Below are 72089 nucleotides of genomic sequence, written 5' to 3'. Positions count from 1 at the left end.
TCTCAAAATAAATAAACTTAATAAAAAATATCATGGAAACTGCTGCAGAAAACAAAATTTAAAAGTAATTGTACCCTGAGGTTGTGGAAGGAAGGATAGTGAAAGTGTATCAGTTGCTCACCTTTCATAGTGGGAAACCAGGATATAGACATAAAGAGTTGAAACATAGACATATTATATAGAAATATAAATACAACATTTAAGGTTATATGGGAAATTATAAAAATAACATAAGCAGAAACACTTCTTGTTAAAAGTAATAGCTTAGAGGCACCCAAGTGGCTCAGTATGTTAAGCATCCAGAGTCTTGATTTCAGCTCTGGTCATGATCTCACAGTTAGTGTGTTTGAGCCCTAAGTCAGCATGACCCTGCTTGGGATTCTCTCTCTCCCTCCCTCTCTGCTCCTCCCCCATTCTCATCTCTCTCTCTCTTTCTCTCTCTCTCTCAAAATAAATAAACTTTAAAAAAGTAACAACCTCTACCAAGTTGTAAGATCAGAGAAATTATTTTTTCTTCAATATTCCTATGTCCTATTATGATTTTTACATGTATCACTTTTATAATTCAAATGTTCAATTTGAAATACTCTATGCACTGCAAAAGAAAGTACCAATATCTATAACAGACAATTCAGAAAAGTATCTAATTTTTAATATTTTAGAATTATGCTTTATAAAATGCATATACTTGAAAATAAAAGACATATCTTGGTGTCTGTGTGTGTGTGTTTAAATTCCATTACATTATATATGCTGTACATTTTACACCTATTATTTATTAAAGAACTCTGTGTATTTATTGTTAAGGTAATATATTCCCCTTCAATTTTACAGGTAGATATTTTGATCTGCTTTTTTGTATGTTGGAGCAGATAAAATGTATTAAAACCTTTTGGATTCTGTTCTAACTCATCCACGCAAATGCTTCCTTTGTATTATAGAATTATTCATAGAACATTGTGTAGCATAATGTTATAGACTCCAGAATTATTTATCTTTTAGAATTTATTTTTTTGCATTTAAAGTTTTTTTTCTATTTTGTGACTGTCTTAAAATTATAGTTTTAAGAAAGTTACATGTGTATAATTAAATCAATCAAGGGCCATCAGTGTGGTACAGTGAGTTACTGAGTAAGAGGGTGTTAATGCTACTTAAAGCTCAATTAATTTTGATTTATCATGCATCTCTACCAAATAGAGTAGCCGAAGCACTAACTATCATGACTAAAGTATGTAAAGCTAAGGGGAATAAGTTTGGAAAGTTCTTTAAAAACATGATGTGTTCCCATTTATATTTGCACATCTACACACGCACTTTTCTTTGTGAAAGTTTTGCCATGTGTATGAGCTCTAAGGGGTAAGAAGTGGGGCACCAGGAAACCCATGCCAATGTGAATTTATGAGGATGATCTCCCTTGGATTCAGAAGTTGCTCTTCAATGAAAGGATCTTTGCTTCTAAAACAGGCTTTTTAAGAATATGAGACACATGTGACTGGAAAAAAATCTAGGTAAATTTATAAATAAATTTAAAAAGAACTAATTATGCACATAAATGATAGAAATGAGTTTACCTCGGCTGTTGGGTTATATCTCAGTGGTAATAGTTCAATAATCTTTGAAGTCGATGTGTTTATCAAGTATTTTTTTTTTAGCTATAGTTTTCTTAGATAAATTGCAGAAGTCTTACAGATTCCCTTAGCAACTTAATCAGTATCCATTTATCCTATAACTGGAACTTGCTGCTGACTTCCTCAGTCCTACTTTTAAGTGCATTACTGCACTCGGTTTTTTCCTTTTTTGCATGACTTCATGTTTACATAGCCCTGCATGATCTGCTAGCTTTATTAGGGTAGTTCCTTTCTCCCCTTCAAATAGTTTATGATTTTTCTGTTCAGCCATGTTTGTGCTACCATTATTACCTAGGGCTACGTGATCACTTCAAATCTGCTTTTTAAATTTTGCTTCTGACTTCTGACTATATCCTTGGGAAGTTTTATTTACTTCCTCTAGGAAACGCTGTAGATAAAGGGTTGTACAGTCAACAGATTGTCGCAACATCACGTTGCCATCCCAGAACACACTGTAAACATTCTCTTGGTGATAATTCCTGGCTTCCTTTAAAGCATCTGCTAAAAAAAATAAAAAATAGTCAAACCTCTGACCCTCACTAGAGCAATAAAACCTTCAGATTCTCTTTGTCTAGTGTATATGGGCTGCATCTCCATTTAACACATGTTAAAACCACATAGCACAAGGTTTGATGTAGAAAAGGTTCCTTTGGGGATTTTGAAAATCTTTGCCTAATCAAAAGCCTTTGTTCTATTGTTTTCATTATGAAAAGAAAAAATTCACGAGTTCCTAAGAATAGTTGTGTGCTTTCTCAGTTCACCTTAACTGAAGTTATGATACAGTGTTAGGTGCACCTGCTGTATTATATTTAATGGTTTAGAAAAATGAACAAAAACAATAAAATTAAAAATAATTCTGATAATTCTTATCAATGGCCTTGATCAAATATGACCAAAATGGTGTGATCTAAATACAATAGTCGTTTCTATTGGGTTTTCAGGGAGGCCCACCACCAGCTTCATATGCACAGACAAACATACACAAGCCTGCAAACGCCTCCTTTTGAGTTGTAACTCTTCCACGACTCAGTTTGGCGAGCGTAGCCATGCAAATTTAACAGAAATAAATTCAGCAGTTTTAAGTTATGCTTGTGGTCAAATCGATAAAGTAACTTTTAAATTCAGCCACTTGACTTTCATTACAGTGTAGTGTGGGCTTTTACTATCACATGTGAAAAAATAGACAAAGCCCAGGAGATGAAAAAAAAAAAAAGTACACCATTTGAAGATTTTTATATTGTGTGTAAAATGGAAGCTTTTAAAAAGTTAAATATGCCTCTAACCATACACAGACAGATGAAAGCTTATGTCTATACAAAACTTGTACACAAATGCTCATAGCAACTTTATCTGTTAAAGTCAAAACCTGAAAACCACCAAATGTCCTTCAGCAAGTAAAGTAATCCGTAGGCAGTGCTGTATTCATACACTGAATACTACTTAGCAGAAAAATAGGAGGCACCGGGGTGGCTCAGTTTGTCAACTGTCCAACTCTTGATTTCAGCTCAGGTCTTGATATCAGGGTCGTAAGGTCAAACCCTGCATTGCGATCCATGCTGGGCATGGCGCCTACTTAAAAAAATAAACAATAATATAAACTAAACTTTTGATTCACCAAAAATTATTATTGAATCTCCATTTTTTGGCTAACTGAAAGAACCAGACCAAAAAAGTGCATATCATATGGTACATTTTTATTTCATTTGTATACAATTCTAGACCTTGTAAATTAATCAATAGGGGCAGAAAGTAGATCAACTGGCTGCCTGATGATGGGGTGAGGAGACGCAGTGGGCCGCGGGAGGTTGCTGGTATTACAATGGAACACAGAACATTTTGCAAAGGTATGATTATGAGCATTATGTTGACTGCTTTCAGGGGTGTATATATACATCAAAACTTATTAGATGTACACTTTAAGTATATTGCATTTACTACATGTAAATTATTTCTCAATAAGGGTGTTAACTTCAAAACAATACGTTATGTCCTCAGATATAAAATAGATTTAAACAAAAGTAGCTAGAGGCTCTACAACTATTAACAGAAAGGACACATATATGTTACTGTATCAAAATATATATATACTATGTAGTATATATATTATATTAATATAATAATATAGTGTGTAATATATGTGTGTGTCAATATATACATCTCAATATATATCTATACCTATCATAATTACATATACCTCTATATCTCTATCTATATATATCAAGTTACCTTGTGAAGTTATCTAACAAATTTAGCCATATCCTAGGGCTGAAACTATATATTTGAAAATCTTCTCCTTAGCATACTGAGATTCTGTATTCACAAGAATAAGATTTTACATAAATAATAAGATTGGCATAACGGACCTTTGAATAATATAAAAATTCAGCTAGTGAGAAAAAATAGAAGAGCAATAAGAGAACTAGGAAGAAAATAAGAATATATATCATACATCTAAGGGAATTAAGATTTCCTAAACAGGATTAGTCGTTTCAAAATGAGGTGCAAGACTCTGAAGATAGTCCTGGTGTGACTAGCAACCGGGCATGATCAGAATACTCTAGGTCCCATTTTCCCCTGGACATTCATAATTTATACCTGTTATTTTAATCACTTGACTTGTACAGTGATGATATTTGCATATTCTGGACCTGCTTAAGCTAATGAGTCAGTAATCTCAGTAGTGTGGGTCTTTTCATTTTTTAGATGAGCCACCTGACATTTGTAGTTATTTTTTTCAGTACTCATTTTGGACCAACCAAGCAAGCTCATGCTTTATAGAACAGACCCAGACATGGGGCGCCTGGGTGGCTCAGTCGGTTGGGCCTCCGACTTCGGCTCAGGTCAGATCTCACGTTCGTGGGTTCAAGCCCTGAGTCGGGCTCTGTGCTGACAGCTAGCTCAGAGCCTGGAGCCTGCTTCCGGTTCTGTGTCTCCTTCTCTCTCTGCCCCTCCTCCTCTCATGCTCTGTCTCTGTCTGTATAAAAAATAAATAAAACATTAAAAAAAAATTTTTTTAGAACAGACCCGGACAATACCTTCACCTTCTGTTAGGATGTGCCAGCACATACACTTATTATTTCATTAAAAATATTTCAAAATGTGTTTTCCAATCATGTTATAATCTAAATATTTCATACAAATGAATTTTACCCAGAGTGGTTCACCTCTAACATAAAATGTGCAAATGCAGATTTTATATAAATCTTACTGAAAAATTGTTAAAAATGTAAACTGACCCACAGCTAACATACTAAACAGGGAAAAGCTGTAAGTTTTGCTTTTGTTTTTGTTTTTTTGTTTTCTCTAAGACCAGGAACAAGACAAAGATGCTTACTTTCTCTGCCTTTGTTTTTTATTAAGATGCAAAACGTTGTTAAAATTTCTCTCAGGTGCTTCAAGTTCTTGAGAAAATTCTTAAAAATTTGTGGTTTTATTATGACTTAAAAAATAACATGCTCATATTTTGTTTCATTAGGGTAATGATACAAGAAAAATCTGCCAATTGTACCTCCTAAATTTCCATTTGTGTGCATAAAGAATTATCCAGAGCTTCTGAGAAGTAAATAATTGCTATTTAATAATCAAATATTTGTTGTGAATAATTGATACCATGCAATTCAAATCACACTACTGCTTTGTACTACTTTTGCCTTCTGGAATCTTAAGATATTTTTAATAAATTTTCTCTAATCAATTCACTGTGTGAATTGACTTTAATATTCCATTTTTTTCTAGATTTTTCTTCCTTATGTCATAATATCCTCCATTGTGCTTATCTCATAAAAGAAGTCATTTTTTAAGTCTCTTCCTTCTCAGTTTTGAAAGAAAAAATTCTCTTCAGAGTTGCATTTCTTTTGCATTAGGATCAAGAATCCTGAAAATTTACCACACCCCTTCCTTTATTTTTTTATTTTTTCTTTGTAAAATGAGAACACAAAATCGTTAATATGGAAAAAATGACTGTGTTTTGTTTATAATGACATACACTACTGCCGTGTATCAGTACCTTATTTTTTTTCATTTCTCTACAACAACATTGGTACATGTCGATTTGACTTTTTTTAAATTTTATTTTAGAGAGAGAGAGTGTGTGTGAGCTGGGGAGAAGAAGAGAGAGAGAGAGAGAGAGAGAGAGAGAGAGGAGAATCTTAAGCAGACTCCATGATCAGTACAGAGCCTGATGCGGGACTCAATAATCATGGCCCTGAGGTCATGACCTGGACTGAAATCAAAACTCTGAAGCTCAAGACTCAGAAACTCAAGAGTCTGAAGGTCAACTGACTGAGTCACTCAGGCACCCTTATGATTTCTTTCCTTCTTCTTCTTCTTCTTCTTCTTCTTTTTTTTTAAGTAGGCTTCACGCCCAGCAGAGAGAGCTCAGTGTGGGGCTTGAACTCAAGACCCTGAGATCAAGACCTGGTCTGAAATCAAGAGTTTGTTGCTTAACTAACTGAGTCACCAGTGATATTTTAGTATCACTCTTTAGCTGATGGTGGTTGAGGTAAAGGAAGGAAAGATGAGAGATGAATAAGTTGGTAGCAAATTTCTTTCTTTGCCTTATACCAAAATGTGAACACTCAAACAAGATGTGTATCAGTGAAATTAGAGTTGTAAAAAAAATAAAACCTCAATTTTTTTTTTTTTGGCCAGCCATGGGCCAATAAAAATAATCATTGTATACAGAAAAAGTAAAAGGGAGGGGGAATCTTTTGGCTTTTCATTCAATAATAAATTCATCCAATAATAAATTCCATAAGAATTAAAAACAAGTTATTTGTAATATCTTAGTAGTTAGATATAATCTTTTATCTTCCTGGATATTAAGAAATTCATAAAGAAGGTTCATGCTCCATTTCTCATTTTATTTAAAATAATTTCAGAAAGTGGTAGTAACATAATGAATAAATAGATTTCTCTCTTAAGCATTCACAAAATGCTAATTTGAAAATGACAAGTGTATTATGAAGTATTTTTTAGAAATGTTTTAATTTGTTAAATTAGTGTAGTACATTTATCTTATGATGAATGAAAATTAACTTATCTTATTGTCCTATATTGAAGAACACTTAAAATTCTAAATTGCTAAATTACATAAATTACTTTCTTAATAAAAATGAATCACCTCCTATTACCAAGATAATAAAAGAGCTATCATTCATCATTATTACTTATGTCATGATAATGAGGCTGTCTGAAATGTTTGACTGATTTAAATTGGTGCTTGCATCCTTTGCAAAATTAGTATAAAATCCAAAAAAAAATTATAAACCGTCTCAGAAAGTTACAGCTCTTAATACCCACCTTTATTAAGTTAGAACATTTTTTATGTTTGAGAATTTTGTTAGGTGTATCATAAGTCTTCCAACAGGTAATTAGGACTAAGAATGATTTAGGAAAAGCATCTTAGTTACATATTACAAAATTAAATTTTAAAAAATCCCTTTTTGCTCTTGGAAATTTTATAAGACAAATTCATTATTGTAATATTTATGTTTATTTCACGAAAATTCCTATTCTATAAAAATAATCAGAAAAATTCTTTTTTGGCATTATTAAATAATATTCCCATTTTTCATGATGGCACCAAAATATCTTGTTCAGTTTTCAACTTCTTTCTCTTTAGTCATATTGCAGTATAAAGTAGATAATAATTTTCATTTATGGCAGGGAAAGGATAGGAATCAGAAGTGAAATTGGTAGAAAAATGTTAATCATAAGATAAGGGCAAAGAACAGAGGGAGAATCTTATAAATTATTTAAACTTATTCATTCATTCTACCACTGCATATTTAATGTTCGGTGCTGTGCTAGATGCTGATGATACAAAGGCAAAATAAGACATGGGCCTTGAATTTGTAAAACTCTTCCAATGTGCATACTGGATATGTGTGAAATATATTTTCTAGGTTACAATGCATGATGTAGATGCAATAATTATAACTGTAGGGTTCCCCTGTTTTGGCTAATCGAGGAGAGAGATAGTGGAGAATTATCCTTCCTCTTTGCCTAGAGATTACAATTTTGATTCACTGTAGACTTACAGTACACTGGGAATTTTAAGAAAGAAGCAATAATTAAGAAGTATTAAATTATTTGATTGAGATCATTTGCTTATTTACTGTGACAAATTTTATTCTACTTCTCATGAAATAATTCTGATGTAAAATACATCCTAGCATAAAAGAATTGACTTAGCTATTATATCATTATTTATACATCTGTTATTTCCTTATATATTTTAAAGGAAGGGGAATCAACCTTTTATATTGTTGTTATATTCATGCACTCAAAAGTTGATAGATAATTATTTTTGGTATGGCTTTGTAAATATTCTTATCTCTTTTCTGCTTTGCGTTTGTTGCTTGACCTTTAAAAAAAAACTCAGACTATTTAATATTCTAACAATAAAGAAAAACCTGGAGACAATACTAATTCAACAGTTAAAATTTTAATGTTTATTTTGATAAAGAAAGAGAGAAGGAAGGTAAGAAAGGGCAGGGAGGGGGAGACAGGATCTGAAGCAGGCTCCAGGCTCTGTGCTGACAGCTCAGGGCTCAAACCCACAAACCAGGAGATCATGACCTGAGCTGAAGTCAGATGCTTAACTGACTGAGCCACCCAGTTAAAATTTTAAATAGCAATATTTAAAGGAATCTTCAACTTTATTTGTGACATTTAATACATAAAGTATATCAGTCATTTATGGATAAATTTTAATTTCTTTGATTAGAATATAATGTAAACTGCTTCTACTTTTTTTAAAGTTTTTTTTAACTTAATTAATTAATTAATTAATTGAGGAGAGAGAGAGAGAGAGAGAGAGAGAGAGAGAGAGAGAGAGAGAGCAAGCACAGCAGAGTAGGGGCAGAGAGAAGGAGATAAAAAATCCCAAGCAGGCTCCACACCATCAGCGCAAACCCAACGTGGGACTCAGAGACCTGAGCCAAGACCAAGATTCTAGTGCTTAACCAACTATGCCACCCAGGTGTCTCTAAATTGCTTATTCTAAATCACTGTTGTTTCTATCGCTTTATATTTTTTCCTTAAGTTTAAATTTAAAAATTTTCCTGTACTCTTCAGTTTTGTTTTGTTTTTGTTTTACTTTTTAACCTTATTTATACTTAAATTTATAAGCTATTTTAGACAAAATGAAGCAACATACTGAGTGTCTAGAATGGAGCTCTTTAATTATTTTTATTTTTGTTTAATGTTTAACTATTTTTAAGAAAGAGAGAGCTGGGGAGGGGCAGAGAGGAAGACAGGATCCAAAGCAGGCTCTGTGCTACCAGCACAGAGTTCAATGCACAGCTTGACCTTGCAAACTGTGAGGTCATGCTCTCAGCCTAGGTCAGACACTTAACCAACTGAGCCACCCAGCTGCCCAGGAGTAGAGCTCTTTAAAACAAAGGTAGCAAAGTGATGGACCTTGAGGGTGTCATGCTAAGCAAAATAAATCAGGCAGAGAAGGACAGATACCATATGTTTTCACTCATAGGTCTAACAGGAGAAACCTAACAGGGGACCATGGGGAAGGGAAGGGAGGAAAAAGAGTTAGGGAGATGGGGGGAGGCAAATCATGAGAGACTCTTGAATACAGAAAATGAACTGAGGGCTGAAGAAGGGGAGGTAAAGGGGAAGGGGGGTGATGGTCATGGAGGAGGGCACTTGTGGGGAAGAGCACTGGGTGTTATATAGAAACCAACTTGACAATAAACTATATAAAGAAATAAAACAGAGGTGATTACAGGTAAGTTGTTTCAGCTAATAGTGCTATGAAAGTGGGAAAGCAGGCTTACCCACTCAAACCTAGGACATCCCAAAAAGGCAAAGACCAAGCCAGGCAGGCAGACTCAAAGATCAGGTATAGGGCCACAGGCTCATCTCCTTTTAGTCTCTTCCATCAGACTAGTACCTCTTCTTCTCTGAGTAGGACTAAAACGCAAAAGGACCATCCAGGGAAGTCTCTCCACCTCGAAACAAGATGACTGAGCATAAAGAATTCTCCCCTAGCAGAACACTTAAGATGTGTAGTCTTTCTGTTCTTCCAGAAGGAGCTACTGATAAAGATAATGAGAAAGCTCTATTAATTTTTTCCTGTTCCTCCTTTAAATACTTTCTCTCTCTTTTTCTTTTTGAAAAAGCAGCTCTACGTGATATAAAGATTCTTCCCTTCTTGGCAGTGTTCTGGAGAGTATTTCCTGTTTTCCACACTAGAGGTAAGAACAGGCCAAAGCAGTTAAGATTTTGATGAGCAGAGATTAAATCTTTCTACTCAAATAAATCACTAGAGTATGACAAAGAAAGGATTAATATTAGCAGGAGAATTGTTCATCTTAGAGTTGTTTCATTCTGATGGTAGAACAGGATTTTTTCCTTTCTTTCATCACTACTTTCTGAGCATAAAATCTGAAGAAATTGGGGCACCAGATTAGCTCAGTCAGTTGAACATCGACTTTGGCTCAGGTCGTGATCTCACAGTTTGTGGGTTCGAGCCTCACGCCCAGCTCGGCTCTGTGATGATAGCTCAGAACCTGGATCTTGCTTCATATCCTATGTCTCCCTCTTCCTCTCCCCCTCCTCTGCTCCCTCTTTCTCTCTCTCTCTCAATCTCTCTCTCTCCCCCTCTCTTTCTAAAAAATAAATAAACATAAAAAAACTGAATAAACATAATGTTTTCTCAACTTGATAGTAGAGGAGGTAGGGAAGTATAAGCAAAAGACTGAGAGTCTGCCTCAGATAATGTTTGGGCTGGGGATGTCCTCTCTTTCCAAACCTCCAAGGTTTAGTTAGTTGGTTTGTATTTACATTTGCAAAATACTCTCTCATCTTAAAAAAAAAAGTCCACTCCTTGTCTTGTAATAATGTTTTGTTTGTCTGTTTGTCTTTATATTGAACCTGTGTTTGATACACCATTTAGCCTTTTTGTTGGCATGAGTCTTTTCCCAACTAAAGGTTTGGGTGGGTTCATGCCACCATGTTGGAAGCATTTATCCATCTCTTTGAGTTCCTTCGGCAGCCCTCTCTGCAGTTGTGTTATGTCAAGTTGTATCAGAAAAACTAAATAGAATATCTTTTAAGTACAAGAACATTTTGAGGAGATTTTGAAAAACAGATTTATTGGATTCCAAAGCAATATTTCACAGTGATTATTTTTTAGTTTCCATGTGAGCATTGTATTCAAACATGTCTGATAAAGTAAGTTACATAGACTGTTACTACTTTAAGAGGTCGTGTCAGGAACCTGAGATATTTTCTCCTGTCACAGTTTGCTACTTTCAGTTTATTATCAGCTTCATAATATATGAGTATTATTTTTTTCATAGTCTTTTAAAATTTCTCTTTAGAAAGTTAGTTTCCTTTTTTGTAAAGCTAGATTTTTCTCTTCATTTTAAAATATATAACTGGACTTTGGGGTTTTAGAATGACTTTATACCAACAAGAATATCTATCATATTGAGACAAAAAGGTAAAAGTTACATACATTTTATTGTAAGTTGTTGAAAAGGTTCATAGGTAAACAGAAAATATTATCAGACATTTATCATTTTTGCACTCTGGAATGTAAGCTCCATAAAGAAAACAATGAAAACATACTAAACAACAATAGGCTGACTTCTAAAGAATTAAGTAAACAAAATTGGATTATCTAGATACTTCTGTTCCACATACATATGTTGATATTAAGTGATGGTTATTTACCCTTCACCAAGTTCAATCCTTTGGTGTCTGTCAGACCTATTCACAGTAGCAACACCAAATAAGATTTCTTTTTTTTTTTTTCCAAGTAATAAGAATCAGGAAAAAGGCAGTGGAGATCAGTGCAACTGCTTAAGGAAATAATCAAAGACAAGGCTCACACTGGTTTCCTGATCTGCCATCCTTAGCATGTAATTTTGGACATCACTCCTTTTCTGAAAACATCACAGGCAGAAAGAAGAGCAAAAGATAAGGCAGTTCATTCTGTCCTAAAAAGGGACCTTTACTTATAAGTTTGGCTAGAACACAGCAACCCCCAATGAAATTATTTTTAACTGTGTTTTTAACCAAATAAAAGCAGGACTCTCTTAGTAAGAAAATAATATACCTGTCATTGTATTGCTTCTTGACAAAAATAAGTTACAACAGGGGCATCTGGGTGGCTCAGTTGGTTAGGTGTCCAACTTTGGGTCTAGTGATGATCTCGTGGTTCATGAGTTCAAGTTCAGTGTTGGGCTCCGTTCTGACAGCTTGGAGCCTGGAACCTGCCTCAGAGTCTGTGTCTCTCTTTCTCTCTGAACCACTTCTCCCCTCATTTTCTCTCTCTCTCTCTCTCTCTCTCTCTCTCTCTTATTTTTTATAATTTATTGTCAAATTAGTTTCCATTTTCTCTCTCTTAAAAATAAACATTAAAAAATAGGTTACAACACAAAAAATGATAGTAGAGGTTTTCAAAATTCAGAATGCTCAAGATTCATCTAGAAACTTTATTAAAGATGTAGTCAAGTTCTCAAAAGGAGTAGACTCACATTCAATAGGATAGAGCAAGGTCAAAAATTTTACATTTTAAACCTTCATCACAGTCCATTCTGATACAGATGGTTCATGGACTATTCTTTGAGAAATACTGATAAACTGTAGTAAAGTTCATTGAAGATCTTGACTTTTATCATTAGCAGAGTTCAAAGATCATTGAAGGTTTACTTTATTTGGACTTTATGCTTTTATTTCCCATAATTGTATTCTTTTACTTCTTCCTAATATGTTGTGTCTTTTCTCTTTCTCTGGTTTTACATATGAGGCTATCTGATTCTTGCCATTGCAATCCTTGCTATTTCTAAAAAATAACAATAATGATTAAGTGAACTGAATAATTATTTTTCTAAGTCACAATAAATCTAGAAACTATTACCACTCTGGGTCTATTACTTAAGGTAATTTTTGCAGACTTATATTTAAAGATGGCAACATTTTGAGTATGTTTAAGTTTGAGATTATATAAGCATTATTTCCTCAGAATTGCTGGTGAAACAAAACTTGTTTATTGTCTATATCTTGTCTTAGATTTTTGGTACTGATTTCAGAAAATATCTTTCTTGGCCTTTCCTTGAATAAATGTGGTCCACATTAAAGGAAGCAAAGGGGTTTAGAAGTTGTAAATTACTGAGCAACTCCTCTTCCTCCCTTGCTCACATTCAGTGATATGCTAGAGAAGGCTCATGTCAGCTAGTTAAGCCAATTGTTAAGGTCTATTTCTAGTTTCATGTTCAGTGACATCAAGTTGGTAATATGAAACTGGCTTGGTAGGAATGTTTTATACCACAGAAATAGCAAGTGCTACCAATTAAACTTATATTTTGCTTTGCTTTTACTAGAACATCACTGTCTATAAAATTACCCATCTTTCCTCACTTTCAACTCCTTAGGAGTTTGAGTCTTCTTTCACACAGTGAAGAAGGCAAGTAGAAGGGAGGAACAGAAGAAGAGAAAAGGGGAAGGAAGGGAAAGAAAGAAAAATGAAGGGAAGAGAAAGGAAAGAAGGGGACAAAACCAAGGGGAGGAAAGGAAAGGAAGGTGGGAGGAAGGAAAGGGGAAGACTTTGGTGAAATCAGTAAAAATCTGGACCTGCCTTGTTTTCAATTTTTTTTTAATTTTTTTTAATGTTTTATTTATTTTTGATACAGAGAGAGACAGAGCATGAGAGGGCGAGGGGCAGAGAAAGAAGGAGACACAGAACCAGAAGCAGGCTGCAGGCTCTGAGCTAGCTGTCAGCACAGAGCCTGACGCGGGGCTCGAACCCACAAACGTAAGATCTGACCTGAGCCGAAGTCGGAGGCTTAACCGACTGAGCCACCCAGGCGCCCTTGTTTTCAATTCCATTCAAAATTTAAAAACAAACAATGACAAAAGAAAACATAAGTTGGAGTATGGAGATTTGAAATACAATCCTTCTTAATAAAATAGCATTTTTAAATATTGTTTTCAATGGAATAGCTAATTTCTGCAAAAAGTTCTTGGTTACATTAAAATGTTTGGCTCTTCCTTCTCCAAATAAAGAATCTAGGCATTGCTGATGGATGGAGTGGGCCATAGGAAAGACGGCATAGAATTTCTCTAGAACAAACTGAGTCATATAAATGATTTACTATGTTCTTTAAAGGTACAGATCATAGGTTGCTGAGATCATCACAGTGGAAAATATTGATTTGCTTGTAAGAAAGTAGAAAGTCAGAACTGAGTCAACCATCAAAGAACACTAGAGAATGATGCCCTATAAAATCCTACAAAGACAAGCTGCATTGTTATGCAGCCTCCACACAATCTGGTTTTGCAAGATGCCCTGGACTGATGCAGAGTCAGCCATCCTCAAATCAACACCATATATTAGTAGTGAAGAAATAATTTTGTAATTACTTTTGTTTGTGTTGGTTCCATGCAATCCTCAAGGCAAACTGCATAGTGCGCTTTGATGAACTACTAAAGTAGGATGAACTATAAATTAGCACCTCAGAGATAACAGTCCATAGGCTATTAATAAATAACATACAATACATTCACTCTGGTTAAAAGTTTGTATTTTGTAAGTCAGTCTAAATAAATATGGTACACATCATGTAACAGACTTGAAAAAAGGATTTCAATAAGGATATGAATTGGGGAAGACAGATATACCCAAAGAGATATTGTAAAGAATACAGTCACCATTCTTTCCACAATAATACAATGGTATTGATTACTAAAGGATATTCTCCTTAGGATGTCCAAAAGGATTAATTAGAATATTAGTCAATAATTTAAAAATAATAGAAAGATTGAAGTAAGTATTTTATAAACACATAAGGCAATCATAAGAATCTATTAGCTGTGTATACATATACATTAAATGATTTTATTTAATTCTAGTTTTTATGTAAATCTGTCTCAATGTATGTCTGTTCCCATCCACTTTCATCTGAACACCACACCTATACCTCTGACAGCTTTATACCTGTCCTCAGTTAATCAGCCCTTTTTTTTTTTTAATTTCTCTACTTCATATTAGGTTTCTGACAAGTGAATATTTGATACATAAGAGATTACGAGTAGACCTAAGACTCCCATACTATCCCTAGAACTCTTTCTACCCACTCGCTCTCTTTCTCTCTGTTTTCATCATATTCTCTTCCTCCATTTGGTGGGGTAAATGGACACTGCCAGAACTTAGTTAACATTTTTCCTGCAATGGGAATTCAGAAACAAGGGAGTGATATTTAGCCATCCTAGCAGAGAAAGAATGTCCCAGCCTACTTTAAGTCACGTGCCCTTCTTTGCAAACAATCGCTGTGAACAGGACAAGAGTTAATCTACAGGCCTAAATGAGGGCCTACGTCTGACTCCTCTTACGTCCAGGAGTGGTTTGGATGATATAGTTGACAGTCTCATATTTCCATGAGATGGAAATTTAAATATTCCTCAAAGAGGGATATGTAGGGGCAGACCGAATCAGGAAATATTCACTATCACATGTAGCAAAACAAGCAGATTTGGTTTCTGGTACTTTTTAGCTTCCTTACTAAAGTAAGCAGAACTTTAAACATTGTCTTCTATTCACACAGGAATAGCTGAACATATATAACATTTCCAGCTGGCAAAATGTTTCTTCATAGATATCATCATATTTACCTCTGGCAGTTTAAGGTTTTTGTCACTTTAAGTGGAGGGACAGAATTCACAAGGCTGTAGTGGACATAATTTTCCACATTTAGTTCAATTAAGTGTAATTATAATTGTTCCAAATGAGAAATCTGAGCTTTAGAGATGTTTACCAAGTACTCAAAGTAAATAAGAATTCTCTTTCAGAATTTGAGACCAAAATTTATGTTTTTCTTTTCTTTATTTTTAAATCTTGATGTAAATCTTATAAATTTTTAAGAATGTCCAAATTGTGATTTCATTGCCCTATTTATTTATTTATATTTATTTTAATTCCTGTGTTATCGTTAGCCACCTCCCTTTTGAGAGCAATCATGCCCCATGGCATGTAAGAATCCAAGTGCTGTATTTATTTCAATGAATATTTATAAATTACCTTCTGAGGAATTAGAGACAGTTACTCCATTTGCACTATAGGACTTCCTTGTTTTTTTATTTATTTATTTATTTTGAAAGAGAGAGAGGGAGGGAGAGAAGGGCAGCAAGAGAGAGTGAGAGTGAATCCAAATAGGCTCTGAGCTGGCCCAGGGATTGATTTCACAAAACCTGAGTACCCATGACCTGAGCCAAAATCAAAAGTCCAGGGCTTAACTGACTGAGCTACCCAGGCACCCCTACAACTTCCTTGTTCTTGATTAATTTTCTTATTTGTATCAAAAGAAATAGAAATTCACAACACTGCTAGGTGAACATATTGCTCAATTTTCTGTTCATTTTTTGGAAGAAAATCAGAATACCAATTAGCCTAAGACTTTATTCAACAATGCTAGGAACAAGAATGCTCAATAGGAGCTTAGTGTACTGAAGAAGGAAGGAAGAGTTTTATAGAACTTTAGTAAGAGGGGCTATACAAAATTGAACTAATCTGGGGAATCGTTGATCAAAATCAGTTCTGAAAGAAGGAGAAACTTTTCTGTAGATTAGCAGTTACTTGTTGGTCAATTCAAATTTATCAAGTGTGATGAGGAGGCAGATTAGGGGCTAAGGTCATGCATAAATAGGTTGAGAGGAAACAGCTTGGGCGACAAGGACAAATGCCACAGTGGAAATGTATTATTAGTCTTTCAAGGTCCCTTACAATTCTCTTCCAGTTTATGGAAGTATGGACTCCTCTCCACTTACTTGTGTTTGGGTAGCATTGTCTAGATTGCATAGGAAGAGAATTCTATCAATGCAGCTCTTTATTTTATTAGCAAGAGGCTCTAGCTTTTAGGTTTCTCTTTAAAAAATAAGTTATTGCATTTGATCTGGTCAAAGTCTAAAACCTAACGAAACCAAAGTAAAAAATTAAAAACCTTCCTTCATTCTTTGTCACTTAAAAATAATTAAATATACACCTGATAACTTTGATCTGTGTTCTAGGTGATCTAGATAATAATAATGTTGGATAGTAATGAGTGTGTGGAGCTTGCTTAATATATGAATGCCATATAATATATAATGTAATATGATAGTTAAAAGGATGGACTAATATAATTTATTGCTAATTCATCTGAAATCTATGTTACCTTTAAAATATATCAATTGAAAAATAGTATCAATAATTCTGTTTAGTGAAAATGGTATACTAGGGATCCAGAAAATATATGAGAGCTGATTAACATGCATTTTGGAAATTCATTTTCTAATAATGTGTCACTGCAGTACTGTCCATTGTACAATATGATCAAATGATTTATAGTGGGTTTTCTTATATAATAGTGTCAGGGTAATATACAGATAATATTTCATTATATCAGTCTAATTTGAAACTACTGATTGGTTTAGTTACAATTTAATGAAAATTTGTCCAATCTGTTAGATATTTAAGTGTATTAACATGGTGACAAAACAGGTTCAACCAACATTTAAAGTTTCTCAGTCATCACCACAAAACAACATGGAAGGAAAAGCAAAGAAAACAAAAGATATCTATCTATGCAGTGTGTTCATTGGACCTACTTATCGTTGGGTCAGACTGGTTTTGAAAACAGACTGTTTGTATAAATAATAAGTACAGTCACCACAACAGAAAACCTCTCTGTTATGAGAATAACAAAAAATTAAAATATATCAGTTATCTCATTTTTCCCACATTGGACTGAGAAGCATAAATGTTTTGCCTTGTTAATATTTCATTGTCAATACATACTTTAAACACCTATTTAGACAAACATTAATGTAATACTTTGTCCCATTGCACCTATAATTCATAGAAAGCCAGTTTATAATTCCAGTAATTAAAGTTTACTCAAACGCAACTATCTGCCATTGGATTAAATTTAAAAATCTACAATAAAGTTATCTGAAGTAATAAGCTTGGGTCCAAACAGTCACTTCCTCCTAAGAGTGTATTTAAATGTTCTCTTCTGGCTGAGATCCTCCCAGGAATAAATGCAACAGATGAGTAACGTTAATTGCTTTACCCCAAAATAAAAATTTAATATGTAAGAAAGCCCTGTGGACAGGATACCCTAGTCCACAACTTCTCCCGTCCTGCAGAAACCCAGTAGCATTAACCTCCTGCCTGTCCATGGGCAGAATTCCCCAGTGGTTAGCCATACAGATTCTTGAGATAGCTAGCTACCTGGATTCAAACACCGACTCTGGCCCTTTCTGCCTTTAGGACTTTAATGCTTTATTTCTTTTTGAGAGAGAGAGAGAGAGAGAGCGCATGAGCAGGGGAGGGTCAGAGAGAGAGGGAGACACGAAAACAGGCCCCAGGCTCTGAGCTAGCTGTCAGCCCAGAGCCAGACACCAGGCTCGAACCCACAGACTGTGAGATCATGACCTGAGCCGAAGTCAGAAGCTTACCTGACTGAGCCACCCAGGCACCCCTCTGCCTTTAAGACTTAGACAAATCACTTGAAGTATCTACCTTAGTGTACTTACCTTCCAAAAGACAGAAATGAGAAAAAAAAAAAACCTACCTTATAGCATTTCTGAAATGGTTAAATAGCGGCATGCGTGCAAAACACTGTAAAACAGTACCTTGTTTCATATTGCGAACTGTTCGTGTTCATATTGCTTATCCCTCTCCTGAGCGCCCAGATCATCTTTCTATGGAAAGAACCTTTTCAGTAAAGCTTAAGGCATCAGCCTGAATCAGAGACAAAAATATAGGTGACTGATGACTAACTTGACAATATCGAGGAAGTGGCCTTAGCAAGTGTAGTCATTCCCATTAAAATCCAACCTACCAGGAGCACACAAGGAGACAGCAAGTAAGGACCAGACTTTTAATTTCTTGCTCTTTTTTTCTCTTTCCCAACGATTTTTAGAGTATTCTATGGGTCCACTTTCAATGTCTAGTATCAGGTTTTAGTCTACTCCAAGCAAACACAGCTGACTCTTGACCAATGCAGAGATTAGGTGTTCTGACCCTACCTTGCAGTTGAAAATCCACATACAACTGTTGACTCCCTCTGAAGCTAAACTGCTAGTCGCTACAGCTAGCCAGAAGACTTAGTGATAACATAAACAATTAACACATATTTTATTTGTTGTGGGTATTATATATGTATTCTTACAATGACGCAAAGAAAATTGTATCAAGAAAATCATAAGAGAAAATACATTTACAGTACTGTGCTATATTAAAAAAATCATGTGTAAGTGACTGTATAGTCCAAACCTGTGTTGTTTAAGTGTCAACTGTACTCAGAAATATTTTAATTTTGAGGGTAATTTTAGTTATCAGTATACAGATAAGGTAACTCAATTTAAAAATGATTAACTGGCCTCAAATCATACAACTAATCATAATAGTTAATCCCATATTAGAATCAACTAGTTTTCTGATACCATTTCATATTTTTCTCCCCGTTCTAAGATTCTGAGTAGTAGAACTCAGAGATTGAAATACTTCTATTTGGAATCCTACTATATCCAATCAGTCAAGGATACATTTAGTAAAAAATAGTGAAATGTGTAAACTACAGGGATGAAAGAAATTAATACTAGAAACTACCATGCTGTCCAAGCTGAAAGCAGAGGGTAAGAATTCTAACTCAAATGCTTAAGAATATTTCATATTCTGAAGTCATCAAAACATGTTTTCCTAAGTCAGTTATGTTTGTTCCTTTGATGTTCTATCTCTCAGTGTCATTGGTACCATCCTCTCAATGTGAATGATGATCTGGGAATTTATTCTAGACTTTACCTTCTCTCTTGTCCCTGTATCTTTGCAAGAGGCCCAATGGTTATACTTCAGAATCTCTCTCCATCTCCTCCTACTCCTTTCCTTCCAAAATCTCTGCCTCACCTCAAGCCATCACCAGCTTTGTGTGGATTGTCTCCTGGCCTCCCTTCTCAATCACCTTCTGTCAAGGGCAGTGAAATCCAAACCTTTAGAATGAAATATAAAGGCTGTAGTCTTTATATCTAATCCACATTTCCACCCCTATTTCTTTCTTTTTTTAAGTTTATGAATTTATTTTTATAAAGAGAGCATATGTGCATGAGGGGGAGAGGGGCAGAGAAAGAGGAAGAGAGAGAAAAACCCAAGCAGGCACCACACTATCAGCATGGAGCCCAATGAGGGGCTAGAACTTACAAACCATGAGATCATGACCTGAATCCAGACCAAGCACTGGTTGATTAACCTACTGTGCCACCCAGGCAGCCCTCTTTTTTTTTTTTTCATTTCATTTGTTTGAGAGAGAGAGTATAGAGGAGAAGAGTAGAGGGGGAGAGAGAGAGAGAGAGAGAGGGGGGGGGGAATGATCGAAAGCAGTCTCCATGTTCAGCATGGAGCCCAGCACGGAGCTGGGCTCCATTACCCTGGGATCATGACCTGAGACAAAATTAAGAGTTGAATGCTCAACCGACTGAGCCACCCAGGTGTCTTTCCAACCCTATTTCTTACTCTCTGTCACCTGCCTTCTTCACTGCAGTTCCTAACAACTTCTTGTTGTACTCTGGCAGTGCTAACATTCTCTCATGTTTCCATGCCCTTTTCTTTCTCTTCCTCTTCATTCCTTAAGATTCAAATATTTCCTTCTCTGAAAATGTATATTCTGGGTTAGCCCCTGGGGTAATTACTGTTTTATTCTTGTTTCCTCAGATCCCTGCTCAGATCCCTTTCTTTACTTTTCACAAGAAAGAGAAAGACAGATAATATCTCCACTTGACTGGCAATAGTTATTGGTCCAGAATGGTTGTAGCTTGTCCAATCAGAGTCTCTTTCTGCTGATATTTTTCTTTTGTACTAACATGGAAACTCTCTCTCTTTCTCTCTCTCTTTTTGACACATATGACAGGAACCATATGAATCTAAGTCAGACAGTGCCATATTCTTCATCACATAATAAAGCCTGTCTGTAGGGTGTAGAATGATGTCAAATGGAAAGAAAAGGCAGGTAGAAAGATAGTATTGGCAGAGTTGAATTCCTCTCAAACCCTGAGGTTCCCAGGGATATCAGGGCTGCTATAGAACTTCCATTCTGAGAACTTCTCTTTTATCTTCCCTATATATCCACTTTTTTTTCTCTTGTACAAGCAAGTTAGTTTCATTTCTGTCGCTCACAACCACACAACCCTAACTAATAACACTGCCCACCCTGGACCACATGCTATCCGAGCACTTTCTTTTTCTGTTATATTGTATTTGCTTATTTTATTCCCCAAATAAGCCTGAAAATTGTGGGGGAGGTGGAAGGGAGATAATGGTGCCTCATGTCTGATTCTACAAAATATTAACACAATCAGTAATACATATTAATTGAATAAATTAACAGATGATTTAGCAAAGGTTTTAAAACAAAGCAATTTAAACATTATATACAATTAAAAACTTTGAAATAATAATTTTTTGTATATTTTTAACTTTTCCCTCATAATAAAATTATGAATTATAGTATTTGATTGCACAGCATAAATCCCAGTGTAATCATTTTGCAGATGAAGGAAAGAGGTCCCAAATGATGAAATTTTATAAGATCACACACTGTATCTGACAATCTTCTTAACCTGACACTGGCAAGAGGACAAAAAAATAGTAAAAACGGAATATCCAAGAAAAAGTGATTCAGGAAATTAGATAAATTTACTTCATTATCCTTATTAATGTTATTGCTTCCATTTATTTATAGATTCTACTATTTTATTTATTGTTTCCACTTTTAACAAATTTTAACAATGAATCTCAGGAATTAAAATTCTAATCACTGTAAAAAATAGATCTTTCTCTTTTATGTACTTACATTTGTGCAACATACAGTAAATCAATAGTAAAAAAAAAATGAGTGAGCCTGTCAATATGACACTCCAGGGTAAATAATTGATTCCTTAGCTTTTGGCATTTATCTTAGTTATGTGCTGTGAACATCATCCATCAAAACTTTTTAAAGATTTTTGCCTTTGTTAGAAATAAACAGTGAATATTGATATGAATCAGCCTTACAACATTTTCTATGAGCAGTTCACAGAGTGATAAATTAAATCTTTCAAAAATACAACTAAATAAAGTTTTAAAGAATTTTTAATCATATGAAGAGTATGTGAAATTTAAAAAGGCAATATTCAGGGGTTTTTTTCCAAGTAAAAAGTATTTTTAAGTAAAAAACATCTAGTTTAAGCTGTTTTATGCAAACTCCATCTGTAAAATTCGGGATTAATTTCATCTACTATATTTAGTACCTGCAAAAAACTATAGCAACAACAAAACTGCCCTCCTCATTTAACTCATATACAACATCTAATTTTTCAGTTAAAACTCGCCATAACATCAAAACATATCTTGTTTAATTCATCCTCATTTCCTCCATTTCTGCCACCTAGAGTCAACCATAATTTTTCTCACTTAGATTATCTCAGTGATTCTTAACTAGTATCAGATTCTTAACTAGTCGCTGTGTTTTACTGTCTGATATACCCCACCTCCAGCTTTCTGTTTTACATAGTGTCACATCCTATAAAATGTAGCTTAGATTCCGTCCCTTCTATGTCTTCTCAGCTTAAAGAAACTGTAGCCTCTATGGTGACCAGTCATATCGCCACAATCTACCAGTTACCGCTCAGATTCCCAGCGACTGAATTCCCACCATGCCGCCAACCACCCTTTCATCCCGAGTGTTCTGTGAACACATCCCACATGCCCACAATTCAGGGGCTGTACTCCCTCTTCTCTCTGAAATACTCTGCACTTGCGATAAATGTATACATCTTGCTTATTTCCTTCTGTCAAGTCCTTGAGCAAATGTCGCGAGTTCAGAGACCTTGACTGACCATCATATATATTAGCCACACTCTTGTAACATGCTCTACTAGCTCATAGCAAGTATCAACAGCTAATATGTTGAAAGGTAATTTGATCATTTTCCATCTCCATTCACTACAATATAAGCTGAATGAGGGCAGGGGCATTGTTTGCTTTGTTCACTGCCATATTCTCAGAAACAAATGACGGCTCAAAAATATTTACTGGATGAAAGAATAAAGAAATGAATAGAATAAATGTAATTTATACTGAAACATTTAAGAATATCTGTCATTGTTTCTAACTATTGCCATTACTTCCATCATTCTTATTTCAAACTTTGCTGTTTTTATTCTAAATGATTTTGACAAATTTTGGAGTTGTGTGACTTTAAATATGACACGTATTTGTATGTTTTCCAAGTTACCAAGTGATGGAAAGTGTATCTTTTCCAATGTGAGCCTTCAGCAGAGACCACCTTAATTACAGCCTTGCTAGCGCTTCTGAGGGAAAGTATCTAACTCACCAGGTAGCAGACCCACAAAAAGAATGAAATAATAACCTTATATTGTTTTTAGGCTGCTAAATTTTGAGACAATTTGTTCTCCTGCAATGAATGACTAATCAGATGGAAGTAATCTTTCATGAATTTATTTGTGTACAGAACTTGAAAGATACATTTTTCCTAAACACTATTAATTAATTAACTAATTAATTAATTAAATTTGGCAGTGCAGCAATTTATTAGTAAAGGACAGTTTCTTCCAAAATAAATTTTTCTTAACCCTCAAAGCCATCATCATTCAAATATAAGAAAAATCAAAGCTTCTTGAAAACATTTTTCTTGTTTTTAGTATAGGAGATGTTAGATAAATCATTCCATCACATATTACTATATAAAGGTTATATAGTCCTTTGAGTTATTTACTGCAGTCAGGTGGTTTCCCACATAATCTATTTCATTGTTTCTGGAAAAAAAATTGCTTATCTGTGGATCTTTTCATTTCCTATTTCTTCTAGAGAATTTTTGATAGTTTATTCTGTTTTTGGTTTGGGCACATCATTGAGATTAGGCTTTGCCTACAAAATTCCTCACCTAATTTTAGGATCACTTTTTTTTGTTTCTGACTCACCATTGTTTTCCTTTGATTTATCGGGTTTTTTTTCCCTCAGAATGATATATTAACTTTTCTTCTTTCACTTGATGTAATTAAAACCTTATATTCCAAACAACAAAAAACAACAACATCAACAAAAAGAAGCCACTAGACCACTAAGGCTTTAGGTACTGCAAGACTTCCATGAAGTCACCTTAGCATATTTGTATTAAACTGCAATAGTTGGTCATTTGTAAAAACATAAAACTCAAGAGGAGCTTTTCTTTGGAGAAAAAGACCAGCTGGAACTAAAGCTAATAGAATTTAGAAGTCACAAAATAAACACCATTGACCTAGAATTTCTGTATCTCAGCTTCCATGAATAAAGTAGGTGGTCAATATCTTGACTAGAAAGAGCTCATAAGATCAAGAAAAATATACTCAGTTTTCAAAAGATGAGGTTTGAAAACAGGGAGAGTCTTCAGATTTTATGATAGTCTCCTGCTTGAAAGAAAGCAATTACTGTGCCCCTTCTCCTACCGGTGAGTTACATTTTTATATAATTAAAGTTTTGCTGTAACCTGGAGGAATACCCTTCATCTCCTTGCATTCCTGAAAGAACACGACGATATTTCTTTCCTCCCATGCCTTAGTGATATGTCTCCATGCATAACTATAACTATACCTGGAGCTTAATTATGTGTCTTCAGTATAATGCAAGTCGAACTATTAATTATTTGTCCTTGGAAGTCCTTACAATTTGGTATAAGAAAATAGGAAAGAGAGAGAGAGAGAAAAGAAAAAAAACCAGAATGACTTTTCAATCCTGAACAACAAAATAACAAGTTATTTTCTACACAGGAACTAGCCCTCATTCAGCAGATATGTTCCATTGTAAATGATTAATATCCTGATTTCATGCATGCTCAAGTGTTAGTTTGACCCAAGTGAAACTGTAAATTTCTTAAGTAAAAACTGGTTTAATAGCAGTAATTTTATACTGCTGAGCCTAGCAGAATACTGGATTTCCAATTATTCTTTTAAGAAACATTAGCCTACATTTGGGTTATCATTCACTTGAAAGGAATAGTTGTTTCCCACATCGTTTTTAAAACACTTCGAACATGTTTGCCAAAGAGAAAATTTCATCTTTTCCAAACTTAATTATAATCATAATTTTAAGCATATGTCTAGACTTGAGACAACATAATATTATATATAGCGCCAACTAGATTGCCTCTTGACCGAGGGGTACCTGCAGCTGACACAGGCCCATATTTGTGTTCACCTGCCTATGATTTTCTTTAAGAACATGATTCAGCCTTTTACCAGAACTGAACTTTCTTGTGATCAGTGGGGCATTTGGCCAAGTTGATATTTTATTTTTTTATTACAGATATAGTATATTCTCACTGTGGAGAACCTGGAATATATAATTGGCTCAAATGAAAAAAATAAAACCAGTTTCTATATAGAACACCTCTGTTACTATTCTGATGTGTGTTTTTCTAGTTTTTCCCCTATATTTACATAAATCAATATAGGTACATACATTATATGTAGTGTGTGTGTGTGTGTGTGTGTGTGTGTGTGTGTGTGTGGTTACATAGAAAAAATACTTGGTTGATGGACTTACTTTACAGTAACATATTCTTATGAATTCAGTAGTATCAATCCTTTGTTTCTCTGCATCTGTCAATGTTTTGGGACCAACACAAACGTATTATTAATTGCCCCCATTATTTTAGAAATATGAGCATTTGTATATCCTTTGATTCTAGTATATAAATGTGTTTTTCAGCTCATGTAAAATCAAATATAATGGAAACAAAGCTTTGACTACTGAGTTCAAGGCCAAATAGAAATTAACTGACTACTTATTAAAGTTAGAAAAAATGAGATTCCAGACTAATTTGTTTCTCAATGACTATGAGAAAATAATTGCTAAAACTACAATCTAATTTGGAATAGGTAGGTCACTGTTTCTAAAATTTTTCATAAAATGCTATTTCAGGGGGGTCTTTTTAGGTGTAACAGGGAGAAAAAAAGACTTCAGTAACCAGATAAGTTTGGACATAGGTATCTTAAATAAAGGAATGTATTTGTTAGTTTTCTTCTTAGCGTGTATTTCTTTCGTTCTTAACACAGACTCTCTAGCTCATTTTTTTTAATTTTTTTAAATGTTTTATTTATTTTTGATACTGAGAGAGACAGAGCATGAGAGAGGGAGGGGCAGAGAGAGGAGACACAGAACCGGAAGCAGGCTCCAGGCTCTGAGCTGGCTGTCAGCACAGAGCCTGATGCGGGGCTCGAACCCACGCACGTGAGATCTGACCTGAGCTGAAGTCGGAGGCTTAACCGACTGAGCCACCCAGGCGCCCACTCTAGCTCATTTTTTAAGTGTATTTATTTATTTTTGACAGAGAGAATGAGAGAGAGGATAAGCAGCAGAGGAGCAGAGAGAGAGAGGGAGAGAGACAGAATTCCAAGCAGGCTCCACACTGTCAGCACAGAGCCCAATACGGGCTCAAGCTCATGAGCCACAGATCATGTCCTGAGCTGAAATCACGAGTTGGATCCTCTACTGACTGAGCCACCCAGACACCCCAGACTCTCTATATCTTTTAATATGCTAATGTACATTGTAAATGTCCAGTAATAGAAAGTAGGATGCAATAATTTCTCAAACTTTTGGCCAAGGAACTTCTTCATTCCCTATATTTAAAGATCTGACTAGTCTTTCAGTGAAAAATTCTTGTTAATTCTTAACAGTATAAAAATATCAGTAACAATTCTTCTTGAATGCTTGGCACATTCTTTTTTGTAGCTTCTATTTAGTGGTCTATATTGAACTGTTAGCCATATGCACATTTTCTAACATGATAGTCTCATATGACTTTAAACTCTTTAAATTCAGTAACCTTTACTCTTTAGTCCCCAAGGTATTTCAACCTCAATTTCTACTGCTTAATCTTAAACTCTGAGATATTTCTTTGATCACCTCTTCTGTCCCACTTCTCTCAGTTCTGTCCTTGATTTGAACAAATTCCCAATCACTAGACATCACAGTCCATGTTTCAATGTACTTCTTTCTTCTTTCTTCCACCTTGGGTTTGCTTATCAATATAATCAATTGGAACTCTTTTCTTAAAAAAATGTTTATTGATTTTGAAAGAAAGAGCATGTGATGTATGTGAGGGGGGAGGGGCAGAGAGAAAGGGAGAGAGAGAGAGAGAGAGAGTAAGAGAGAGAATGAGAGAGTGAGAGAAAGAACCCCAAGCAGGCTTCACGCTGTCAGTACAAAGCCAGACAGGGAGCTCCATCTCACAAACTGTGAGATAATGACCTGAGTCAAATCAAGAGTGAGATGCTTAACCGACTGAGTCATCCAAGTGATCCTGGAACTCTTTTTAAAGTGTGAACAGCCTAGATTTAAGACCACTGCTCTGTGTACAATTTTTCAATTCTAACTATGCCTTAAAATCAGCAAATCAGAATCTTTTATCTTTTTTTAATATTTATTTTTGAGAGAGAGAGAGAGCATGTGAGCAAAGGAGAGACAGAGAGAGAAGAGAGACCGTATCTGAAGCACGCTCTGCTTGCTGTCAGTCTAGAGCCTAATGAAGGATTCAGACTCACCAACTCCAAGACCATGACCTGAGCAGAAGTGGACACTTCAATGATTGAGCCCTTGAGGCAGCCCAGAATCTTTTATCTTTTACCTCTTCCTTATTGTTCTGGGTCTCAATTAATCTACAGTTTTGTATAGTTTTTATCTCCTTTCTCAACCATAACCCAAATTTTCAAACACTCTCTTACAGATGATATTGCTGAACATCTCTCCTATCTTTTCCTGTACATTCCCAGCTGCAGCCCCTCTTACGTGCCTCATGGTCTCCTACCTACACTTTTGCAAGAGCATCTATGCAGTATACGCTTCACAATAATACGCTCATTTTTTTTGTCATGTTATGCTGAGAAATTGAAATGAGATGATGATTGTAAAGTCTCTCACTAAATCCAGATAGATCCTCAAAATGTTACCCTTCTTACCTAATTTTCCTTCCCATGTTGGCCTTCTTTGAATTTCTATTGTGTTTCTATTATAATCATCATTCAACTCATTTATGGCTGGACGTCCTGATTCCTCAATAAGCTCTTAAGAGGTTGCACCTCTGTCTTGAATACTTATTTCGTATCCACTATAGGACTTAACATATATTACATTCATTGTTAGGATCATCAAATATTTGTTGAATGGATTTTGCTAAAGAAATTATGAAATCAGTACAAATCAAAATCTTGCAAGTTTAAATGGTGAAGGATGTCATCAGAACTCTTAAACTGTAGTTTTATTTATTTATTTTAATGTTTTTATTTATTTTTGAGAGAGAGACAGAGTGAGCAGGGGAGGGTCAGAGAGAGAGGGAGACGCAAAATCCAAAGACAGGCTCCAGGCTAGCTGTCAGCACAGAGCCTGACGCGGGGCTTGAACCCAGGCACGTGAGGTCATGACCTGAGTTGAAGTCGAACACTTAACCAGCTGAGCCACTCAGGTGCCCCTTAATCTGTAGTTCTTAAAAAAGTCACCTAACTTTTAGTATTTGAAAAAAAAAACACAGAAGAAAGGAAAGAAGGGAGGAAGGAAGGAAGGAAGGAAGGAAGGAAGGAAGGAAGGAAGGAAGGAAGGAAGGAAGGAAGAAGGAAGGAAGGAAGGATGGACTAAAATCTTATTTTTGAAAAGTAAAATATGTATATAGTTTAAGACAAGATACTGACATGAGAAAGGCAGAAAACTGGTTTTATTCTCTGCCTACAACATTCACCATATGGTAATGCTGAGAGGAAAATACTCTGGTGTGCCCTAGTTTTGATATCTCTAAAATATAGGTAAGTTCTCTTTTTACTGTCTTCATGTGAGTTATGGTGATAGGACAATGTTGAATATAGAGAAATGGTAAGGCTTTTGTAAAATTTCAAAGAACTACTATTTATAAAATGAGATAATCGTTGTATATTCTAAAAATATTGTATAGATGTATTTCTTGCCAGATTTCTAATTTTGCTTTATTCTTATAACTTCTTATTAGTCATAGGTTTATGTTTACATATCATTCACGACACATGATATGATCTGCTCTTGCAGCCCTGCCTCCCTTGCTGAACGTGCTACCTCAAGTTGAGGCCCAGCCAAGTCCGGCTTCTTCACCCACCCCTAGGGATGTGTGCATTAAGTTCCAGACTGTGTCTTTATTATGATTAGAGTACAGTAAACTCAATTATCTATGATAATGGGTTACTTGGAGAGCCTGTATAAGCAAATTGCTTTGGAGACCTGTCACCTTGAGTAAACGCTCCCATCCCTTGGGAGTGGCAGAAAGGGTAGGGTGGGAGAGGCAGGTGGCCGACTCCTCACAGGGACCAGACTCTGCAGAGGGTAGCTTCACAGGTCACTTCTGCACTGTCCCTGGGTCCTTCCCTTCTCATGGAACTCAGAGCCTCCAGCAGCAAACATTTGTTCAGTGGATGAATAAGGGAGAGGACTTACTTGGTGGGTCTTGGTGGGTCTTCACCAACATGAAGTAAATAAATACATTTCACAGAAGAAAGACGGTGGTAAATCAAACTCGTCACTAAGAAAGATATATCTGAATTCAAGACATTTCTGTCAGGTGGTCTATCAAATGTAGTGACTGCAATAGGCAACAAACAACAATGAAACATTTAAAATCAATGCCAGGGGCACCTGGGCGGCTCAGTCGGTTAAGCATCTGACTTTGGCTCAGGTCATGGTCACACCATTCCTGGGTTTGAGCCATGCAGTAGGCTCTGTGCTGACAGCTCGGAGCCTGGAGCCTGCTTCAGATTCTGTGTCTCCCTCTCTCTCTGCCCTCCCCTGCTTGTGTGCTCTCGCGCTCGCTCTCTCTCTCTCTCCTCTCTCTCTCTCAAAAATAAATAAACATCAAAAAAAATTTAAACAATAAAGTCAATGCTAAATATAGAATAATGCTTCTTTAAAGATTGCTCAACTCCAAAACAGTCCCTCTTCGGCTTCCTTGGAAACTGATGCTGATTTTCCTGTAGTCGATACATAGAAAAATGTAAACCACTTTTGAGAAAGAGGAGAAGACAGGACACCCATTCTAATTGTGCAGTTAGTTGTTGGTGACTGATGTGATTTGAATTCAGCCAATATTCATTAAATACTTACCAAATGTGGACATTTTCCTAGGAACTAAGGATGAAAATGTAAAGAAGGTACTGCACTGGTCCTTTGTTGCTCCTGCACATGTGGTGTGAGTTACAGAAAGATTAGATCCCACGCTCTAGCTCTTCCAGGGTGATATCATACTTTTCTCTCTGTTCAGGCTTCTTCCCCACCCCACCCACCCCCAAAGAAAATGATACTAAAGTAAATATTCTTAGAAAATTGGAATTGGAACATCAAGAGCTACATTAATGCAAAGACGGTGGGGAAGCCACTCTCCTAGATACAATATGTGGAAGAAGAGAAAAGGACACTTTCGTGAGTTCAGCGACCTGAATCTCCGTCATAATTCCGTTATTAACTATTTATAAAACTTCAGTTGTCTGGGACTTTGTTTATTCTTTTATAAGTAAGATATTTGGAGCATATACTCTCTTAAGTTTGTTTCAGACCCCAACTGTAATGAGATAATGATTAAAGAGAGATGAGATTTTTGAAAAATACATGGATGTCAAAAAGCAGTGGGATTTGGAGACATTGAATATGAGGAATTAGGGGTGCCTGGGTGGCTCAGTAAGTTAAGCCTCCGACTTGGTCTCAGGTCAGGATCTCACGGTTCGTGGGTTTGAGCCCCGCATGGGACTCTGGGCTGACAGCTCAGAGCCTGAAGCCTGCTTCAGATTCTGTATCTTCCTTTCTCTCTGCCCCTTCCATGCTCAAAGTCTCTCTCTGTCTCTCAAAAACTGAATAAAAACGTTAAAAATTTTTTTTTAAAAAGATGAGGAATTAGTAGAATGGGGAGTCTAAGGAGATCTTGAGGATTCCAATTTGGATAGCAGATATCTGGGTAATAGTTATAGAGAAATTAGTTCACGTTACCTCCCTCAAAAAGCAGGAAAAATAAAGAGAAAGCAGCAACCGGGGTGATTCACATGTTTGACAATTAAACACTGATTGCCTGGGAAAGCTATAACCATTTTTTTTTTCCGCCTCTGACTTGTGTGTTCTTGTTCCACCATTCCAGAAAATTCCCCTGGCATAATGCATAAAAACTCATTACTCACTTAGCATGGAGAAAGCATATACTCTTCAAGCCTCATTTAATCTGTATTTACAAGGAATGAAGCATGGGCTTGAATTATGATTTTAAGATAGTGGGGGAAAGCGTAAAGTAGGGGCCACCCATGATCTCAGATAGCGGGGATATAACGTGCAGTAAGGTGGCAACTGAGACTCACACAGCCACTTTCAGCTGAGTGTCCATGGTGACGAAGGCCCTCCTAAAATACTGTAAAGGTCCACATGAAGTGGCACGTGACTGCATCAAGACTAACTCTTAAAAGGTTGTTTGTTTGTTTGTTTGTTTGTTTGTTTGTTTGAGAGACAGAGCAAGCAGGGGAGGGTCAGAGAGAGAGGGAGACACAGGATCTGAAGCAGGCTCCGGGCTCTGAGCTAGCTGTCAGCACACAGCCCAACGCGAGGCTCGAACCCAGGAACTGTGAGATCATGACTTGAGCGGAAGCCGGACCCTCAACCGATTGAGTAACCCAGGCGCCACTAGACTAACTTTTATTAGAGATTCCAATTCCATTATCTACAAAAAGTTGCTGATATATATATATATATATATATATATATATATATATATATATGGTTCAAAATAAGTATATAATTTTGTTTCTGCAGTAATTTGGTAATTTTTCATTCTCAGTCATTGTAATTAATATTTGGTTTATGTGTTATCATGATGTAATTTTCCCCCATGGTATTTTTTATTCCTTTATCTCCAATACATTTAAAACTTTTTTGAGTTTATTTATTTATTTAGTGAGAAAGAAAGGGAGAGAAAGAGCAGAGGAGGGTCAGAGAGAGAAGGAGAAAGAGAAAATGCCAAGCAGGCTGTGTGGTGTCACTGCAGAGTCCCACATGGGGCTCCATCTCACAAACTGTGAGATCATGACCTGAGCTGAGATCAAGAACTGGATGCATAATCGACTGAGCCACCCAAGTGCCCCTATCTCCAACGTACTGACTGCTAAAACAATCTTTTTAAAACTGTGACACCAAGATAAAGGTTAGATCTGGTGTCTCTCCAATTATATCACATCCACTATGTAATTCCTTACAGGTCAAAGTCCACTCACAAATTGTCTTTTCTCTAGCTCAGCTAAAGCAAAGTTAATTTAGAGGAAGAGGATTCTTTTGGAAATTGGGATCTTAATTATGTCATCCTTGATGTTATCTGTTATAAAAGGTATGCTATAAAATAAAGTATACTATACTTACAATAATGCATATTTGCTCAAAAATTTTTAAAATATTTTAATGTTTTATTATTTATCCTTGAGAGGGAGAGAGAGAGAAAGAGAGAGAGGGGAAGGGAGGGGAGAGAGAGACAGAGAGAGAACATGAGCGGGGAGGGATAGAGAGAGGGAGACACAGAATCCAAAGCAGGCTCCAGGCTCTGAACTGTCAGCAGAGAGCCTGATAAAGGGCTCAAACTCAAAAACTGTGAGATCATGACCTGAGCCAAAGTCAGATGCATAACCAACTGAGTCACCCAGGCAGCCCTGCTCAATATGTTTTTGAGGAATAAGAGAAATCCTGCATGCTATAACATTTTTAGCCAAGAGTTCTGTCACTGTCTTTTTCTGTTGTAACAGGACTTTAGGTCTACGTCTTCCCATTAAGCATCCCTAAATTGCTCTAGATCACTTTTGAGCCTTGCCGATTATGACTAGATCATATGTACATAAAACTCTGGCTTTCATAAATATTTATGACCTTGATCTCTTTATCTTCAGAAAAAGAAACACAGAATAAAAATAAGAACAATCGGGACCTTCTGCTTTGATTCCCTAACATAATTAAATTAGATATAGTTAGGAATTAATTTTTCCTGAATCAGCCAGTCATTTTGAAAAATTATCATTGGTGCCTGAAAGACAGTCTCCATGACACATAAGTAACTCATACCAGCATCTCTTAACTTGGAAAACTCTGTGCTCTATGTTGAGATAGTTGGCAATTTCTGTTACCTTTACTTGCAACTCTCTGTTTTATAAATAGGCAATCCCTTCATAATGTCCCTCAATGATCAACTATAATGTAGCTTTATGTTGACTTACTGGATCATATAAAGCCTTTGGTTGTTGCCTCAAAGTAAGTGGTCATGATCCAAGTAAAATCGCATGCATTGCTTATAAAACCTGTATTATATTTCTTATATTTTCTGCACACAATTTTTTTTATTTCAATGCTGCATTGTAACAAAATATTTAAAGTGATGTGTTGAGAATTATATAAATACCCAACGGAAGTGACAATGAGATGATACTCTGTAGATTCTCACCAAACACCAGAAGCAAGAACTGCAGTATAACCTCTTCTTCAAACTGATGAGCATTTGAGTCATTTTGATGTAGATCGAACAATACACCCTCTTCTATTAACACTAATGTATTAAAAAGTAATAAGATCGAGAAAACAGTGTGGTAATAATAGTTGTTATATAATTAAAGCCTACCCTGTGCTAGGTGCAATGCTAGGTATATTTCATGCTACATCCCTTATCCTTAAACCATTCCAAAAAGTCAAATATTATTATCTCAATTTTCCAGTGGTGTAAATTCAGGCACAGAAAGCCTGAATAATTTGACTAAAATTTGACAGGTAACAAAGGCTGGAACTCAAATCTGAATTGAATCTATGTGGCTTCTTGAATGAGAACTGGCTTAGCTATTTTGGAGATGAAATCACGTTTAATTTGAGCCCAGAAAGCACAACACTTTTGGACAGCATATCATTCTTAACACGCAAGCCCTTTTCTTGGCATATCGGAGGAAAAGAGTTCAGGCACATCAAAAATAGCAGTCATACTCCTATGACAACAGTAGTCTCACAATAGCCTAAGTTCTATCATTTTCACCTCAAATTGAGCACTGTCTAGAAATGAAACAATAACCCTCTGTCCTTGGGCACCCACAGTTTTCTAGAGCTAACTTTTAATTAGTTTCCAATTTCAGATTGTCTTTGGCTGGGGACCCTAGAAACTTTCATATCTTTTTCAAAGCCAATGACCTCTCTTGGTCATCTTGAAAATACTTGCTCTTCACATCCTTTTTATTTTAGCTTGATGAAACCTTTCGTTACCAGCTCTACTAGAATCCATAAAACAGACTTTAATGGCATTGCTTTAGAATCATTTGGGTAGCTATTTGAAGACACAAAAGATGGGGCCACATTCCAGACTTCCTCAATCAAGTTCTCCAGGGTGAAGTTCAAGAATCTGCATTTTAAATAAGCACTCTTGGTGATTCTGTTGTGGAGACAGGTTTGGGAATTACCCCAGAGAGATTCATGGTGCAGGGTGGCCTCACATCTAAATATCCAGCCGAAGGGCATATTCCTCTGTGGTCCGTCCGTCCTCCTTTTACTGACAACTGAACATTTTACTGGAGGATGGACTCAGGAGTGGGTGGTGGTGTTGGAGGCTGATAGAACCCACCTGTTCATGTTTGGACTCTTTGCCATTAAGGTAATTTAGCGTTTCCGTCAATGGTCTATCCTTGAAAAGCAGAAAAATAATTAACAATAACTATACCAAATATCCGCACATAACCAGGGGAGAGTGCCTCATGAAAATTCACATACATAAAAGGTAATGTTGAGAAGCATTTTAAAATCTTAGTTTCAGTTCTAAAAAGGTATAAAACTTTTTTTCCCCCTCTTGTCTGAAGTATGACAAATGCTACCTAAGAGTGAAGGAAAAAAACCCTTTAAAAATAGGGTTGGAATGGAAAAACCTTACTTTGAATATCTGTCTGTATGCGTGCCAGTGCATTTGTGCTGAATGATAGACACTGTAATATGTACTTTCCAAGACACTTAAATTATAATAAAAAAAGAATGGATTTGCAAGAAGGGAAAGAGGTATGTTCATTTTGAATCTAGTTTGTAAGCACATTTTTCTCGAGAATAGAAGTTTCAGTGTTCTTTCATTACTTACAATAATAATAGTTAACATTTATAGAATAACTCTTATGTTCCAAGATCCGTGCGAGCCCTTTTGGCAAATACTACGTGCTAATCTCTGTTGGGCACTCAGGCAATATAAAAATAAAACAGATTATTTTCCTCTCCACCTCTACTTCCTGCATAGGTTTTCTGCTGTGGAAACACCAATGGTTCTCTTTTTCCTAGTTTAGCTAACATGAATGTGACTTTTTTTTTTTTTTTTTTTTTGGTCTATCAAGGCCTGTGCTAACAACACTACTGTCCCACCCTAAATAATTTGGAAATAAATGAGATAAGAATGAAAATGTTGGCAGAGACAGAGTTTTGAGTTTTGACTCCCACTTTTGTCAGTGGGCTATTTCAATTAAACCATGTGTAAGCTTTACCAGAGATAAAGAGAGTAGAGCCAAGGACAATAGGCAAATATCTATCATTTGTTATGTAGGTACCAAATCCATTGAGTGCATTACCTTACACAGTCCAAGCTGAGAAGAACTGTAACGGCTATCTAATTTGACTTATTAACTTTTTTTTGTCTTAAAAAATATATATATGTGAGTGTGTATATATATATATATATATATATATATATATATAATGTGTGTATACACACACACACACACACACACACACACACACACACACACACACTTGGGAATCTGACATTCTGGGATTCAAATGGTTTGCTTACAGCCTTTGAGCTTCTGGTTCCCAGTTAGTTGATTTTCTCATTACCCATCACTTCTGAAGAGCCTTAGCAAAGGTAGAAGAAAGAGGGATTTCATAAACAGGAGATATTTTTAACGTGTTTAAATTATAAAAGCTCTATTTTTTTATTTTAATTCCCATATACTTAACATATAATGCTCTCTTAGTTTTAGGTGTTCCATATAGTGATTCAACACTTCTATATGTCACTCTACACTCATCACGATCCCCTCCATCTATTTCACCCATTCCCCCAACCCTGTTGCCTTCCGCATCTTCCTTCTGGTAACCATCAGGTCACTTAACCTCTATAGTTAAAAGACTAAATATTCTATATTTTAAAATATATTTACAAAAATTTGTTAACATTTATTTTTGAGAGAGAGAGAGAGAGAGGTGGGGCGAGGGGCAGAGAGAGGGAGACAGAGGATCTGAAGCAGGTTCTGTGATATGAATGCAGAGCCCCATGTGGGGATCTACCTCACAAACTGTGAGATCATGACCTGAACGGATATCAAGAGTTGGCTGCTTAACTGACTGAGCCGCCCAGATGTCCCTAAAACATATTTATAATGAGAACAAATATTCTAAGCCCAAATTATCACTTAAAAACTCTCAGCAAAAGTTATGCATTTCCATTTTCATGTGTATTTGTGTGTTGGTATGCATGGGGTTTTAAGACATAATTGAGAGGCATCTGCGTGGTTCAGTTTGTTAAGCATTTGACTCTTGGTTTTGATTTAGGTCAGAATCTCAAGATTTCCAAGTTTGAACTTGGGCTCTGCGCTGACAGTTTGGAGCCTGCTTGGGATTCTCTGCCCCTCTCCCATTTTCATATGCTCTTTCTCTCTCTCAAAATAAGTAAATAAACTTAAAAAAATAGTTCTGTATACATTTTTAATTCATTTCTTTTAAACTGGATTTCATTATGGTATAGTCTCATCAACATCAATATTTACAAATTTCTCACCCAAATAATACCTCAGAACTTAACTAAATTCATGAGTATGCTTTTAATTTGTTGTTTTACCTAAAGCTAGATGGATACCTAAATGCATTTGTTTTCACAAATTTTGAAATATTTTCTTTCATTTATGATAAATGATCAGAATACTGATTAAAAACTGTAACAAGTGTGGATTGTTGATAGATGCCAATATTTTGAAATTACTTTCTAATGATTTGTAGCCATCATCATAAGTAAATCTAGGTGACTATTTAATTTATTTTATGTTCAAAGTGGGAAATTCCTCAGTAATTTGAATGGTGGAGGGGGTGCCTGGTACCAGCCTGAATCCTAATGATGTCAAGAAACATAAGAACTAAATACCAGGAACTCTGATAGAAATCAGAGCCATTAAGGATAAATTTAGTAACTGTTAGGTCTGTAATCACTCCATCTTTTTGCTTTTCTTTCTGGCCATTGTCTGGAATCTCAAATAGTAATTTCTGTAAGCAACACTCTCTTATCTCGCAAGAATAACTAGGGTTTGAACCTATTGTTAAGTGTCTCTATAGATAAGGATTAAACAATACTGAAGGGAAATATGCTTCCCTCCACTGAGACTTTTTTGAACTTTGATTTCGTTGTAGCAGAATCTACAGAATACTCATAGTGAGACAGTGGTTTCAAAAACTAGTAACTTTATTGGTGCTTTCTCAGGCATCAGGAACTACCTGAAGCATTAACAACAAAGTTGCAAAATTCTTGACATCAAGTTGGGCTGGTTGAATTCCTGGCAAATGCAGATGGCTTCAAAACAATCCTAAATTGAACCCCCGCCCCCTCAAGTTTACCCTCTTTTTTTAGTGGAATGTTCTATGCATTTTTAGTCAATATTGTTCTTTTGTTTTTAAAAGATAAAAAGCTGTTTTCTTTTAATAATAATCAAACTCCAATGTGGCTACTTGGTTTGCAGCTAAGGACAATATCATCTTCTGGGAGATGCTTAGAAATCAAGAGGTGGAATGAGGAGTTAAAAAGGGTGCTTCTGTTTGTTTGTCCCCGTGTAGGGTTGGAGGCAAGCTACTGATAGCCAGTAGAAGGATGTTGGAGTGGGTGCCAAAAACCCTGCTGCCAAAATGCCAAGAGCGCTCCTGTTGAGGAACATTCAGAGCTCCAGCATTTTTGAGAGTGCACAAGCAGGGGAGAGGCAGAGCGAGACAGAAAGAGAGAGAGATTGAGAGAGAGAAAATCTTTTTTTATTCTAATATTTTAATTCTTTATTTCTTTTTGAGAGAGAGAGAGAGAGAGAGAGAGAGAGAGAGAGAGCATTGGGAGGGAGGGGCAGAGAGAAGGAAACACAGAATCCAAAGCAGGCTCCAGGCTCTGAACTGTCTGCACAGAGCCTGATGTGGGGCTTGAACCCATGAACTAAGAGATCATGACCTGAGCCGAAGTCAGGCACCAACTGAGTCACCCAGGTGCCCGAGTGAGGGAGAATCTTAAGCGGTCTCCATGCTTGGCACAGAGCCTGACATGGGGCTCGATTCCATGACCCTGGGATCAGGACCTGAACTGAAATCGAGTCCAACTCAACCGACTGAGTCACTCAGGTGTCCCAGCAATGACCCACTTTTAATAGACATTCTGCTCTTATCTATTTTATGGTCATGGTCATTACAAATATTACTAGACTCTATTGTACACAAATAAAAAGAAATGCTAGACTTCTTTCCATTAAAATTTTCTTCTGTCTTATTATTTTTGGTCAGGAGAAAATGCTTTTCAGGGATAGAATACACTACCAAATTAATGGAATGGATTAGAAAGTACAGGAACAGGGGTGCCAGGGTGGCTCAGTTGGTTAGGCATTCAACTTCGCCTCAGGTCATGACCTCCTGGTCTGTGAGTTCAGGCCCCACATCAGGCTCTGTTCTGACAGCTAGCTCAGAGCCTGGAACCTGTCTTCGGATCCTGTGTCTCTCTCTCTCTCTGACCCTCCCCACTCACGCTGTCTCTCTCTCGCTCTCAAAAATAAATAAAAAACATTAAAAAAATTTTAAAAAGTACGGAAGTAGATCTCAAGTACATACTAGAGTTTGCTTAACAAAAAAAGAGGTGGCATTTAAAAAGCGGGACAAATGGGGTCGTTGGGTGTTTTAGTCAATTAAGTACACAACTTTGACTCAAGTCAGGAACTCGCTGTCCTGGCCGGCCGTGAGTTAAAGCCCCACGTCAGGCTCCGGGCTGACATCTGAGAGCTAGGAGCCTGCTTCAGATTCTATATCTCTCTCTCTCTGTCCCTTACCCACCTGTTCTCTCTCTGAAAAATAAACATTAAAATTTTTAAAATAAAAATAAACAAAAAATAAACAGTGGGACAAAGTTCTTTAGTGAGCAATGTGAGATAACAGAGAAATATTTTTAAAAATTAAAGAATATTAAAATAAAACAAATGCTGTATAAACAATGCATGGGAGGCATTTATTTTTAAAATTAGTTATCATTAGTGGAAGGCCTTTTTAAGAATGGTAAAGAAAAAATTAGCTCATGAGGTTTTAATGAGAAAAAATTTTCAAATTCAAAATCAAAAAAGTTTAAAAAATTTTTTTGCATTAAAATAACCAAATTAAAAAGATAAATAGCACACACTGTGAGAGGGAAGAGTATATTTTCAACTCAGGTCATAAATGATTAATTTCCATAAAGAATCATTAGCAAAGTTTATTAAAATTTAAAAAAATCCATTTCTCATCCTTTGACACAGCATTTCTAATCTAGCCCTCTCAGAGATGTTCTAATTGGATAATACTGTTTATAACAATAAATGATTGGAATGTACCTAAATGTTCATTGGGAAAGAAAGTACTAGTGAAATAAATTATGATAGTTGATAATTGACTTTTGCTGCCATCAAAGAGAATAAGATTCTCTATATGAATAATATAGGACCATGGATACATTTATATTTTAATGTAAAAATTAACACAAATAAACCAAACATATGATATTCAAATTATTATTATTATTACTATTATTCAAAAAATGTGCAGCATGAAAGTAAGTCTTCCTTTTATCCCAAGGCCTAAGTGCCCAGATTTCGTCATCAGAAATGTCCATTATAAAATGTTATTTATGAGTTGTTCTAGACATATTCTATGCATATACAGGTACATACATATCTATGGCTAAGAAAATAGTGTTAACTTATTCCTATGTTTTGTCATTGGCTATTATACACAATCTTTTAGTAGAGTGATTTTATGGTCATTTATAGAATGACCAAATGAGTTTTCTTAATTTTCAAATGAGTTAGTTATTAAAGACAGTCAAAATTAAAGACCTATTTTGAGAAATAAGGCCAGTCACCAAGTAAATAATAGCAGGGAAGATTTCCACTTGAGTATTATTACAGTAAAGTGGATTCCATTCTAGAAAGCAAGATACGAGGCCATTAAAATAGCCATCCAGTATAGAAATGAGGACACTCTTTCATGACAAATTGAAACAGAAATTATGAAACTTAACAAAAAGTTCTATTAGGTCTTATTTGCTATATAGTCTCATGAAATAATACCTGATCTTAACTTGTATAAGTCAGATCAGCAATTATAATTCCAATTAATATATTTATTTTTAATATAGTCACATAACATACTCTGAAAGACAAGCAATATCACATGAAAGGGTATAACTATTTCTTTTATTATTCTGGATTAGTTACATCTGAAGAAATTATATATACTTTATATTTGTCACATCAGAATTTTAAACCAATCAGGTAGTATAAAAAGAAAAAGCCTAATATTTAAAAAAATCTGTATCTGGATTAAAAGGTATTCCTTTTGTCACTAGAAAAATACATTCTAAATAAAATGATAATTCTACTTTGAAAAACTATAAAATGCAGCCACAGAAATATATTTTGTCATGCACAGTAGATATTTAAATAATATAAAAATAAAATTTTAATGGATTAGAATAGCTTCTACACACTGAATGGCCATGTATTTTTTTAATTAGAAAGAGAAAATAAAATATATTTAATTTAGGATATTTCAGTTGTTTTGTTCTACTACTTAAAACTCAACTCTACAGAATATATTTTGCCCTACATGCATACAATGCAGAGGAAAATACCATAATTTAACCATTGAGGGTCTTTTAAAACTGTATAATTGTTCTGCCTTAAATCAGTAATTGTGAATTAGAAATAAGGAAAAAAATTGCCAATTTATTTTTTTTTCATAATAACACAAAGACTTAGTTTCTCCCCTAAAGAATTTATAGATCAAATTACTGTTAATGCTTTAAGTCTGCTAAAATGCACATTTACATATAAAATGCATGAGCATTATTTACCATGTTATAGAAACAATTTTTAAACTGGTTGTCGTCTTCAAAATTTAGTATTTCAATTCAAAAATTTAGTAGGGGCAAAGAGGTAAAGAGGTTGACTGGAGGGAGTATGGTTAACAAGATAGAAGACAAAGCTGATAAAACAAACAAAAGAATTGGGGGAGGGAAGTTAGGCAAGTCCATAAATAAATATACGCTAAGCCGCCATATAAGTGCTCTTCTATGAAAAGTACACCTAAAATAGTTGTGGGCTCAGAGCTATTACAACTGATTGAATGGAAGAAATGTTTCATAGAAGAAATAACATGTTAACAAGACAAACTGGGTATGTTTCAGTGTAGGCAGATGGAGGGAAAAAGAGAAATTCCAAGGGGGAGGATGAACAAGGCACAGTCGATGAAAATCTGAGTTGTTATAAGAAGGAAGAATCATCAGCTTTGGTATGCTACTTCTTAGCTGCATATACCAATTTCATAGTTAACCTGTCAGGTTACTCAATAATTTATAAACACTATATTTTAAAGATTCTCTACATAATTAAAACATTAACATTTCTATAAAGTTCTACACTTATAGTTCAAATTCTCAATTTATAAAGAATAGTTCAGTCTCTAGAGATGAGAGCTTTATAGTTTCGTGTTTTTACTAAATTAGAGCCGCACCATGGTAACTGATGATTTAATACTGTGGTGAATCAAAAGCACAAACACATTTGTATAACTAAAGAACAACTAGAAATTTTAAAGTGAATTTAAATCAATGGTTCTGCCTTCTGACAAGAATTTTTGACAAATTATTGTAAAAATATATAAGTGTAATTCTTAGAATGCATCATTGTGTTTAACTATATGAAAGCAGAATTCAAAGATTCATAAATGAAATGGTCTGTTCAGTACTATTTCTTACCAGAACCTTTCTTGAATTCAGACATTAGTCAAATTATATAGCAGAGAAGTAATTTTTTTTTCATTACTTTCTCACTGAAGAGTAATCCAAAGAGATGGCTTTCACTTTTGGAGAACAATATTGCAATTGATTTATCACTGATGACTACCTTCTGAATTTAATCTCCAGGAATGAACAATGAATATGTCAATAATTTGCCTTATTGCTGATTGATTTAATGGGATTTTTGGAAATTTCTCTTTCTCAGATGACTACTCAATTGCCTGCTTATTTTTTCCCCAATTAAACCGATGTTAGCATTATTACTTACTCTACTATCACTCTATTTTTCCTGGAGTGGAAATGCCTACCTTCTTCACCAGCCAACTTCAACTAAGGCCTTTAGCGTTACGTTGGTGCAAGAAATGATAAGACAGTTGCTCCCCAAAAGTGAAATACCAAAACATTCTAAGTATCTTCCCAAGGATTGGTGAAAAGTCTGGAGGATGTATTAGTAAAAAGCAGATTAAGAAACTAAATTAAAAATGCACTACAGTAAGCATGGGAATAAAAGGGAAGCAATAAGAAATACTGGATCTTCATCAATATCCACATACTAAAACTAAGTAAGGTAATATTCTCACACATGTGCACTAACATAGGAAAGGTGTCAGGTAAAAAAACAAAAAACAAAAAACAACTTCCTAACTAAAAACCAGGTAAAATCAAACCTAGTCTGGTACTATAATGAGTGTCACTCAAGGTAGGATCTAAACAAGCCATTCAATTTGTTGGATATTTACCAGCATCCTTGGGGGAGGTGTGGAGTTAGAACTAGTACTTTATTTTTTTATTTATCTTTTTTTTTTTTTTTAGTTTACGCTTTAGATGAACTCCTACAAACACAATCTGAATTCTAGTGTACTAGAATAAAATAGTTTTGTCCACGTGAGTTCCTCTCTGCAGGTTCAGAGACAAAATGGTAATACTTATGGCATATAGACCTCTATTTTACCCACACAAAGGACCCTAAGTTGCCTCTCTGACTTTTGCAGGCAGGGCATAAAGAGACAAAACTGTGACCCTGTGATTTTCTTGGTAACCCACCTCATTCCTCTCTCACAAAACAAACCTGCACAGATTATTTATTTGATCAGATTTGCTTTGTCAGAGAAAGGCCATGCATATTTTAATTTTAATAATTTTAGGCTTCTTTAGAAAATCTGCTATTGTAATGCAGCACTTGGCCCTCTCTCATCTGTACCCCCATCCTACCCACTGCTAGAATTTGTACACATCCCAACGGCAGCCCTTCCCACCTCCTGTCGTCTAGGTTTAAACAAGGAGAAAGATTCAGAAAGTGACAGAGGTAATGTACATTGTAAGTATCAATGAGAAAAACCAAGACTTCAATTAGTAAACTTACAATAGCTTTCATGTACTTTACAGATTTAAAAACTCCAATGATAGAGCTTTGAAAAAATATATTACCGCACATTTTAATTTTACTTGTTCATTTGTGCAGTTTCAATATACTATTAAGAATTAGTTTTGTTTGTGTAAATCATTTCCCACAGAAGCTATAAAAGATGATAATTCCCATAAAATAATTTGTTATACATCTGCAAGCTGTATTTATGTTGCATTCCTAATAAACAGCTCATCATCTAAATCATGAGGTCACTTTAGAAATCCTAAATCAAAAATAAACTTACAAATTTCCCTAGCTTTTATTAACTTCCGAATAGTTAACATGAATTGCATCATTTTCCAGAATGTGATGTCTAAAATAAGGTTTCCTGTTAAGCAACCGTGAACGACATTGAAGCAGGTCAGAAAGAAGCCATTCCGATTACGTTGACAGCAGCAGCACGTCTCCTACAGTTGTTTCCGAGTCCTGACTGTGGTTAGAGCTGATACCAGTGTCTGAGTCCGTGTCATTTGTATAGGAGTTAAATACTCTTGGAGTAAAGGAAGGAACTTCCCCACTGCTGCTGGGGACCTCAGATTCCTTCCCTCTGTTTTCCTTCAGTTGGCATCCATCTTTGTTGGTAAGATGAAGTGAACTGAACTCTTTGGCCAGGAATTCATATTCTTTTGCTTTCATCTGAAGCAATGAGTCAGTGTACTTAATCTCTTTCTGGATGCCACTCAAGTGAGAGTGGATTGTCAAACCGGCTTTCATGCTTTTCTCCAAATCACACTTAACATTTTCTAAATTAGAGCTTTCAAGTTCACTGGCAGCTGCCCCTTCTGCATCTTCATTTATCTCTGTGCAAACACTTTTTACCTCTTTTTCTATTTCAGCAGAAAGCTTATCAATGAGCATTCTGTAATATGCTAATTGTTCTTCCAAGTGTATAATTCCATCACTTTCAGTTAGGTCGTCCAGAATCTGGTTTTCATCAGAATGCAAGTCCAGCTTTTGCTTGACTTCACTGAAACTGGGCATTAAATATGCATCCTGGACATAATTTTCTCCATCATTTTCTATCCTATCCAGATGGAACTTCGCTTCACACTTCTCAATTTCCAGATCCAGCTCTTTCATTCTCTTGACTTGCTGATGAATAGTATGGTCCTGGGAAATAATCAGATGAACTAACGTCTCCATACTATCTCGATCATGGGACACTGTGTCCTGCTTAATTTTAGCTAGTTTCCGGAAAGTTTTTCTGACTATTCTTTTTTGTTTATCCGGTGGTAATGTCTTCATGTAATTTGCTGGACTGAGTTCCCACACTTTTTCGGTGTTTTGCACTAATTTGGCTTCTGCTGTCCGCCACAATGGAACTGGATGGAAAGCATCTGCTTTCACCAAAACAAATTGCATATTGGGCTGCTCATCTCCCCAAGCTTTCCAAAGCTTCAGGATTCTAGTTAGGGGAGGAAGAGCCCTTTCTGAGCCTCTCCACTTTTCTACGATGCAGTAATCACTGGGCTTCCGCAGCAGAAATCGTTTCTTTCCAAATGTAGCCTCATGTTCCTCAAGCAAAGCCTGAATGACATCGGCAGAGGTGGTGCGTTTAGTTAGCCCACAGACAATCTTCTCTTCTTGGCAAACCCAAACCACAATTTCCTTCTCTTCTGAATCCATGTCTTTAGTGGGAGATCTGAAAGAAAAACAAAGTACATTATATGTCTGTCATCACCTGTGTAAACTCAGAAAGATGGTTTAACTTTAATACCCTTTCTAGATGTTATCCTTAATGAGAGATGCATTTGAGGCTGAGACTACATAAGAATCAGAAGTTTTGCTGCAAGATAAAAAAAAATCAAGGAAAATATCTTAACTTCCTTTTATTTCTTAGTGGGCTCTGGAAAGAGTAAACTGTCATCAAAGACAACTGAGTCTCTTTTATTTATAGGAGTCAGACATAATATAACTACAGTTAGAACTGCTAGCGTTCAAACAATAATCAAAGTGGAGATGAATAAGGGGAGATAAAATAAGATAATTTTTGTGGGAGCCTTAGGGCTAAAGATCATGGAAACATAGCATAGGAAGGAATGGTGGGATGATATTGAGTCATGGTTAAAAAATAGTCCATTATTGAAGCACCTTGGTGGCTCATTCAGTTAAGCATCTGACTTTTGATATCAGCTCAGGTCATGATCCCACAGTTCATGGGTTTAAGCCCCACGAGGGCTCTGCTCTGACAATGCGGAGCCTACTCTCTGCTTCTCTCTTTGAAAAATATACAAATTAGGGCACCTGGGTGGCTCAGTCGGTTAAGCGTCCAGCTTCGGCTCAGGTCATGATCTTATGGTTCATGGGTTTGAGTCCCGTGTTGGGCTCTGGGCTGACGGCTAGCTCAGAGCCTGGGGACTGCTTTGGATTCTGTGTCTCCCTCTCTCTCCAACCCTCCCCTGCTCACGCTGTCTCTCTCTGTCTCTCAAAAATAAATAAATAAACATGAAAAAGATTTATTTAAAAAAGTCCATTATTGAAAATAGTCATTTTTTCATTCAACAAATGTTTATTATATGCCAACCATGCGCCAGACATGTCTGAAGATACTAAAGCCGTATATACAAAGGAGAAGAGAACACATGTAGAAATGTGTAATTTTTATAATAGCAGGTAGTTGTAAACACTAGAAAGAAAATCAAACAGGATGAAGAAGGTAAAGAATTTGGAAGAAAGAGAAGTCCATTTTATTCAGAATATTTGGAAGAGACTTCCCTAAGAAGATGACACTTGAACAGGGGCATATATTTTGAAAAGGCAATCAGAGAACTAAGGGAAGAATTCTAGGGTGGACAGAAGTGCAAAGGTCACAAGGTATATTCTAGGGACTGGAAGAACAGGAAGGTAGCAGGAGGCTGAGGGTACTGGAATCAGGGGTTGTTGCTGGAGGGAAGGGAAGGTCAAGTGATATAGATAATGGATGGGATCAAGCAGAAAGGCATACCCATTATGAGGCGTTTGGGTTTTGTCCCAGTTTTAGTGAGAAGCCATGGGAAAATGCTAAGCGTAGGAGGGATACAATCAAATGTATGCTTTAAGTATATCTGGATTGTTTATGGAAAGGGCTGTAAAAAAAAAAAAGACAAAAGAGCAACAGCAGAGGCAGGAAGGCTTAGTTGAAAGCCTAGTGCAGACATATAAGAAAGAGAATTGCCTGGACTAGGATTTTAGCCACAGAGGTATTAGGAAGTGGTCAGAGTTGGGACATATATACAAGTAAAGTCTTGATAATAATTTCCTTTGTAGCACAGAGGGATGGGGAGAACACAGTTTTGTGAAGGAAAAAAACCACATAGTAAAAAAAGCAAGGAAGTTCCGTGGTTTGTAGGTTATACCTAGTAGAGATACTTTCATCATGAGTGTACATCAAATTGACCATGTCTTTCATTATATCTCTTTGAAAGAAAAGTTAAGGAAAGAATGATAATAGTGAATTCTGTGATGGATCATCATCCATATGATTTATGGAGACAAGATTTTTTAATAGAATTGACTTGTGAAAGTTATGTTGCTTTATTTATGTAGCACCCTCAGAATGTAGGACTTCATGAAGCATATATGGAAGAGATTTTCCCTGACTTTAAGAATCTTTTAACACTTAGAATCTACAGCATTTATGTTTTAGGACCTATAGTGACGAATCCAACATTATCTTTATTCTAAATGACTCATCATTACATCTTGCTTATTGACACTCCTGAGGTCATAAGATGAAAGAACAATTCAGTGATACCAAATAACAAAGAGTTCTCAATACAATTTAAATATCCAGCTGTACCTAAATTTTAGAAACGATTATTCAAAAAATCATACTGGGCTGTGATTGTTCTCTTATAAAAGATTTCACATTTAATGACCCAGCATTGAATAATGTGATTATTTGTTAATATTTATAACTTGTTTAATAATTTGAAGCAACAAAAAAGTAGGTAGAATTTAGGATAACAGTATTATTTTCATATTTGAACACAATACATTCTAAGCAAAACCAAATAAGTACTCAAAGTAACTTGTTGGTAGTTAGTGCTACTATCTGGGTCATGGCTCTATAGCACAAATAACCTCTACATTAATCATTACCTTCATCTGTTTTGATCATGTATATAAAATACCCAAAATCAACAATTTATTTTTACTTTATGAAGTTAGAAGTTCACTTACTACACTGCATCAGTTGATAAATTATAATTATTTCAACATGTGTTTTTTTATAGATAATGGTAAAAATAACAAGATTGAGTCATGGTTGTAATTATCAACCTTATAAGATAATGACATAACTATTACATTACAACTAAACTGTAGGACCTCTTTATTTTATTTCATAGTGTTCCTGGTTAAACTCTAAAAACAATCTTACTAACAATAAGGAGCACTAAAGATTATAACCATCAGTCAGAAAACATTTAATAAATAAAACTGTTCTAAACTCTTTGCATTTGAGTCTTTTAATCCTTACAAATCTGTAAGGTAGGTAATAATATTGTCTATTTTACAGATAAAGAAACACAGAAGTTTTTAATGACTTGCCTAGTCAGTTAGTGATACATGGAGGATTTAAACCCAAGCAAAGAAACAAGATCTAAGAGTGCAGTTCTAACCATTATATTATAAAAACAAGTTAATTCGTTTCTTTCTAAGATTTTTATTTTTTTAAAGTGATCTCTACACCCAACATGGGGATCAAACCCACAACCCTGAGATCAAGAGTTGCATGCTCTACTGACTGAGCCATCCAGGCACCTCTAGTTTGGTGACTTAAATATGTGGATTAAATTGGAAAAGATCATAAAATAAACTATTTTTTAAGAAACGTATTATATAAAGTTGCATTTGATAGCAATGGAACTCTAAAGTGCCATAAGAACACTCAGTTGACCAAAGGAGGGCTTTTCCCAATGGCCAGCTAGCTATGGAGAAAAGTATGTAAGACTGTGTTACCTTCTGCATCTTTTCCTTATTAAGCTTGTTCCTACTCTGATGCAGTACTGAGGATTTCTGACAGGTCTGGGCACCTCTGTTGGCTGACAAAACTCTCATATATATAAGCCCTTACTGTTGTCTTAGAATAGTCCCCATGCCCTATTCCATTTTTTGATTGGGAAATATGAGTTCTGCATCTCTAAGAAAGGATGACACATGACCTATAAACTCTTCAGCCCTACACTAGAGCTCTGAAGAAGACTAGGAAGCAAAGATCTGGAAATACTTTGGTATCCTACTGAGAATAAGAATGATGATGTATGTGACAATTCCCCAATACATCCACACCCCTCCTCAAATTGGGATCTTTTTTTTTTTTTTTTTGAAGGATCAAGTGTTTATCTATTGTGGCCTCCTATAGATATCTGCCAATGTTCAGTTCATGCAGATGACCTAACCCTACTGGTTATTATGTACCATCAAAAAAGGTCTTATTATTTCCATGTTATCAATTCCACATTATTTTCACATATGAGAAAATTGGTGCCTTCATGATAACCTCACAGTGTGACTGGTTCCAAACCTTGCTGTTGTGCTGTTTAATATTCATTTACTTATTTTGAAAGAGATAACATGCAAGCAGGTACTGGCAGAGAGAGAGGAAGAGAATCTCAGGCAGAGGCTCAAAATCATGACCATAAGATCATGGCCTGAGCCAAGATCAAGACTCAGACACTTAACCAACTGCCCCCCCTCCGCCCCCTGTCAGTTATCTCTAAATATTTAGAGTCAGTTATCTTTAAATATTTTGAGGAATTTTTACAATCGTTATTCAAACTTGATAATATTAAAAAACTCTGCTTCTTGATTGAACATGTTTAAAAGGAATGACCAATGAGTTTCGGTAATAAATCTTCCATACCTTGCAGAAGATTCTTTTAGCAGGTCTAAAGTATTTAAAAGTACTGTATTTATTTTATAGTGTAGCTCCAATTGAGTTTCTATCCATTTATTGGACAAATATTTGCTGAGCACCTTCTTCTGTGATTAACACAATCGTGGAAATTCAGATGACAAAAAGACATGTATAATTTCAAAGACAGTATTCTTGGCTTATTATGGGAAACAATGCTGGGGTTGGGAAGGGAATATGATAGTGTCAGTTCTACTTTTAAGTTTCTTATTGCATTAGTGGTTTTCAAATGCTAGACTGATGGCACCCAGCATCAGGCCAACGTAACTTGCCAAAATATTTATAAAATAAATATTAATCAAAATTTCACCAATTTAAAAGCTTTAAATAATCACTAGATTAATTGCCCTATTTGATCACATACTCAACATACCTAATCATGTGACATAAAGAATTTAATACTAGGACTAGAACAAATAAAATATTCCCTTCCCAACTTTTGTGATTTCACCATCTAGTATAAGTAATGACATCGGCAAATACATGTGTAACAAAAGGTTAAAAATACAAACTTAGACTAGAAAAACTGGTTTATTATGCAGTATAATGTCACAAACAGTTCTTACCTAGTGATTCAAATCTAGTAGTTGAGACATAATCTCCAACTTTAATGCAAAAAATAAACACAAGTAGCATGCCTAAGAGTGGTGATTATTTAGTTTAGTTTTGTTTTGCTTTTGTATATGTTTACTGGGGAAAAAGGAATAAAAACTTTACTGGACATGAAACTTTGCAGGGAGCACACTATAACCACATAAAAAGTGAAAAGTCATAGAGTGTTAATTTATAAATGCCTTATCTCAATAATTCGGTTCTATTCTTTTTTTAAATTTATAATAGTTTATTGTCAAATTGGTATCCATATAACACCCAGTGCTTCTCCCCACAAGTGCCCCCCACCATGACCATCACCCCCCTTACCCCCCTTCTTCCTCAGTCCTCGGTTCGTTTTCAGTATTCAATAGTCTCTCATGGTTTGTGTATCTCTCTCCCCCCAACTCTCTTTCCCCCTTCCCCTCCCTATAGTCCTCTGTTAGGTTTCTCCTGTTAGACCTATGAGTGCAAACATATGGTATCTGTCTATTTTCTATTTTTATCACAGTGTTTTAGTTTCACTTATAAATAGCCACATTCAATCTGATTAACAATATATTTTTTTCTTTTTCTTCACATCTCTCTGTACTTTACCCTTGCTCACTCAAAATTACCTAAGCACAAATCAACTTTTCCCGTATGTTGGAAATGTGGTTAATATTTGGTATTTTTAATCTAACAAAGTTACTTTTATTTTAGGCATTTCTTGGCTTGCAATATCCTTGATTTTTAAGAACTCAAGTATACTGTAGATAGTAATACCATCTCAATCTTACAGATGAGGTAACTGAGATGAAGAGAAGTTAAGTAACTTGCCAAGAGTCACAAAACTAGAAGGTAGAAGTGTTCTTTCCATCTCTGGCTTTTGATACTAACTTATGACTAATCCCTAAAAATAAATTATAATAGCCTTTATGACTACCTACTCACAAATATTCCCCAATTTATGAACTGCTTGCATTTTTATTTTTATTTTTTAAATGTTTATTTACTTTTTGAAAGAGAGAGAAACGGAGCGTGAGTAGGGGAGGGGCAGAGTAAGAGAGGGAGACACAGAATCTCAAACAGGCTCCAGGCTTTGCACTATCAGCACAGAACCCGATGTGGGGCTCAAACTCATGAACTGTGAGCTCATGACCTGAGCTGAAGTTGGACACTTAACTGAGCCACTCAGGCACCCCATGCTTACAGTTTAAAAATCATTTTTAAATTAATTGCTTAAAGCTCAATGCATTTATTCATATAAAACTCCTTGCCTTATTATAAATATAAAGTATAAATTAAAAAATATAAATTTGGCTTCCTTCAAATCTGTCATTCTTTCATTTGACTATCTAGGATAAAAGCAAGTACTGAGAGAGTCTTATGTATCTAAGTCTATAATATGAAAGGAGTAGTGACAAAGGGATTGATGACAGATGGTAAAGTTAACATGGATGGAGGCTGCAGAAATGATTCTCTCTAGATAGTCTGGGAGGGAGTAACCAACAAGTGGATATTCAGATAAGAGGTTATATAAAAATACCATAACTGTTTGCAAGTGTATATTATTCACATAGTTCAAATGGTTATAAATTGGAGTTTACTTGAGTTGTAGGATTTAAAATTTATAACTCTTAGCTTACATTGTAAAGTAAAAACATCTACTCAAAACTTGTTCATATATAAGAATAAAATTACTATGCTCACATTTAACTGACACCAACCTAAAATTGGAATTTTCAGCTAATTTGATAAATGCTCACTCATATCAACTGTAAGAAGATATGAAATTTTATAAGCCAGAATTTAGTTAGATCATGGCCTCAAAGTACAGTACTTAATGGTGGACCTGGCCCGTCCAGTAGGAAGAGCATGCAACTCTTGATCTTGGGATCATGAGTTTGACTCCCAAGTTGGGTGTAGAGATTACTAAAGATACATCAATAAACATCAAAGTATGGTACAAACCATTCCTAATATCTTATTTTCAGTGAAACTTTCTGAATAAATTATAACTAGGAAGATGTAAATTAGTTATCATATTGCCTATGTATCAAGGTTATTTACATTATGGTATCCATTTTAAGGAAGCAAAAACAATGAATAAAAAAATTAAATGCCTTACATAAAGTGGCAAATCTAAAATTTTGCTTCTAATTAAAAACACAAAGATCAATAAAAATTAAAGAATTTTACAATGAAAAATATTTGAAAAATTCAGTAAGATGAATTTGTGCCTTGACTTGAACTACTTTGTCTCAAGAATGATTAATGAGAAAATGAGGAAAATGCTATTAATATCTAAATATCTAAGTATCTGTGACTCCTATCAATACAGAACTGTTTCATACAATCATCTTTTACTATATTTTACTAATTGGAAGCTGAATTAAAACTACATTGAAATATTCAACAGATTTTACTACATATTCTAAATATATTTTACACTATGTCTATAACTATGTAGTGAGTCTATAACACTCACATACTGTTTTTAATTATGTATTTATTTTAATACTTTATTAAATGTGATAATATTGCATATACCCCAAGATTCTCATGAAAATATTTTGTTTTCTCACTTAACACACCTCTGGTTAATTTATTTCAAAATGGTTTCAAAATGATTTATTTATACAGAAGAAAATAACATTTATAATATTACCATATTCACTTTTATCACATGCTTCAAATTATTTTCTCCACTGAAACATTGGTAACATTTATTTGTGAAGATGGTCAAAAATGTGTAGTGGGAACAAATGGACCTGAAATTTTAAACTTCTGATTTCATCTTAGCTATCATTAAGTCATTTTGAATTCTGAGAAATCATTTTTTTCTAAGCCTCTGCACCCTTCACTGGAATTCTGCAATATCTATCTGACTCACATTTTTCACAAGGTTGTTGCAAATATCTAATAAGATATTTTAATAATCTAATAATAATAATCTAATAATATCTTTTACTCATTAGTAAAAGAGCTTTGAGAATTGTGAAAAATGTACTAGGTAAATATAGGTCATTAAACTAAAAACAAAATTACTATTTTTTTTTTTACTGCAGAGAGGGGGCGTAGTGTTTTTAGTATGCTTACTCAGCAATCTGAGTGACCTTGCTACAGTAGTTAACAATATTATTTTACAAATACTTTCCAACCTGTCTCAAAATATTTTTTCACCTGGTTCAATTTGTCAATATTTTTTTGCATGTGCACCTCCATTATAACTAACTGTTTGGCTAATAAGAGACACTTAAATACATTATTAATATAATCTTTAGACCACAGATGAGCCAAGAATGCTTTAAATCTTTCTCTCATTTTATAACTATGATTTTGATCAAAATTGTGCTAATGCATTTCACTACACTAAAATAAATACATTATTCTGCAATGACTTCATTATGAGCTTTTATAACTTGTTTCAACATTCATTTGTTATTGAAACTGTAGTTTTAGCAAATGTGAATAAATGCTGAGGATAAAATGATATGGAAGATAAAATGACCCTTATGTTCAGGAATTTGTCATATAGCTCAGAAGAAGAACAGATATGCTTAGAAAAAAAGATTTAAAAAATTCAAGATCATCTTAAACATTATTGAAAATCATGAGATACACTCTGAACAAATATGCTATAAAATCCCAAAACCTAAAAAACAAACAATACTTAGCTCATATTTAATAATAATAATAAAAACAGTAACTGATTTCAATGCTTTCAATTTATTCTCCACTTCTATAACTCCTTGTAGAAACTCTGATTAAATAAAAGAGGCTCAAGAGATTTAATTTGAGGCAATATGTTGATTTAGATCTTGTCCATAGGAGTGCTTGGCTAGCTCAGTTGATAGAGTGTGCAACTCTTGATCTTGGGGTCGTGAGTTCAAGTCCCACTTTGGGGCTAGAGTTTACTTAAAAATAAATATAAATATTTTAGATTTAATCTGTAAAGTAGATCCCACACTTTATGTTTTGTTTGTTTGTTTTAAGTAGCACCAGTGTGGAGCCTAACAGGGGACCTGAACACCTGAACTCACAACCCTAAGATCAAGAACTGAGCTGTGATCAAGAGTTAGATGCTTTACCCACAAAGCTACCTACTTTCCCCAAGAAGACCATTTCAAAAGTGACGTCACGTGATTATGTGTGGACTTGGTAGCTGAAGGACAGGTACTTAGAAAACAGTAGAGTGACTGGAATAAGTGGGTATGTGTGAGAGGATACACTAGTTAAGAGCTCACTTTGTTGAATGCTTAGCACCTGTCAGGCATTATTCTAAGGGCTTTAAATATATTAACTCAGTTCATTTTAATCACAACCCTACCAGATGGGTCGTATCGTTAAATCTGTTTTACAGATTAGAAAACTGACGCACAGGAGATTAAGGATACACACAAACACACACATACACAGAAAAAAAATCACTAGTTTTATGTTCTGCTAATGCTAGTTTAATTTTCTAGGAAGTAAGCCAAGCATGCAGGGTAAGAAAAGCCCTCTATATAAAATAATTGCAGGGTAGCTATAATACATAGTTCCCATAAACAGAGGAAAGGGAAAGGAATGTGTAAAGAATGTGAATTGTAGACAACTGGGGGTTAAGTAAACGAGGCTCATGGTTTGGATTCCGGAAATTGATTTAATCAAACTGTAAATATTTAACATGTAGTATTTACCAGACGAAATGCTGAGCAAATATCTAATCTCATTGGAAATTCTTATGCTTAGTTCCCAGTGTTACCTGTGCCTGGTGAATACCTAGTTTCCTTGTGATTGGTACTTTGCAGAGAAATACTGTATAACAACAAAACATATTTATTCTGAAATACGTTGGCATGGCACTAGAAATATGTAAGAATTTGAATTATACAGTAGGATAGCTGAAAACACAAGAGGAGCCCCTCTATCCCTGATTTCTACTTTCTGAACATATTCTATAATAAACTGTAATAAAACGTGGCTTCCAAATGGAAGCTTCATCTGAAATAATCAGCCCTTCACATTAGTTGCTAATAAATTACCTAAAGGGCAACAAAACTTTACAATTTGTAGAAACAAGAATATACCAGGGCCTGTCATGCCATTTTGTTAAAAAAAAAAGGAGATACTTAAAATATCGCTGATATGAGAACTGGTTATCCATGTCAGAAGCATCCTAAATCTATTTACCCAAACCTTAAACTTTTTAATATGTTCTGAATTTCACTGCCTCCACCTCCTCTAGAACTCTGCTTCAGAATGTGTCCCTTCTTAAGCTCTTTGTATCTTCTACCCTTTCCTTTGTTCCTTCCTACTATCCTGTTGTGTTATAACCAACCTTGATTTTGGCCACATCTTCCCATCACCTTTTGTTCACAAACTCAAATACCAATCCACCGTCACTTTCTCTAGTTCTTCACTTTTCAGTAACAGCAGCCCACCATAAAGTGGCTTCCCCCCACCCACCCCAAATAAACCCATTTCTTCTTAGACTTATCGGAGATCTCCTCACTGCCAAACCGGGCAGCCATTTCTGGGACTGATCTCTTTGTAACTGACTTGGCCTCTTTGCAACATTATACACCGTGACCTTTTCTTCTCTTTGCAGCAATCCATCACCTGACTTCTGCATTCTACTCTCCAAGCTTCTTGCTTTACCTTTCTAGTTTCTTCTTCTCAGATCCTGTATGGACTTTGCTTCCTCAGCATATTCAGTAAATGTAGGTGTCATGCAGGGGTGGCCACAGAGTCTTTGCAGCTCCTTCCATCAAGAGATGGAATCTATTTCTTCCTCCCTGAATGGACCTTGGGTCTTGCCGTGACCAGTAGCATGGGGTAAAAACCATGTGCGCAAGTGCTGGAATCCAGGCCTCAAAGAGTCTTGGAGCTTCTGCTTTCTTCCTCCTGGAATGGTGTCCTGATACGGCTGCTTGATGAAAATGTCTGAGATGAAAGACCATATGGAGAGAGAGCGACCTAGCCCTCCAGTTGTCTCGACTGGACCTAATGCTGGGCCAACCTGCTGCTCACTGAGAAAGGTGAGACCAGCAGAAGAACCACCCCCAGTTTACCCACAGAATCAAGACACATAAATTAATTAATTAAAGACTTAAAAATAACAAAAATAAAATTAAAAATAATAATCCAGACCGGGGAAAAAGAGAAGAGACTCTGAATGATAGAGAACAAACTCTGAGTTGACGGGAGTGGGGGCCATGGGCTTAGATGGGTGATGGGTATTAGAGAGGCACTTGTGATGAGCACCAGGTGTTGTATGTTAGTGATGGATCACTGAGTTCTACTCCTGAAACCAATATTGCATGGTATGTTAACAAAAATTTAAATTTAAAAAAATTCTTCAAAAAAAAAGGAATTGACAAATAAGTTGTTTTCAGCCACTAATTTCAGGATGTTTTATTATGCAATAGGTAGTAACTAATAGAAATGACATCCCCCAGCTTCCTGTGACTCATTCCTTGTCTCACTGTACACATATTGTGGATAAGTGTAATACTGTCCACAACATTATCAGTCAACTGTATGCTCATATCCCCAAATCTAAATATTTTGCTCTTGAGATATAGATCCATATTCCCAACTTCTGTTTTTGCATGCTGACTTCATATTTATATTATATAATTCATAGGAACCTAATCACCATGCCACCCCCCCCCCGCCTTTCTCTTCAGCTTAAAAACTGGGATCTTCCTAGATTTTCTCTGTCTCATCCTCCTTTAACAAGCACTCATTAAATCTGTTTTATTCATTCTTCCAAATGTCTTACATATGCACATTTATGTCTATCACCACTGCTATGATTCAGACAACTCTCAGTTTCACAACAGATTACTATAGTAAGTGATTGCATACTGTCTTATTACAAACTTTTGTCCACTTCACATTTGTGCTCCATAGTATTGCCAGGCTGCCATTTTTAAACTGTAAGTCTACCATTATACCTTTCTTCATTAAAACCTTTAAGAGGTTTCCAAGTCTTTTTTCAATCTCTCTCTCTCCCTCTCCCTCTCCCCTTCTCTCCTCTCTGTCTCTGCCTCTCCCTCTCTCTCTCCTGTTTTCTCTGTCTCCTGACTTCTCCTAGGTTCCTTCCATGATTGGATTCCCCCACACCATAGTCAAGCACCCTTTGATATGTGTATTAATATGCACAGAACTAGCTACCTCTAACTTCTTGCTGATCTCTCATAGTTCTGAGGGTTGCCATATATATCACCCTATGGGTTTCCAGACTTGACTAGATCTGCCATGGCTTTGTTTTCATTCTGAGCTTTTCTATAACCTGTTTCCTCACCTGAGGCTAACTCTTACTATTCTTCAAATATCACTTTTGTTAGGAAATCCCCTTATCTTCTCTGAATAATCCCTTTCTTGCCATCCCTGATGGAAATGGGTGCCCCTTATTGATGTGCTCAGTAATAGGAGTTTCTACCTTTCTTTTTTCTAGCATACAGTTAGGTCCTGGAACTAATTGTTCATCTTTGAAGCCTAAGTGCCTACATAGTCAATGTTATGTTTTTCCCCCTTCTTTGTATTTATTTATTTATTGCAGCAAGAAGGTAGAAATGGGTTTGGGGGAAGTAAAAAAAGAGAAATTTTCAGTCAACTAGGGCCTGGTAGTTACAAATGTCCCACCACCTATTTCTGTATATAAAATTCTATTGGAATATAGTCATGCCCATTTAATTATGTATTGCCCATGGTTATTTCATACTAACTGACAGAGCTAAGTAGTTGAGATGGTGACAAAACAGTCCCCAAAACCTAAACTATTGATGATGTGGTCTTTACACAAATGTTTTTCAACTCCTGACCTAGATGATTTACCTGCACAAAAAAATCTACATTTTATTTATCTAAATATGAAGCCATTATTTGAACTCCCATATCTACATAATTCTACACATGACTCTCTAGGGATATAAAAGTCAAAATAATGTAACCTTTAAACAGAAGAAATTTATAATCCCTTAGAAGTGATGGCAATGCTTGGAAGTAATTTCAACCAAGGTAATAATTAAAGGATCACTAAAAGGATGGGCACTAAATGCTTCATGGAGATTGAGTGGGTTTAACAAAAGATTAGTCACCTTGAAGGCCTTGACTGGGAAACCAATGTTTTGCCTTTCGAGCCCTGTTCCAGGTGCAGTAAGCTTCATATTAATCAGTCCCATATAGACGTCAAGAGGTTTCAGAGTAGGCTAGATGAAAGGCTGCTTTCACAGTCCCATCTCAGGTGCGTTGTGTCCAAACACCAGGTGTTTGGAGGTGGAATATTTGGAAACACACAAATTACACCTTGAATTTTTTCACTCTTCATCCTGATGTTCTTCCCTTCCTAAAATTACCTTTGCCATGATGATACAACTATGTTCCCAGTTACTCAGACTCAAAATTATAGTTATCACTGATTCTTTGTTTTTCATATTGATATTTTCTAGTGCCCTAGATAGGCAATCGAATTCATGTAAATTCTACCTCCAGGGGTGCTCATTCAATTAAGCATCCAGCTCTTGGTCTTGGCTCAGGTCCTGACCTAGTGGTTCGTGGAATCAAGTCCTACATCAGGCTATGCACTGACAGTGTGGAATCTGTTTGGGATTCTCTCTCTCCCCCTCACTCTCTGCCCCTCCCCTGCTCACTCTCAAGCTCTCAAAATAAATAAATTAAAAAAATATTTTAAAAAATTCTGCCTCCATAGTGACCTTTTAACAATAATCGCTATCTGAAATGTCTTGTTCATTTATTGTTTGTTTATTGTCTGCCTGTCCATCACTGTACTACCAATTCAATGAGAGGTGAGATCTTGACTATCTTTCTCACTATTGCATCCCTAGCATCTAAAATAACATGTGGCACGTATTACAAGGTAAATAAATATTTATCATTGAATACATGGATTTTTATCAATACTTTAAAATGCTTGCCTTGTACTTTAATAAGAGATTCCAGTTATTATGTCTACTGCATGAAAATACCCAGGGTTTTCATGGCGTCTAGGTGAATGTAAGATCCTTAGGTGAAGATCTAAGGATAGGTATCCTCAGGCTCTACTATGAAATACTGTGGTCTCCCCAAACTAATGCTCTGTTATTGGATATTAAGTACCCTCAGTTAACCATAATTGCAGGGAATTGTAAAGGAAAAGAAAAAGGTTAGAGTAAATGAACATTAGAGCAACTAAAAGTATCTGAGGTGGCTAATTAACCTCCTAGTCATTGGTTGAGAACAGGCATGCACTGTGCAGTATATCAAGAAGCCTTGGCCACAAAACTCCTGTCAAATGTATACTATAATTAGTGAGCATAAAAATTTGCTAAAGTTGGACCACTATTTGCATTAATGAAATTCAAAATATCTACAAAATAGAATAACTCAGTTTTATAAACCGATACACTGATCAATTTAATATGATTATTGGAATGAACAGCAGTCAACTATAATTGACTGTAAATCTAATACTGCTATATAGACACATCCTAAAAATTTTTCTGTACACTTCCTCAATTGTAAAATGCTTTCTTGTTAACAACCCCACCAAGATTATGGAATCTTGCCAATGTGACCATATTTCTCTGTCTGCTTCTCGATCCTTATCTCTTGATTATCCTATCTTAGTCAGTCTACTATTGTGTGATTCAGCCCCCTCCTACATCTTTTTATACATCTTATTGTGTTCCCTACTCTTGTCCAAGCCTGTCACCTAACTGTGGGAGTTTAATAAATGCTATTTAATTATAATGATGCTCCTTTATTTTTTTTTTTACCTCCATGTACTCCTCTTTTACTTCTACTTACGGCAATCAAGAACATTTACTGAGCACCTAATGTACAAAGGAACAGCCTTCTTCCACTGTAAGAGAGCATACTCTCATCTTCTTAATTGCATCATAAACATTGGGATTTTACCTACCCTGTCAAGGACAGTTTCCCATGGAAGAGTGATTTAAAAGAAAGTTCATGCTTGAGATATTTAACTACAGTACTGTTCTCTCAATTAGTTTAATCTCTTAGGAATTAGGTTGTGTCTTTGCATGTCTGGTACAATACCAAATGCAGGGTTTACTAGTCCTAAAGAACTAAAATAAAAAGATAGCTACTCATAACATTCATATATTTGTATTATTAAAGTAAAAATTGTGCATTCAAGTAGCAAATGCTCAATTATTCTTTGTATAATTTGTAAAGTAATCCCATCTTTTTATGAGTGGAAATAAATGCTTTTGAGTTTCACCAGAATACAACCTTTTGTGGTAGAGGTTATGTGACAATGTATCACATTTTAGGTAAAACAAAAGTATACACACACACACACACACACACACACACACACACAAATCCTCCTTTTAATTCTAATTTTAAAAGTTATCTTGAAAAGGTAAGCAAGCAAGACAGGGAAATTAAATTCTACTCTGAAGAGGATATTTTAAAATCATAGACACTTAGAATTAAAGGGATTTTAAAAATCTAATTCAATCTCTCATTTTAGTAGACAAAGATAAGACCAAAATATTTAAATTATGTAACCTTTCTTTTTATTAAAACTTCTCAGGGGCCCCTGGATGGCTCAGTCAGTTAAGTGTCCAACTTCAGCTCAGGTCATGACCCCCCAGTTAATGGGTTTGAGCCCCAGGTCAGGCTCTGTGCTGATATCTAGCTCAGAGCCTGCAGCCTGCTTCAGATTCTGTGTCTCCCTTTCTCTGCCCCTCTTTTGCTTACACTCTGTCTGTCTCTGTCTCAAAAATAAAAATAAAAATAAATAAACTTCTCAAAGACACATAAGAAAATATCCCTTAACCTATGGTATGTGGCACATTGCAAAATCATTACTGGTCTCACAGTTTGCCTCAAAAGAAGTGTGAGGATGGAATCTAAAAGCTTTCTGAATTCAAATACTACATCAAGCTCCAAAGATAGTTTTGTTTTGTTTTCTTTTTTTCTTCTTTTAAGTAGGTTTCATGACCAGCATGGAGCCCAAACTCAGGACCCTGAGTTCAAGAGTCAGACTAAACATCTGACTGAGTCATCAACTAAGCTACCCAGGTGCCCCTCAAAGATAGTTCTGTATAACTTTGATAGACTCATTTCTAATCATATTCAGTAATTTATAATATACTTATTTGTATCTAAGGAGGAAAAGACATGAATGATAATACAGAAGTTCTGAGTTGAGATTTCAAGTCCCAAAATATCATACCATGTTTAAATATTAAAAACTTAGAGAAATGTTCATAGCATTTCAATCCTACAGGCCTGAACAAGGAGTAAATATTTACTGAGTTATTACTATCTTAGTATTGTGTTATCTTTTAAGTATAATTAGATTTCTTCTCACACTAGATGGTTTAAGATTAATACTATTTTAGAGATGAGAAAACTAATTCCTAAATAGGACATACAGAATAATGGTTAGGTGCATGGATTCGAATCCTGTTTCTGCCAATTATTAATGGTTGTACTGCTCTGTGTCTTAATTGCTTCAAATGGAAAATAGGAATAATAATAGTACCTTCTTCAAGGCGTTAAGTATTACGTAAATCATTCAGAACAGTGGCAGATAGTGTTATAAGAAGTGTGAGCAAAGGTGGATTTACCCAGAAGCTAATGAAGCTTAAACATAAACGCTGCCTCATTTGCAAAGTTGTATTCCCCAAAATGATCTTTTTTCTTTTTTTTAATGTTTTTATTTATTTTTGAGAGAGAGAGCGAGAGAGAGAGAGAGAGAGAGAGAGAGAGCGAGAGAGAGCGAGCGAGAGAGAGAGAGAGAGAGAGAGAGAGACAGTGTGAGCAAGGGAGGGTCAGAGAGAGAGGGAGTCACAGGATCCGAAGACAGGCTCCAGGCTCTGAGCTAGCTGTTAGCACAGAGCCCAACACGGGGCTTGAACCCACGAACCTTGAGATCATGACCTGAGCCAAAGTTGGAGGCTTCACCGACTGAGCCACCCAGGTGCCCCCAGAATGATCTTGATACTTGTATTCATAATTGTGTAGTCTATTAAAGAGCAATCCTCCTCCAATTGTCAAACTTAGATTTTCCTTTGCAGGCTATCTTTATTGTTGTTCTTGTATTAAAAAGATTAAATATTTGCCCCAGGGCACACAATCAGTATTGGCGAATGGGAGATATAACCTAATGTCTACTGGAATCATTCCTTCCCTCCCCCTTTCTTCCTTCCTCCCTCCCTTCCCCCCTTCCTTCCCTTCCTTCCTACCCTCCTTTCTTTCTTTTCCTTTTTCTTTCTTCCTTTCTTTTGAGAGAACACAAGCAGGGGTAGGGACAGAGATTCAGGGAAAGAAAATCCCAAGCAGGTTCCAAGAGCATGGAGCTTGACTAGGGCTTGATCTCATGAACCAGAAAATCATGACCTGAGCCCAAATCTAGAGTCAGATATTTAACGGACTGGGCCACCCAGGTGCCCCGGCTGAAATTCTTAATTTTCTGCCAACTGCTAGAATTTTCCCTTTGTCTCCTGAACTATAATTTTCTGATACAAAGAGAATAAATCCTCCTCTCTTGTAAGAAAACAAATATGTCCTAATCATATTTCCCTGTTATCTCAAAAAGAGGAGGCGATGCTCCACACCTTCCAGTGCTATCTGTAGCAGACATTCACCATAATCTGCCAAACCTTACCCACATATGTACATGGCTGCACTGAAGGAACATGAGGAGAAATAAGGGTCTCTCTTGAGAAGAATGAATTACCTTGCTTCTTGGTTTGTTTTCTATCAGAAACCCAGGAAAGTCTATTTGTCAAATAGAGCCCTTCACCATTTGAAAGAAAGGAGCTAAGCCTAGGAGCAGGGATAATGCGGGGGTAACCTTGACTTTAAGGATTCATTCTTTAAGTTACCTATGCACCCACTCAATGCAAATATACTGATGTACTCCTATCCGATCCAAGTACTGTATGGGGACCAGCTGTATTTGAAGAGCGTATGTTGAATTCCTTTATTCATTCAACAGATATTTGAGAACTAATTCACTGATTACCTAGAAAGGAACAAGACTGATAAGGTCCCTGCTCTCACTGAGTATACTCAACAAGAACTTTTTATAGATTTCTTAAGTCACTTTATTTATAAAAACAGAGGGCATTCTAGACTACAGATATAAAGCACTGAGGATAATTTTCCTTGTTTGTCAGCATATTTAATACCCACTGATCATTCTTATTCCTGAAGTATGCTGCTTATCACTGTCAGTGCTGAACATGTACCCAAGGTTCTTTTCTATCTACATGAAGTAATTACTTTTCCCTTGGGTGACCATTCATGTTAGTATTTTTTCTTAAATGATAATAAATATGCAAATGTTCTCTAGAAGGTGTAGAATTATAACAGGTTACACAGCAATGACAATCACAACCTATTAAAAAAAAAGTAAATGTTATAGGTGTTCTGTCTTTTGCCAAAAACATGTCTCTAAAAACTCCTAAGCAAATACACATTAAAGAACATTAGAGAACAGAAGCATGTTGACAGTAGAGATAACATATTGCCTTGTTTTAGAAAACCAGAATGTTAGACACAAAAAGATTCCCTATCAAGGACTGTATCTGCATACACCGAAAGAGGTAAATATATGCCCCTGCTCGACTGTATTCTATTTTCAGAACTAAAATGAAAAGAAGAAAGCCACGCTTCTGTGAATTTTTAGAGCTTTTATCAGATATCTTGGAACTGCATACCAATCATGTAACAGCAAAACTTTGTTATGTAGTCCAGCTAATAAAGATGTTCTAAAGTCAAATTGTTAACAAGCTATAATTTTGAACTTTTTTTCCCCCAAATAGTCCATTTAACAGCGTTTCACCTAGACTTGTTTCATGAATTGATACAGCACAAAATACAAGATCTTACACAGTGAGTTTTAAGTCGGCTGATAGTTGTTTGAGCCAATTCAAGATTTAACCTACAGCTCAATTTCACTGCCTTCCCTACTTTCCCTATATTTTTGCCAGGGATAAAGCATTCCAGTCATTGGTCGTAATGGGCTGTGTGCTGCCAGCTAGTAACTACGTAAGTTACCAGGTATCATCAGGGGAAATCTCTTTCAGAAGATTTCTTAGGAACTAAAAAGAGGCACATACTCAAATATCTGGTATTTCTTAATCCAGTGTCAGGAACATTTTAAGTATTTATTGGAGGTTAGACAAAACAGTACATGATCGCTCTCCATTCTGCCGAATTCACAAAAAACCATACTTCTAATTACAGAGAATACATCCACCTTGCCAGCAACTTTTATCCTAACTGCAAAACTTAATTCTTCGTTCTGATAAAGTATTTGTGCCATTGTTACTACAATTAGAAATTTTGAAGCGGTTAATTCTGATTATCAACATCAAGATTTTAGATTGTCTCCATTTTATTTATATGAAAGTTAGACATGAAAAGCATCCAAAGTTTGTGTGCCAAAATATAATCATCTGTGATCATTCATTATTCTCAAATTGCCAAAAGACTGTTGAAATTTAAATTCTTCTTAAAATTTAGGAAAGATTATCTGATGGGGTAGGATTACCTTGGTGTCCAAATCCATAAAATTATGTCTATTTATTTGGGTTTTAGATTTTATCTTTTATGAAGTATTCATTTTTATACAATACCTGATGACCTCAAAGGATGAACAGAAAGTAAAATAGTAACTATGTTTTTATAATGTAATTTATAAAATTATATAAATAACTGTATTACCAGCCCGTACCATGCCCAGCACCGTCCTACGCATAACACACAATGGTAATTAGACAGATATGACACTGCCCTCTCTAAGCTTTACGGTTTATATTTTCTAAAAGATTTCATGCCTCATACTTTGAAAAGACAGAAAGAGAAGAGATCCAGAAAAGTTCAATAAAAACTTTGTCAAAATTTTATGATCTCAAATTTCTGATATTTCTTCCAGTAATCTGTATTTTTTTTCCTGCTGACAAAGATGCAATTATGTTCAAGTAGTTCTTTTACTTGTATAAGTTATCAAAGGTTATACAAATGCTCAAATTCTTCCTTTGCATTCTACAAGGAATCTTATACTATATATTTGAGGAATGCCTTATCAGACGAATGTTTTGTCATCAATCACATTTACTATCAAAGATGAATCACCTGTCATTTAAGGAAAGATATTTAGTTTCTATATGTCCAAGTAAGATTATTTAAATCATTATGGACGGCAATAAACAAAATGATAGACTTAATCATGTATCTAAGTTTCACTTGTAGTTTTTCACTTTTGAGAAGGTTAAAAAGAAACAGAACAAAACAAAAATACCTCATTCTATAGCAATAGTAAACAATGAAAAAACTAAAAATATATTCTATTTCAATACACCACTTGGCTTATGTACTTCTTAGTTTGAGACATCCATATTTTTATCTCTCTGACCTCTGCTGTGGCTTAAATCTCTCTTAAGGATTGGAAAAATACAAACTCGTAATAGGAAGCACTCAATCATTAGAGCAACTTACACATACCCTCACTTTTACCACTTTCATCAAAACACGTTCAAGGAAAGCATCACCTTTGGGAACATGATTCCATTTTGTCAGAGAAACTTGAAATGCTACTAAACTTCTCATTTTTTATTGTCCTTTTTTTCCATTTTTTTTCATAATTTTGTATAGAAAACATCATATTAAAAACTGTTTGTATACACACTTCCCTGAATGAAAGTTAGCTTAATGGTAGATGGTACAGTGGCAAAATCAAGATGGCGAAAGTGGACGTGCACTTCCCTGGGGAAACTCTTAGGGGTGCACACAAGGTTATGTTGAACTGTTATTTGGCTTGCCAATGAGAGAATTCTAGAATTAATAGTAATCAAAATAAAAAACACAACACACACATGCAACAGCCCTGAACTACACAGGTAGTTCGCATTCAGAAAGATCAGCATTCCAGAAACATAACTTGTTTTATAAAAAGCCATGAGCTTTCCGCCAAGTGATTTTTATATATTTTGATGGCACTTAAACAAACATACCTCAAACACAGTACTACTGAATAATCACTTTAAAAAAAGGAAGACTTTTCTGTTGGCAAAAGAAGCCTTCTCGAATTTTTTTTTAATGCACTGACATCATGAAAATACAAACTTATTTTTAATAACCATTACTAATATATTTGTTCAAAATAGACATATTTCTTTATTGTAACCTATAGTTTCACTAATTACCAGAAATGCCATATTTGTGATGCATTACCAAATTATTATCAAATAAGACAGGTTTAGAAAGTTTTGTAGGATTGATTATTGTTGTTTTAGTTTCTCAAGAAAACTTAATCAACTAAGTCATGGATACATTTGGAATGAATTAAAAACATATTTAAGCTCAAAGTGTGGAGATTTACTTTAAAATTGTATCACTATATATTATCATGCAGACACTTTAAAATGATTGTATCATTTCCTACCATGTAATTGTATGCTTTTACGTTTCCCCTAAGTAAATTATGACAAGTACAAACAGGCATGCTGGAAAGAAGAGTTACAGAAAAGCCCTTATTCCAAAATAAATATATTAAAAGAGTAAAGCCCATGTCTAAAATGATCCTTACATTGTTTTGGCATAAAAATGTAACGTTTGAGGTGTTAATAAAATACTTAATAGGGCTGAAACACACATACTAGCTCAATAAAAATCAGCGTGTAATAGAGAGAGAGAGAAAAACAAAGGGAGAAATACATTTATTTACACACACTGTTGGCATTACAGGCTTGAAATAGCAAAATAAATCAAACCAAAGTAAAATTGTGATAATGCAGATTAAGGCAGAAAGCTGACTGAATCCTCCTTTAGTGCCTACAACCACCTAAAGTTCTCAAAAATATCTGAAAGAATCAGCCCACAGAAAGTTTCTCCTCTACAAAGTATTTTCACTTTGGGAACTTTCCAAGTTTCAGGAATGCCCCACTCAAAGGGGAGCCAAAGCATTGTATCAACAGCTGTGTTTTTTGTTCTAATTAGTGGCTAATAAATTCTAGTTCTATCTTCATCAAAAATTTAACCCTTCCTATGACATGCTAAAATTCTGTCTGAACCAAAATGAAACGTGTCTCCCACTGCTCTCAAATATTCCAGGCAACACAAAGAGAGATTCTACAGATGCTAGTTGTGGAGCCAGGACTGGCCAAAAGAGTAACAAAAGGAATAATTTTGTTGTTGTTATTTTCAATGATCCTTACAGTGGCCACCGTGATCACCGTTACTGGAATAATATCCTCACCAGTTGAATATATATACAAAACCTTATTTCCTGGAGCTTTTTCCCCTAAGAATAGTTTTCATCATAATCTAATTGCAACAAAACACGTACTTTCACACAGAAGCCCCCGAGTATAGGCACGCTGAACTTTACCTGTTCTTATGCCGAGTCTTCAGCAGATTTCTTCCAAAGGGAGCCATGGTCCCCCAGGCAAGCAAAGAGCAACAGCCGTATCTCAGAGTTATCTGGGGGTGGGGGTGGAGATATCTGGATTTCGAGTTGAAGGGAGGAGGGCTGGAAGCTTCCTCTTCACCTCCTCAGACGGTCCTGACTTTCAGCTCATTAGCAGCCGGCTCAGAGAGTTGCTGGTAGTTGTGCAATTGCTGCCCAACTTTGAACTGCTGGATTGTTGTGGCTGCTGAACCTTTGGAGACCTGCCCAGCTTCAGCCTCGAAGAAGGCGTTTGGAGGCAGGGGAAAAAAAAAAGGAGGGAGGGGGGAATGTGTGTGTGGGGGGGGGATCTATTGTGTTCTGTAGTTATTTGCAGACTTGTTAAACTTTAAGACCTGCCAACACCACGGGCATGGTAATACCCATTTCACTCCGTTTGGAAATTTCACTCCATTTGGAAACCCCCCTCCGCCGCTTTCCACACCCAACCACACGAGGTGAACTGAACACATAGAAAAGGATTAAAAGTAAATATCCCCACCTTGCAACCAGCTCCAGTCTCTGCGAAGTAATCCGATCGTGGCAAGCAAGAGTGAAGGCCAAGAACTTTCTGTCTACTGATTCGACGACGCCAAATTCCCCTGCCTGAGGGGTCAGGGCTCTAGAATACGTGGAGGAGGAGCGGAACCGGACCCTGCATCTAGGTGGACTCAGAAAAGCCCCCCCGAGTTCGTGACCCTAAGAGTTTCCCCCAGCTCCAAGCCTCCACGCTTTCCAAGTTCATTCTCCAAAAGTTGAGGGACCTAAGAGACCAGAGGGCGCCCGGGCTGATCACCGCGTGCACAGGCAGTCAGAACCGGACCGGAGTCGGGTCCGACTCCGGAGGTGTTACTGAGCCTTTGGGGCTGTGTGAGTTTGAAGGCAGAGCCAACTGTTTGCAACTGCCTCTCAACAAGTGAGCTGAGAGCGGACGCACTTGGGAGTTCAAGGAAATCAAAGTGCGCGGTGAAAGTCTAGGGCTGAGAGGAAGCATCACCTGGTCCTACGCGAAATCGAACCCACGACCCGCGCAACCGCGCCAGAGCTGGGCGGGAGGCCCGGCGCAGGGGCCATCCAGTGCCCTGCGCTCCCCACGCGGCAGGAAAGCGCCGTCCAGGGCCCAGGGCTCGCATAACTTTCCCAAGGACATCTTTTCCAGGATTTAGGGGCCGCCACCAACTCCTTTCCGGCTGGCCCAGGTCCGCCCCCATCATTTCCCCTCCTCCCACCGACGCCAGTCTTCCAATCCTCGGCTTCCCAGGCTAGGGGAGGGAGCCAGGAAAAGGAAATGTAAGTAAGGACTGTGGGTTCACTCTGGCTCACACTTCAAGCTAGCGGATCTCTGGGCCTTGGCAAAGAAGCAGGCACACTTTCTTTGAGTCCCTCTCACCCCCAACAACAGCAAACAAAAGTGATCTTAAAGGTTTCTATAATTTTTTATATGCATTGACTTAGACAAGATTTTACACACCTCAAAAAAATCACCACCCCAATAGTTATTATCATCGTTGCTCTCTAGTTTTATGTATGTATATTTCTACATGTATATAAACATATATGCATTATATGACTATTTTAAATTTGTTATGTATTTTCTATAATAGAACATAAATATTATCTATAAATCCCAAATTGTTGTAAATTAGAAAACATTACTAAAGCTAATGCCTCAATTCAATGACCTTTTTGTTCTATTACTGGAAGAATGGATACTTTTAAGAAAATATACTCATCTTTTAAATGGATCTATGATAGTGTTGCCAGAAAAATCCTTTAAAATCCCGAAAGCCGTAATGATATATTTTGTTTTATACATATATGTTACATACACACCCACATACCCACACACTCACATACACACACACTTTATATACAACATAAATAAACTTGAGTATACTTTGGTTTCAGTTTTTCATTTCATTTTATGAGCACATCACAAAAACAATGTTTTAAACTATTATGGATGATTGCCCTGTTGTTCTAAATTGTGCAAAATATAATCCCCTAAATCTATACTGGTTACTTATTAATATAGTGATTGCAGTCAATTTACAAAGAATTTTGGATTTACAATATCTGTGTTTCCTGTAGTTTCGGTTCTCCACCCTTATTAACATTACTTGTGTACATAATCTTCACATAAAACACTTTTCATTAAGAGAGTTTTAATAGAGCGAGAGGAAACATTACATCTTTATTAGCATAATCTTATGTTGAGTTTCAAGTTAGCACAGATGAATCTCATTTAGGATGTTATTATTCCTCACATAAAATATTCTATTAATACTATTCATGACAAGTGCTTTGATGGGTAAGAATTAAACACAAAGTGTTAATGTCCTTTAGACATTAGAAGCTGAAAGGAATAGAAAACATGGGCACTAATATCTAAATACAAAAATAAGCAAATAACAAATTAGAAAAATAATAAAACTGTGTTCTAAAATATCAACGTTAGGGGTACCTGGGTGGCTCAGTCAGTTGAATGTCCTACTTGGACTCAGGTCATGATCTCATGATCTCATGGTTCATTGATCATGGTTCATGGGTTCAAAGCCACACATCCACACACGGGTTAGCTGCTGTCAGCCTGTGAGTGCCAAGCCTGCCTCGGATCCTTTGGCTCCCTCTCTGCCCCTCCTCCTCTTGTGTTCTCCCGAAAATAAATAAATATTAAAAAATATAATATAATATGACATGATATTAACCTTATAAGTTATCAGACATTATATAGGTAAAGTGAAATGATGTCTTATTTTGTACTTACCAAATTGCATGATTTTTAAATGATGAGGCCCAACTCTGTCACTATGATGATCAGAGTGGCCTCCTCCTCATGAGTAATGCAGATAGCCCTACCCCTTGTAAAAATGAATTTGGCTATCTATATCAATAACCTTCAGAATGTTCAAACTCCTTTATCTGAGTTTAATGTCATATGAATTTTTTCCAAGGAAATGATCGCTTTCATAAAAAGCATTATGCTTATTGATATTCATTTGAGAACTAAAAGATATATTGCTTACAAAAGGTTGACACATAGTATTAAACAAAGCACTATCTTTCTGTACATGGTAGAGAATAGTATGAAAAATTAGCTCAGCTTGAAAATAAGAAAAACTAAGGAATGTAAGTCCTTTCAGTGATACAGTGGAGCAGTGTAACTCCAAAGATTATCCAATTCTCTGGAATAATGCATTTTTTAAAACTTACTATTCAGTATTGTTTGGGACCAGACTCTGTAAGTTAGGTGTCAAATTGTTTTTTGGTATTTTTTTTAGGTTTTTGCAAATGAATTTTGTTCAGAAAGCAATACAAATGATTTTGTCTGGTAGAAAGATAACACAAAGGTTATGGTTTTATTATCCTCTTGGATATCAAACAATTTGATACCCAACCTATTTTAATTTCAACATTTTTTCTTGTTATTCTTTGAATTTATTTATTTTTTGTTGAGAGCAAGACAGCATGAGTGGAGAAGATGGGCAGAGGGAGAAAGACAGAGACTCCTCAGTAGGCTCCAGGCCCAGCAAGGGCCCCCTACACAGTACTTGATCCCACGACCCTGGTATCATTACCTGAGCTGAAAACAAGAGTCAAACCTTCAACTGACTGAGCCACCCAGGCACTCCATGCATTTCAATTTTTTTTTTAATTTACACTTTTAATAACTCTGTGCTTACATCAGGTTTTTTTTCTTCTGAACGAATAAAAGTCTTCATAGAAGAAAGGTGATTATTTATCTATGAAATCCCTACCTTTCTTAAAAGGTGTAATGTGTAAAAATGAGTTTTGATGGTAGAGAATAGTTAGAATGTCCTTTCACTTATCTATGAATATGAAGCTTAGGCAAAATAAGGAGGTATCTATTACTTTACATATCTAGATTAACATAAGAAAAATCAACAATGGAAGTTGGTACATTATACGTAGTGAAAGAATGAATGTTCTCCAATCAAAGGAAGATTATGTAATCTGTGGTTGAGTTGATGTCAATGGCTAAACAGTGTTGCAGTATGTATTCTGATGGAAAACCTGTTTTGAAAGGGCAAAGAAAGAAATGAAGAAACAAAATAATTGTGTCCATTCTTCCTCTAGTAAACCCAGCTTCTCTTTGTATTAGGATGCTTTTTTTTTTTTTAACTGAATTTTTCCCAGTTGTTTTGAGATACAATCAGCATGCATCACTGTATAACTTTAAAGTGCACATCAAGATGGTTTGACTTATAGATAATTGTGAAATAATTACCACAATAAGTCTAGTTCCCATCCATCAACTCATATAAATACAATAAGAAGAGAAAGCAAAAAAGAAAAAGTAAATATTTGTCCTTCTGATGTGAACTCTGAGGATTTACTCCCACAACAGCTGTCATGCATACCTTAGAGCAGTGTTAACTAGAGTTATCATGCTGTACGTTATGTGCCCTGTACCACCGTATCTTGTAACTGGAAGTTTGTACCTCTTGACCACCTTTTTTTCCAATTCCTTCTTCCTCTATTGCCCCCTACCTCATTTCTCATAACCACATTCAAGGCTTTTTGTTATTATATGAACTTCTCTGCCTTTTAGCTCTAGCACATATGATTTAATTTAAAGAGTAGTAGATACAGGGATTAAGATCATGAGTTTTGAGGCTACGTTGACAGGGATCCATGTCATAGCTCTTCCACTTTCTGATTAAGATCTTGGATAAATTACTTAACTTAAGCCTCAATTTTCTGATCTCTAAAATGAAAAAACTATATAATAATGTCTTCTCATTTTTCATTAGATGTAAATTTTAAGAGATTTTTTTCAAAAATACTGATTTGTGCCAATGTGTTGTATTCTTATTACCTGGAATTACTCTTCACATTTGAATGATTACTTTGGCTTACTGGTATAGTTATCATACACATCTGTGCTGGTAAGAGCCAGTTTTCCCCAGGGCCTGCATAAAAAAATGAAACAAAACATACACACACACCACAGTAGAGCTGAGACGCTAGACCTTGGATTATATATAGATACTTGACTCTGAGCTCATTTGTCACC

The 72089-nt window shown here is 35.7% G+C and overlaps 1 protein-coding gene across 1 annotated transcript; it reads right to left on the bottom strand.

Moving 5' to 3' along the window:
• Positions 1–43395: 43395 nt before the first annotated feature.
• Positions 43396–67148, bottom strand: RASSF9 (Ras association domain family member 9). Its single transcript, XM_029955382.1, has 2 exons — positions 66995–67148; positions 43396–44802 (listed from the first exon to the last, which is right to left on the bottom strand). Exons 1-2 carry the CDS (start codon positions 67039–67041, stop codon positions 43542–43544), a joined length of 1308 nt encoding a protein of 435 aa, XP_029811242.1. The 5' UTR covers positions 67042–67148; the 3' UTR covers positions 43396–43541.
• Between the last annotated feature and the right edge of the window lie 4941 nt (positions 67149–72089).

The sequence above is a fragment of the Suricata suricatta genome, chromosome 10 (genome assembly GCF_006229205.1).
Source record: "Suricata suricatta isolate VVHF042 chromosome 10, meerkat_22Aug2017_6uvM2_HiC, whole genome shotgun sequence".
Classification (NCBI taxonomy): Eukaryota; Metazoa; Chordata; class Mammalia; order Carnivora; family Herpestidae; genus Suricata; species Suricata suricatta.
This window is presented reverse-complemented; position numbering and strand designations above follow the sequence as displayed.

Excerpts from the sequence above, each read along its gene's own strand:
- RASSF9 (XM_029955382.1), bottom strand. The coding sequence starts at position 67,041 with ATGGCTCCCTTTGGAAGAAATCTGCTGAAGACTCGGCATAAGAACAG. Across the intron at positions 44,803-66,994 it reads AAGACTCGGCATAAGAACAG|ATCTCCCACTAAAGACATGG; the intron begins GTAAAGTTCAGC and ends TTTTTCTTTCAG.